Below are 66,810 nucleotides of genomic sequence, written 5' to 3'. Positions count from 1 at the left end.
TAGGTATGCCCCGCAGCCCCAGAGGTGCTTGTCGGCGCCCAGCAGGCGGGACGGGGAGGTGGGCAAGGCACAGCAGGCAGCAGCGGCTGGCGAGGAGGCAGAAGGGCAGCCCACCATCTTCAGCAAGATCATCAACCGCACCATCCCTGCCACCATTCTCTATGAGGATGACAAGGTAGCTGGGACAGCAGGAGCTGTGTCCCCACCGGGGCAGGGGGGCAGAACCCACGGGTGTGGGGCTTACCCTGCTCCTCCTGGTAGTGCCTCGTCTTCCGTGATGTGGCCCCACAAGCCCCCGTGCACTTCCTGGTGATCCCCAAGCGTCCCATCCCCCGGATCAGCCGCGTGGGTCCCCAGGACACTGAGGTGAGTCTGGAGAGGGCCCTGGGACATTGTTGGTGGGGGTCATACAGTGCTGACCCTGCCACTCTCCCCCCCTTCAGCTGCTGGGGCACCTGATGGTGGTGGCGGCGCGCACGGCACAGGCAGAGGGGCTGGCTGATGGCTACCGCCTTGGTGAGTTAGTATCCCCTACTGTGCTGTGGGGCAAGACCCTCACTGGTGCTCCTGGGGGGCTGGGGACAAAGGAGGTGGCCTGACCCTTGTACCTCTCCTGACAGTAATCAACGATGGGAAACATGGCGCACAGTCTGTCTACCACCTGCACCTCCATGTGTTGGGGGGGCGGCAGATGGGCTGGCCCCCTGGCTAATGCCCACTACCCACTTGCTCTCCAATAAAACATTTCCTTGATGGTAACTTCAGTGGCTCTGCATTGGGGTGGCTTTATTGGGGGTGGAGGTGGTTGGCCTCCATTGTTACAGCAGTAGAGCTGGTACTCTGCTTTTTGCAGAGGGTCTGGGCTCCCCACATACCAGCCCCACAGTTGAAGCAGAAGGGTTTTGTGAGGCTGCTCACAGGCAAAAGACTCATTTTGGTGCTGGGCTGGGAGAGCAGGCTGGGTGCCACAAGGTTGTCCCCAAGGTGGAGAACATCCTAGGGGTGTCAGTAGTGCGCCACGTCCAGGGCTGCCCAGCCAGCCCCACTGCCACCACGCAGCCCCAGCATCCCTGAATGCCCCTGCTCTGCCGCAGGTTGCCCCCAGAGCCCTGCACTGAACAGTGATGTTTCCCTGCTTTTCAAAACCAGTTAATTGCACTAGATTGATCTGAATGCCCTCTGGAGCAGGCTTGTTGACTGCATGTTTATTTCTTGTCCACCCCAGACGGGCCTCTCTGGGAGCTCCCAGGAGGATCATAACCCTGAGCAGAGCACAGGGCAGGACAGGCTGTGTGGTGGGTGGACCAGCTGCCCCCTCTGTGTCCACATACCCGTGTACTCCCCCACTGTACTGCTTGTGTGTGCACTGCCATGCAAACCCCAAATGCGCTGCTCACCCCAGACCCCCCCCAAGCACACACCGAGGAAAACACAATGTACCCTTCGCTGCAGACCCCACAACCGTGAATCACCGATGGAGACTGCACACTCCAGAGCCCCCTGCACACAAAGCCCCGCCGCTCCGAGCACGCACGGCGTTGTTTACAGGCCTTGACCGGGGCTGGGCCCGCACGTGTCGGCGCCGGCCCCGTGAGGGGAGCACACGCGGGGCTCGGCGCATGCGGCCGCCGCTCCCTGCCGCGTGCCTCCCGCGCCCGCTGCTCCGTGGCCGCCTGCCGGGGCTATATTTAGTGGCAGGGGCCGGTGCTGGCGCAGTGCACGGCCCACCTGGCACCGCCGTCGGGACCGCCTGGGCCCCCGCCAGCCGGCGCGCAGGGGACCGCAGCCCGCCGGGGAGAATGGCGGCTCTGTTCATCCCCCGGCTCGGTGGCGCTGGCGGCGGGGGGCCCCCGGGAGCTGTGTGGGGCTGTGGCAGAGCCCAGTCACTTCGCACACATACACACCCAGTATAGTATGGAGAATGTTTTCGGGGTGTAAATGAGCCTTAAAATTGTTGATACTGCTGCTTCCTGACTCTAAGGCTCAGCGCGGGCTGGGGCCACTCTTGAACTGAGGGCAGCCCCGAGTTCAGCCTTTGGGATATGTACCCCAGAGAGGGTTGGGTGTCCCTGGCGAGATGGGGACGCTAAAGAGGGGCCAGGGATCCCCAGGACATCATCCCCCAGGGCTCACCCAGAGCAGTCCCACAGGGAGTGCTGTACTGGGCACAGGGCACGGGCTGGCACGCGAGGTCAGGGCCAGTCGCCTGCCATCGTGTTTCTTCCTGTGCCAGGTTTATTTTGTCAGTCCCCGAGCAGCGGCAGGGCAGGACAGTGGGCACAGCCCCATGGGGCCGAGGCGGGGGGGGGAACAGGGCCCAACGGCTGTTTTGGTTCCTCAGCCGGAGAGAATCACAAATGACGCAAGTTCCCAAAAGAGCCGGGCGGGGGGGGCTGCGAGGGATGTGTCAGCCGGCGGCGATAGGCAGCCAGATGTGCTACAGCAGTTCCAGGGCTGCTGCCCCGAGCTGATGCTACCAGAGCACAGCCCCACAGTGATGCCCCATAGACCACGCCACGCGGTGGTTTGCCCCCCAGTGGGTGCACATACCTGGGGTGGCATCGCCAGGCTCCCCGTCTCACGGTGTACTTTGGTGCTGTTGGTGTCCCTTCAGTATCCCTCAGGCACCCGTGCTGCCTAGCCACGGGTGAGCCCAGGGGTGTTTGGTGAGGAATCTGAGGATGCTCCTAGGAAGACCACGAAGGGATGCAAGCTGGGACAGGATCCCCAAGCTGCCACCTCTTCAGCGTGAGCTGGCATAGGGGTGCACCTCAGGGACCACCACAGGGCCCACGGGGTCACAACCAGCAGCATGGAACCCAGAAACCTCACAGTGAGCTGCCAGTCCTGGGGGCAGCCTGGCACCAACCTCTCACCAGGGGAAGCAGGGCTTATGTGGCCCCAGCATGAGGAAGCCATGAGATGAGCTTGGGACATGTCTCCCATTTCTCCCTCCTTCCTGCAGCTGTGCAGCAGATGGGCTTGGAGGAGCCCCTGCTTGGCACGGGGCCGAGGGCCCGCAGGGAGGAGCGGTCCCCAGCGGGGGCCCCCCCGGCCCGCCGAGGCCAGAAGGACCGAGCACATCCCCAGCCAGGAAAAACAGAGGCCCCAGCGCGGAGCGCACGGTGCCCCGTCGGCACACACCGCAAAGCGCTGGAATAACAGCCCTCGCTCCCGAGCTCGCCGCCCGCTATCAAAGGGCCCTTCTTCTGCTCGGCCTCTGCGGGGATGGGGCCGGGGGCCCATCGAGGGCTGGTGGTGAGAGGAGGCTGCTGCTCCAAGCCGGCGGGCACGGGCTGCACCCAGCCAGGCGCCGGGCACATCCCACCCTATCACCCTAGGGCAGCTGGGAGTCCCTGGATCAAGTGGGCATATTCCACTGCCAGGCCCAAGCAGTGTGGCGGTCACCTGGGTCAAGCCGTGGGGAGCAGTGTGTCCTCAAGAGCCCTGGGCACATCCCTCCTGCTGCTTCAGTGGGGCTGTGCTGGCTCTGCCCAGGTACTGAGCACTCCCGAGAGACCCCGCGACTAGCTTTGCCCCAAGTGCACCAGCACAAGATGGTACATGGACCTCAGAAGTGGGGACAGCCTTGATCCAGTAGCGCAGCATGGACACCTCTGTGTCCCTGCAACCCTGCGCCCCCATCCCTGATACTCCCATCCCTCCGCACTTCGGTGTCCTGTACCCCCGTTCCTCCGTGTCCCTGCTCCCCTGCCCCACAAGGCCCCGTCCCCCGTACACCACACAGCTCCCTGGCCCACACAGCCCCGTCCCCCCTCACCGCCCGCTCATGCTGACCACGCCCCGCCCCGCCCACTCCTTCGAGACCACGCCCACGACCCGTTTAACTAATCCTCTTGTCCCACCCAGTTTGAAACATGGCCACGCCCCCTCCCTGTTCTCTCCGCCAATGGGAGGCGCTCATGAGCGCGGCTCCGCCCCCTCCGGGCGCGGGGCCGCCGTGCACGGTCTCCATGGCGAGAGGCGCGTCCCGCCGCGCGCACGCGCAATGGAGGGGAGAGGCGGCTGCAGGCGGCGAGAGCCCCTGGGGTAACCTTTTAAGCCAGGAGTGGGCATAAAAGCCGGGTCAGGGCTTGTGGACCGCTGGGGACCAGGGCGGAGTGACATGATGGTGGCCCCGGTCTGTGGAGAGGTCGCCAGCAGGAGGGGTCTGAGCCCAGGCAGGGGGGTGGGAAGCGTGTTGCTGATGGAGGTCAAGGGGACAGAAGGGAGTTACTGAGAGGAGACCCCTCGAAATGACATGCCCAGCAGCAGGCTCTGCTTCTGTCGCCCAAAAGGAGAGGAATCCATTGCTCCAGTGTGGGGGTGACACTGCAGAGGACCCGGGGTCAGGACGCGGCTTGTGCTGGTAGGGGCTGGGGACGCGGTTGGCAATGGCGGATGGGCCGCGCTGCCTTTCTTCAGGGTCTGTTCCCATCTGCAGGAGCGCTCTGAGCAGCCGTGTGGGTCCCAGAGGCCATGAGGAGAGGCCACCGCTCAGGGTCCAGGGTGAGGAGCCCCTGCCTGAGGAGAGGCTCCCGTACATTGGGGAGACGCTTGCAACCACCACCAAGAGGCTCCGGGAGATGTCAGAGATAGCCGAGCCGCCCTGGGAGATGTCAGAGATAGCCGAGCCACCCCAGGAGATAGCAGACACAGATGAGCTGCCCACTGTGCCCCTATCAGTCGTGCCCAGCAAGGTGCCATCCCGAGAGATTAGGAGGAATCCCTCTGAGATCAAGCTGCCTCCCTGGCTTGGAAAGTGGGGGACTGGCTCCAAGGAGAAGTCCCCCGCCACACTGCCAGCGCTGCCGCCCACCCCATCCACGCCCGCAGAGACGCCCAGCCAGGCGGTGCCCCAGCGGAGCCGTGTGACCCATGACTGGCAGAAGGAGGTAACTCCATATGGGAAAATGCCCCATCGTGTCCCACATGCTGATCTTGTGAAGCTTCCTGCTCCTGCACAGACACATCTCTTTAAATAGTCACCCGGATGACCTTGAGTCCAGCAGGATAGAAAAGGGATGAAACTCAATAGCACAAAAGGCACAGGCAGCACGTGGGGAGTAAGGCAGGAGGGGAGCTGGGATCTCACTGCTGGGAAGCAGGAGCTGTGTATCATGGCTCATCACAGTGATGTGGGAATGCCTGCTTGGGCAAGACAAGCTGGGGGACACCTGATAGACCAAACTGTGCCACAGCCTGGGGACTCCCTGGGTTGTTCAAGTGCCGTAAGAGCGCTTGCCCAGGGGCAGTCTGGGCACCCAGGTGCTTGGGACTGCCATACAAAGCTGGCTGTCCTCCACCAGACAGCACAGGTCAGCCCTGCCCAAGCTGTGTCCCTGCTCCAGCTTTCCCAGGCTTCTAGCCAGAAAGATGATAACACCTCTTTACAGCTTATGCCTCTAGGGCTATCAAAAGCATAAAAGCCAGGAGTGGGCATGGGGAAATGCAGCATGGGCTTCTGCCTCCTTCCACAGCCCCCACTGACCGTCCCTAGGTAGTCGTGGATCCCCTGGACTCTCGGCCAAGGAAGGATTTGGGCAGTGAGGACTTACAGCGTGGCTACGATGGACTGCCAATCCACCAATTTCTCTCCTCAGTCACTGACAGCTCCCCCCCGAAGGACTGCCCACCCCTCAGGGCCGTGCTGCTGGGGCAAGGTGAGGCTGGCCCCCACAAGCCATGTGCACCCTGAAAAGGCAGCAGGGGAATCTTAGCTGGGAGGCTGATGGCACCTTCCCCTCTGCAGGGCAGCGGAAGGCCACATTGGCATCCATGCTCTACGAGAAATACAGGCAAGCCTGCACTCCCACATGAGACCCACCCTTGGGGCTATGCCCCAGAGGAGGGGACCTGGGGAGGTGGGGATCCCAGAGCTGAGAGGTGTGGGGTCTGCTCTGACTGCAGCAAGGAGACGGAGGAGGAGATCCGACCCCGCCTGAAGCGCATGGAATCTGTCTCCACCACGCACGACGACTACCGTGCCATGGGCTTCCAGTCCACGCCCCAGCCCATCACCCAGGTACAGGCAGTAGATATCCCCCCCCAGCAGCTTGCAGCAGCCTCCAGGGAGGCGGCAAGGCTCTTGTCCTGCTGAGCATGCCATCCCCTCTGGCTCACATTTTGCTTCCACTGCAGCATCACGATTACTTAACAGAGCAGCCAAGCAGCTTCTGGATGGAGCAAGCCCGTGGACGGCCGGTAAGGCCCCCACCACCCTGTCCTGCCAGTACCCTGAGACTCTCAGCTGCTGACAGAGATCTCTCCAATTCTCTCCTCTCCAGGGTGTCACTGCCCTCTTCGGCACAAACATTCCCTTCAAGAGGAATGCAGACTTCTCCACTCCCATTACCATGTACTTAGGGCATCCCGAGCCCTTCAACCTCTATGACCCCTATGACCCCCCGAGCAGACAGCTCCAGCCCCACAAGTAATAAAAGACAAGGGGACACAGGTAGTCCCAGCACCCTTGCCTACTCCAAGGCTGTTTCAAGATGGATGTTTGGAGGGGGAGCACTCTGTCCCTGGGATTCTCAAATCCCCTGAGAGCATGAAGCAAAATGGAAAACCTTTCAGCCCTGCTGAAAGTTGCAAGTCACTGTTGACCAAAAACACCCTGTGGTCCCAAGATTTCCTCCTTAGGCATGAAGGCAGAGCCCCTGGCACAGCCCCATCCCCTGGGACACGTCCCCTCCCGGCGCAGGCAGGCAGTGGGTGACAGGCAGCCGTTGTTCCAGTCCCCAGGCACAGGTGTGTTCCAGTAAGAGGCGGCAGCGGGGCGGCCAGAGCATGAGCTCAGAGGAACGCACTGCAGCCCTCACGCCAAAGCAAACCCACGGCAGCCCTGCCTTCCCAGCACCGCCCAAGCCCTCAACAGCCGCTCTGCGACCGCCCAGCACTGTCTCCCCATGCCCACACTCCTGCCCTGCACCGCAGACAGACCCCCAGGATACAATCTCTTGGGATGTTTCAGCCTGTCACCAGCCCAGGCTGAGTTCCATATTGGCGTTCCCCCGGCCTCCCTCCCCACTTGGCATGCTGGGGCAGAGCGAAGTAGAGGCCACAGGACAGATTGATCTGGGGAAGTTTGTATTTCAACAAAATAGTTGCAGCAAGTCCTATATTTACACCTGGAGGAGGGATGGGTATTTACATGACCCGGTGGGGTTATATACAGGGGAAAGGGAGTCTGGGGAGGGGGGGAGCTGCGGCATTGAAGCCTGACCTGGCCAAGGAGTCAGTCTTGGCAGGAATCCCCATTTCCCCCCACCCCAGGGAGGGGTTGACATGGGCACAACTTCTGCTGGGGGCAAGGTACTGAAAAGAGACGGCAAAGTGCCCTGCGGGGCAGCCAGGCCCCGGAGAAGCTCAGAGCCAGCTGAGCCACAGGGGAGAGGGCAGGGGTGGCAGACCTCAGAGTGGGGGGGAATACAAGGTCTCTTGGGCTGGATGGGGGCTGGTTACCCCACTCCAGCAGAGGCTGTGGGGAAGGTGGGCTTTGCTGGTGCTGATGGAGGGGAGCAGACGGTACTGTGGCCGCTGCCCCACCTTGCCCCGGCCCTGCTGAAGCAGGGGGGCTGCAGAGTCAGGTGGATGCAGTGTCAGGTGGATGGGGGGGTGCCGGTGCATCCTGGGGCACCGGAAAGCACTGGTGGCCCCATTGAGCTGGGGGCTCTGCCACAGCCACTGGGCTCAAATGACTTAAGGGTCTTTCCTCTCACCCAGCAGCCAGTATGTCCGCATCTTTCCCTTGCCCTGGAGGCAGAGGTGAGCAAGTTAGACCCTGCCTGCCCCTGGAGCTGCTCCCTGGGTGTCATCCCCAGCACTGAGAGCAACAAGGGGTCCCAGCCCCAACCCACCTCCCCATCACATTTCCCTATGGTTGGAAGGGCTGGCACCCCAACGGCATCGCTAAGCCCTCACCTTCATTTCTACATCGCCACGTAGCTCCAGCTCAAAGCAGCCGAACTCATCCAGGACTTCTTTGGTGGCAGATGAGACATGGATCTTCAGGGCTGAGTAGCATAGAGGAGCAAGAGAGACATGGCTGGGTGCCACGGGAACAGGACACACCCTGTGGCTCTGGATTCAGCTGCCCTAGCTTACCCTGGCCGTTGGATTCCATGCGGGATGCGGTGTTCACCGTGTCCCCGAAGAGGCAGTACCGTGGCATCTTGAGGCCCACCACCCCGGCACAGACGGGACCTGCAGGCACAGAGGCACTTGGGGATGTTGCAGGGTGGGCAGGCGGGTGGGCAGGCACCCCCCAGCTGGCTGGCATGGGGACTCACCGGTGTGTATGCCGATGCGCAGGTGGAGCTGGTCGTTGGGACGGTGACGGATCTTGAAGGTTTTGACAGCCTCGAGCAGGGCCAGGGCCATACGGACAATCTCACGGGCATGCAGTTTCCCATTGCGCACCGGCAGCCCCGAGACCACCATGTAGGCATCCCCAATGGTCTCCACCTGTGGGGGCAGGGGGGGCAGGTACAACCTGGGCTTCTTGCTGCCTGCCTCACTCTGGGCGGCTGTGCTTGCTCACCACACCACTCACCTTGTAGACGTCAAAGTTGTCGATAATGGCATCAAAGCAAGTGTAGAGATCGTTCAGCAGCATCACGACCTGTATGGAACAAGGGTGTGTGTACATTTGGGAGAGGACATGTTCCCCCAGCCCCAGGGATGGCACTGCCAGGGTGTGAGACTTCCAACAGCCCCACAGAGGTGCTGCCCCCCAAGTCCTGCTCTCACCTGCATGGGAGTGCTCTCTGCCGAGAGGGCGGTGAAGCCCACGATGTCACTGAAGTAGATGGTGACACTGTCGAAAGCCTCAGCCCGCACTGTCTCTCCACGCTTCAGCTGCTCTGCCACAGAACTGGCAAGGATAGTGGTGAGCTCCACCCCAAACCCACTGTTCCCCCTGTAACCCTTGTCCCACACCATCATGGAGAGCTGGCATGGGACTCCATACTTGCACAGCAGCAGGTGCATGCTGAACCCACACCAACCCTCAGACCCACACACCCCCTTGTGTCCCCCTCTCACTGGGGCAGAATCTGGTAGAGGAGGTTCTCTGCCTTGCGCTTCTCCTCCAGGTAGGCCTGTGTCCTCTCTTCCACCAGCTTCTCCAGGTTGTTGGCATACTGTTCCATGCGCGACAGCAGGTTGTCCAGGATGCTGGTGCTTCCCTCCCTGGTGAGGTGCAGTCAGTTGGCACTGCAGGAAGACGTGCCCCCCCAACCACCACCCCCATGGCTGTGCCCACTTCCACCCAGGGCCACCGCCCCCACGTGCCAACCACCCACTTGTTGAATCTACGGATGAAGATCTTGATCTGACTGAAGTCAGGGCGCTCGGCCGGCTCCTGCGCCCAGCAGCGTTCCATCAGCACTGCCAGCTCCTCGCTGTGCACCCCGATGTCGATGGAGGGCCGGAAGAAGGGCTTCTGGCTGTTACGCACCTTCTGCACAATCTCTGCCGGGGCATGGCCAACAGTGAGCACCAGGCTTCCTTGGTGGGGCAGGAGCTCCACACACGTGCTCTCGATCCTCACCTTTAGGGCTCAGGTCCATGCCCTCGATATAGAAGGGGCCGTTGCGCAAAGCAACCTCCTGCACGATGATGCCGAAGCTGTAGACATCAGCTTTCTGCATGCCCAGGGTGGGCAGGTGTCCCTTCTGCAGCAGCTCTGGGGCTGTCCACAGCTTCTCTAGTGGGACAAAGCAATGGAGCAGTGAGACAGGGCCACCCCATCCTCCTGGTCCTCCCAGGCAGGCACTCACTGGCATAGAGTGCATGTGTGTCCTCATTGTCGCTGGGCGAGCGGAAGCTGGCCAGGCCGTAGTCTGTGATCTTCAGCACGAAGCGGCTGTCCACCACGCAGTTGGATGACTTGAGGCTGCCGTGATGGCCAATGATGCTGTTGTGCAGGAAGGCCATTCCCTGGGACAGATGGACACAGTGAAGCTCATATCCCTCAGGCACCGCTCCCCATCCCCTCACACGCCTCAGCTGGATACCTTGACAATGTCATTGATGAGGGAGTAGCGGAACATCCAATCCAGGTTGATGCTCTCGTTCTCCAGGACATCCTGCGGTAGCACATTGAGTGGACCCCACCAGGCACCCAGGTCATGGTGATGGCAGCCTCACCAAGTGCCCAGCTCGGGGGTCTGCAGCACCCACCCCCTCCCCTCCGCTGGCCTCTGACACCTGCTTGGACAGCTCAGCTGGGAGGGCTCAGGTGGCCACCAGCATCCACAGCCCCGTCCACAAAACGCAGCCTAGCTGGGTCACTAGAAATGAAATGTCTCAGTGTCACCTGCAGTGTCCCCAAGCCCCACTACCTGCAAGCTGCCCCGTGGGCAGTACTCAGTGATGATGCAGATGTTGGGGGGGTCGATGCACGCCCCGATGAAGCGGGTCAGGTGGTTGAACTGGATGTCTCGCATCTGCAGGTGGAAGTGGACCCAAGATAGTCCTGAGCTGTTGTTCCTGCTGCCCTCCCACATGCCCAGGACCAATCCCTGCACTCCCAAGCAGGTTGCCTGCCCTAGCCCAGACCCCAAACCTACATGCTTTAGCTCGAAGAGCACCTGCCGCGTCAGCTCGATGCGCTTCTTGTTGATGTGCTTAATGGCCACAACATTGCCCTGGGGTGTTTGGGAAGGGGAAAAGGTCAATGTCCACTGGATGAATTTGCAAAGGGGAGGAAAGCACCAGCAACCTGCGGGATGGGGGTGTAGCCAGGTGGGAGCACAGCAGAGCTGGGGCATTTCAGGGGGAGGGCTCAGCTCCCTGCCTGCTGCACTGACCTTGAAGTGGCCGGTGTTGGCGAAGATCTGGTACTTGCCATGGGTGGTCATCAGGGAGCCATAGCTGGAGCCACGCTGTGGGAAGGAGGGGATTAGGGAGAGGAACCCTGGGAGGGAGGGATGACCTGCACCAATGGAGCAGGGCAAGGATATCCAAGGTGTGCAGGGGACGGTGCAGGATGGGCTCTAAAGATAAGGACAAGCTCTGCATGCTCTTTAGGAAAGGAGAAGGCTCCAGGATGAGGCACTGCACAGAATGTAGTACATGGACAAGGTATGTCTGTAGGGGATGGAGGGCAACACAGGGACTTGATGAAGTTTGGTGCTACGCAGAGGACTCAGGGCTGTATAGAGGATGGATCTACTGTGGCTCTGCAGGAAATGGAAAGTCATGGCAGGGATGGATGGAGTAAGTCTCTATAGGGAATGGAGAGCTATATAAGGATGACAAGGCAGCACAGGGGCAGGGTGGTGCCTCAGGGATGGCTCCTCTCACCAGGGACAAGGTGAGCCGGCTGCCTGCTGCCTTGTGGTACCGCTCAGGACTTCCAAATTGCAGCTCATCCCAGCGGATCCTCCAGAGCATGCTGGCAAGCTCCTTCTCCAGCATCAGCTTCCTGGGGGGACACATAGGGGTCAGGCCTCCATCCCCTCTGCCCTGCCTGCCCACCCACCCGCCCATCAGACAGAGGTTCCCCCAGTGCTGACCTGAAGATGAGGAAGCTGGAGATGCCAAACATGACAAAGGTGAGGCCAGTGCCCAAAGCCACGATGGCCAGCATAGAGAGGGGGGCTGCAGGCAGGAGAGGATATGTCAGGGTGGCCTAGCTGACAGCCAGACTGACATGCACGCATATGGAAGCTTGCTGGGGTCCAAGGGATGAGGGGACCCAGGACACCCACTTTTATCACAGGAGGGGTCATCCACATCAAAGACACAGGGAGGGTTGTCCAAGGGGGGAGCCCCCTTCACCCAGGGGATGGGTCGTCCCAGCCAGTGGATTTGCTTCTCCACACCCGAGTAGTGTCCCACCACCTAAGGCAGGCAGAGAGAGATGAGGCCATCCCACACCCCACCATCCCATCCCCCAACCCCAGCCAGGGGGAACCTCTCCCCACCTCATACTGCCCGGTCTTGGGGTCACTCATGGCCCATAGGTTGAAGTCAGTGTCTCGGTCATTGTTGCTGTCCATGCTCACAAGCCCTGTGACGCCTGCAGGAAAATTAAGATGCAGGAGGGATGGGGACTGAGTTCCACCACCCCCACGGCACCCCCAGCCCCGCTGTTCCCATCCCAGTGTTACCCTGGAACTTGCGGTCCCGCATCTTCTCGATGATGTGGGTGGCATTTTTCTTGGAGCCGCCCTCACGCAGAGTCTCATTCAGCACCATGGCGTACAGCAGCATCCCATCATAGAAACACCCCGCCACCAGGTTCATCTGCCGGGGGAATCTGAGCACGCCCACAGCCACACACACAGGAGCATCCCAGAATCTTCACAGCAGCGCCATGCACCCACCCACCGCCCCATCACCACTCTGGGGCCAACATGCCCCCTGCAGGGATGGCAGTGCCTGTGGCTGTTCCCTCCAGGGATGATCCCTCTCACACTGTCTGTGGCTGTGTCCCACCCTCTGCATCCTGGTGAAGTGTGAAGGGACCCCACCACCCCAGCACACAGGGGAACTCACTCACCAGGGAGTAGTTGAGCTGCACCCCAAATTTCTGCTTAGCTCGCAGGATGAGCTGGGTTTGGAATTGCTGGTACTCAGGGTTTTGGGGCTCATAGTAGGTGATCACCAGCACCATCTGCAACCAAGCACATCACCCTGGTTCACACTCTGGGGCCAGGCTGGAGAGGTTTCTGTCCCCAGGCAGGTGGGCACAGCTCACCTGGAAAGCCTCACGCAGTCCTGAGTCCTGGCCAGGGCTGTCCTGCCAGGGCTTGAAGGGGTCACGGGCAGAGTCACCCCGCAGGCTCTCCCCGAAGACATCCAGGTAGAAGAAGACGTAGTCACCATTGGTGAGGTTCTCCTGTTGCGCCAGCTGCATGATCTGCCGCAGCATCTCTGGCGGCCCACAGAGATATACCACTGCCACAGAGAGGCAGGGGCTTCAGCGGGGCAGGGACACCCAGGCACACAGCCAGGGAAGGGGCAGGTGGGGCAGAACAGCCCCAGAGCATTGGGAGGCTGTGATAGAGCAGGCAGATGGGGCAGGGCTTGGCTCACTGCCTCCCTGCGACCCATGGCCAGACCCACAGCCCCTTCTGGCAGTGACCCACTCCTGCCCCGTCAATCACCTCACACTGAAGTGGGACAGGAGAACAGGGAAAAACTTGCTGGAAATCATGAGGTGGATGCCCCAGGCACAGACCCCACACACCCTGATCCAGCAGAAGCCAGCCAGAGGATGTCTTCCCCCTACACCAGTTTCCGTGCTGCTCTATGCCAGCCCTAGCCACGGAATCAGGGGTGCTGGGAGAGGCACTGGAGCCGTGCGCCTGAGGCCCCTGGGGAACCCGGGCTGTGGAATGGGACAAACCCATGTTTGGGTTCGTGGCCGGCTGTCTGTGCGGCAGGAATGCGCAGGTTCCCAGATTCCAGCACCTTCGGCGGCAGCTAATTGGAAACAGAGCATCTCGCCGGTGTGACCCACACGGCAAGGGGGTGCCCGGGCCCCGTCAGGACATCCCACCTGCCCCCACCCTCTGCTGGGGGCTCGGCCAGCCCCCATGGGATGCCCACCCAAGGGCTGTGTGGGGCCGGCACGCCGCTGGCACAGGGCATCACAGGCTGCGGGGACGGGCGCCTGAAAGCGTCCGAACCCCCCGAGCAGGGGCCCTCCGTGCCCTTGCTGAGGATCCTGACACTGCCTCCTCCCTCCCCCCGGAAAACCAGGGCCCCCGCTCCAGCCAGTCTGGCTGGGAACCCGGGATTGAGCAACGGAGGAGGCGGCGGCAGCGGGTGCTGGAGGAATGTCACGCTTGGGCGCTGGCCCCGACACACAGCTCCTCTGCATGGGGCCCAGCGCCCCGGCTGGACCCGGGGAGAGGCGGCGATGGAGGCGAGAAAGGGCCGCACACCGGGAAGGGGTCTCTGCTGCTGGAAGGCACCCAGCCACGCAGGAACCCAGCCGTGGGGGCAGCAGGGCTAGCAGCATCACCCACGGGGGCAGTGAGGAATCCCCCAGGTGGGAGAAGAGGCCCAGCACAGCCACCTTGGGCACAGGGAATCCACAGCAATGTGGGGAGCTGCTTCTGGGCACGGGGGAGGGAGAAATCGCAGCACTGTGGGCTATGTGTGAGCAACAGCCTGCTTCAGGGTTTGAAATGGTTCCCTCTGAATGCTGCAATACTTCAAATAAACACTCTTGGCTTCTCCACTTTGCTAGTCCTGCATCAAGAAATGTCCCCAGATTTCTCATCCAGGGCGGGCAGCTCAGCACCTCCCCAACACGCAGAGCCTGAGGGTTCCCCCTAAGGACATAGACGGGACCCTCCCCACCCCACTGCAGGCACCAAGTAAAGGGAGCCACCGGGGCAAGGGAGCCTCAACAGCTGGTAGCAGATGGTGGGACACCGCAGGCAGCCAGCCCCTGCGGCGGCAGCAAAAGCCTGCCTGGTCAAAGGCCACCAAGCAAGGGGATGGACGGCGCCTAGATGGCTCCCTGGGGACAGGCTGCATGAGCTGTGCAGAAGGAAGGGTCAATGCTTGGGGCTCTCCCTAGGCAGGCAGCTGACTCCAGCTGGCAGCTTTCTGCACAGCCAGCAGCGCCTTAGGGGGCTCAGGCACCCCCAGGGGCCGGAAAATGGCCAAAGGCAGCCTCAGCATCACCCAGGACAAGGGGAATGAAGTTCTGCAAGGCTGGAGTGCATCCAGACCCCTGACTGATTTATTTAGGGGGTGTCTCTTGGATAGGCAGCAGAGTGCCAGGTCCCAGGGAAGGGGCAGGACCACGAGCATGCAGATGAGGTGGCAGAACACTGCTTGACCCCTGCATGATGTAAGATAACCCTGAAATGAGGGCAAATCCCAGGTTCAGGCAGAAAATCCCAGTTTCGAGCAGTTCCACCAGCACAGGGCACTGCTGTGCATAGACCATGGCGCTGGCCCAGGGGGAGTGTGGGGGTGAAGACCAAATGCACTCCCCTCCAGCAGCACCACCCAGCCATCTCCCCAGGCAGGGCACCTGGGCTTTTTGCAGGCAGATGCGCCAGTAATTCTCTCAACCACAGCTCTAATTATATCAGTGCTTTTGCAAATGGCAGGAGAGACGTGGGGCCCTGCACGTCTCCCAGGCACTGGTGAGAGGGGCAATCCCACCCCCCCTCGTGCCCGTTCATTAGACCTGTGACTGTCAAGACCAGCAGTGTTAGGGGTGCACAGAGGGGCAGGGAAGCAGCTTTCTCTAGGAAACATTCACCAAACTCCTGCCCATGACTTGGGAGAAGGAAGGTGATGCCAAGAGGGATGATACATGATGTTATTGCAGGTCATGGACATGGATGCAGCTGAGGATGCTGCTGCTATCTCCCTGCCATTCCATGCAGGAGTGCCAACCCCTGGGACAGCCCGGCAAGTCTCCATTCCCTGCCCCACGCACCTGGGCTAGGATAGGAGCAACAACCATCTCTGCAGCCCAGAGCACCCAACTCTGTGGGGCCAAGCACTCAGCCCCCCACCCTGGCACCACCTCTGAGCTGTGGCCAGAGAGGCCCAGACCCTCTCAACATCCCTGCCCATGCCAGGGGAATGGAACTGAATGACGTTTAACGTCCCTTTCAACCCAAGCCTTTCTATGGTCCTGTGATACTATGACTCCAGCTTAGAAAGCCCTCGGGCCTCTGCCCATGCCTGGCCTTCTCCCCCAGCAGCCACAACCCCGTGCCTGCACCCGAGGGACTGATTTCCACTGGAGTGATTTACAGCACCAAGATGGAAATGTTGATGGGAATCACTGATTTCAGCCCTTCTCCCTGCAGAGTCCTTTGCCCTCACCCCATAACAAGCTCCAAACTCCATGGCTGGTGATGGCACAGGGAAGAACTCCCATCCGGGGGGCAGCCATGGGATGCTCGCTCCATGGACTCAGCCTCACTGGCCTCAATCCTGACTGAAATCCAGTCCAGTACCCCAAAGCACCTCCCCCTGCAGCCTGGTCCTGCCCAGCCTTGGACACAAGTCCTGCTGGCCCATCTGGCTCCACTTATCCGGGCTAGATGTCCTTCCTAATGACACAGCATCTCAGAATCCATTAAGAAGCACTGCGGAGTGGCTGACTCCGGGATTGATACACCCTGCTCATCAATAATGAAAGAGCATCAGGCTGCCCTTGCTCTCCTGCTGCCTCTGTAAGCCCCTCCATTTCCTCCTGCTCCCAATATAGCTGCTCTCCTGGGGCACTCACAAGGCACCAAATTGATTTATCCCTCCATCAGCAGGGTGAAGCAATCACAGCCCCATCCTGGGGGTGCAGCAGGGACAAGGCACAGCCTGGGGTGCCCAGGTGCCACTCTGGGGGCTCTGCCTGAGCACTGCACAGCCACCTAGGTATGCTGGCACCATGGTTCTCTGGGTATGTTCTCCAGAGAGCCACATCCCCTCCATCACCTTCAGCCTCCAAGGACGTGCCTGGGTCACCCTGATCCTGCTGACACGGATGGTGGGGTGCTCCCACAGGGTGCTCCTCACAGCACGTGTCCCAAGAGCTAGGGGTGTGCCCCAGCTATTGCTGGCAAAGGTTGGCTGGACTGGGGCCTAGGAGGGAGATACTGTGCCCCCTCCTCCTGCTGAATCCTGGCCCTTCCAATCACACAGGGTTTGGTCTGGGAAGGGCTGAGGTTCTCTCTTGTCCCCTGTGAACTCACCTCCTGTGCAGGTCCTGCTGCTCCTCCAGCCCCACTGTGACAAAATGTGCTCAATCCTCACTGCACCCCACAGAGAGCCCATTTTGCCCACCCCTCCCTGTGCCCCTCATGCGTCCCACTGTGCCTCCAGCCTCTTGTTGTGCCCCACAGGGGTCCCACTCTTCCTCTGGCCCCTTGCCATGCCCTACCACAGGTGTCACTCTGCCAATTCCCTACTGCACCCCATGTGAGTCCCACCAGATCCGTGTTCCCTTGCCATGCCTCACACAGGCACCATTTTGCTCTCGACCCCTCTCAAGTCCCACTGTGTCCTCAGACCCTCATGGTGCCCCACAAAGGTGTCACTGCCTCCTTGCACTGTTGCTGCACCCCACACGATCACACTCTGTTCCCATCCCCTTGCTGTGCCCCACATGTGTCTCACTGCCCTCTCAGACACTGCTGTGCCCTGTGTGGATCTCCATTGCCCTCCAGTCCCTTATCGTGTCCCAAACAGGTCCCACTGCCACCTCTGGTCCCTTTTTGTGCCGCACATGCATCCCACTGTATTCCCAGCCCTTTGCTGTGTTCTGCAGCGGTCCCACTGTATCCCCATCCCCTCTCTGTGCCCCAGATGTGTCCTGCTGCTCGCTTAACCCCTTGCTGTACTCTACATGTCATCCACAGTACCCCAGTGCCCTTGCTGCACCCCATCCTTCCCCCTGCTGTGCCCCAGACAGGTCCAATGTCCCGCACCGTGCCCCCCACAGATCCCATCTCACCCTCAGCCCCCCGCTGTGCCCCGCGGAGGATTTTGCCTCCCCCCTCCAAGCCCTACGCAGATCTCCCGAGGGGAGCCCCCTCCGCTCTCCCTTTCCTCCTCCCACTCCCACTCCGCTGCCCCCGCTCCGCGGGCGCTCAGCCCGTTCCCGCCCGTGGTCACGGTGTCCCCCCCGCACCCCACGCCGCGCCACCCCACGCACCGCGCCCGTTGGCTTTGATGAAGTGGACGGCGGTGTCGGGGCCGCCCTCCTCGGGGGAGTAGATGTGGACGGTGACGGTGAGGTTGTTGCCATCCTGCAGCTCCTGGTAGACACCCTCGACGGTGAAGTAATAGGGTCGGTCGTCGGTCTTGCGGTCCACGTAGAGGAGCACCGCGCGGGCGCTCCAGTTGAAGTGCGCGTGGAGGTGGGAGACGAAGGCGCCCAGTTTGGGTGCCGAGGGCCCGGTGCGCACCGTCGTGCTGTAGTGCTCCCGTTTGCGGCTGAAACCCGCGGCCACCGCCCCGCCGGTGATGAGGGGCAGCCGCCAGTGAGAGGCGAAGCGCCCCACGGACGCGGCGGGGTACACGCAGCCCGGCCCGAACAGCACGTCGGGGTCGTGGTAGAGCTTCAGGTCCACGGCGTTGAGGGGTGCCACGTACTCGGAGCAGGCGCCCTCCAGCTCCGAGCTCATGAACTCGACGCGCACTGAGAAGGGCCGCGGCAGCAACGGCGGCTCGCCCCGCTCCAGCGCTTCCAGCGCCAGGCTGAGCGCCGGACCCACGCGCGGCCAAGCCCACGCGTAGCTCACGTTGCGCTCCGGCAGCACCACCGCCACTGTCAAGTTGGCGGGCGCCCCGTCGGGGGTCGCCGCCCGCCGCCCCGCGCCCGTCGGTACCGGCAGCAGCGCCAGCAGCAGCGCCAGCAGCGGCAGCGGCAGCGGCGGAGCCATGGGCCGCGCTGGCTCCTCCGCCCCGGCCGCCGCCCGCCGCTCCGGCGCCCCCGCCGCGCCCCCGCCCCGCCGACCGCCACCGACCGCCCTCCCCCGGGGGGGCGGCGCCGCCGGTCCCCGCCCGGCCGGCCGGGCACGGGGATGGGCGGCACCGCGCCGGGGCGAGGGGCGGTGTCCCCGGAGAGGGGGGGCAGGGGTGGGGCTAGCGGGGAGCGGGGCGCTGGTCGGGGGGGTGGGGGGATGGCGGGGGTTCGGCGTCTCTGCCTTCCAGGCTGGCGAAGATTCCCGGGGGGGGGGTCAGAGACCGCGGTGCCCGGGTCCGGCGGCCCCTGGATGGCAGGGACAGAGGGTGGGGGGGCCCGTGTTTTAGGGGGTCCGGGAGGGGCGGTAGGGAGGGGCATCTGCGCTCGAGGTGTCCCCAGTGGGTGGAGGAGCGAGGGAGGTGTGCTTTGGTTCTGGTGAGGTGCAGTGAGGGGCAATTGGAGCAGAGGGCAGGGGACTGGGATGCTCGGCTTCTGGTGGAGGGGTTGGGGACGGGCTCGGGGGTCCCATCGGGGGATTAAGGGAGGGAAGTCCCCAAAGCCGGCGGCTCCCAGTGGCCAGGGATTGAACAGGGGGTACGTGGGATCTAGGGTCTGTGAGGGGAATCAGGGAGGGAGCATTAGGGTTTGGAGTGTCCCCACTGGGTGGGGGGCTGAGAAAGAGGTACCTGGCTTCGGGAGCTGCAGTGAGAGAGCATCCAGGTTCTAGGTTACCCCAATGACTACGGACTGGGCAGGGGATGTCTCAGGCTGGGGATCCCCAGGGTTTGGGAAAGTCAGTGAGGTGCGGGGGATGTGCATGATGGGGGAAAGGGGTACCCTGGGGAGGGATGTGAGGATGTGAAGGGATACATGGCTCTGGGATACAGCCAGCTGGAAGGGGAGGAAATATCCTGAGTGTGAGTGTCCTTACAAAGGATTTTTGGGAGGTCTTAAGCTGTCGGATAAAGGAGGAATCTGAGGAGGGGCTGCCCGGGATCTGGCTGCCTCCCTTGTGGGAGCTCCCAGTGCTTTGGCAGTGGGTGTCTACCCTGGGGGAAGGGTAGGAGGTTGGAGATGTCCTCGAGGATTTGGGACGCAGGGAGGTACCTGGGGAGTTGGACCTTGAGAGCTGGGATGCCCTGGGGAGCCAGCCGTCCCCGACACCCGGTGTGTTTGTCCAGCAGTGTAGGGTGCCCTGGAACCCGTCCCACAGGGACCTGATGGGGCAGGGGAGCTGAGGGCAGGGGATGGCAGGGGGCTGGATGACACGGGCATGTCACCACAGCTGTCACTGCAGATTTTCGGGCTTCAGCCCCTCTGCCATGGGACACGGGCCTGTGGGGTGGTGGGTAGGAGGGTGGATGTATACGAGTGGAGCACAGGGGAGCGCTCGGGGTGCAATGAGCATTGCACAAGCCCCCGTGGCGCCCTGGGTCTGGGATAACGCGGGCAGAGCGGGGCTGCCGGTCCTCCCGGGGATCTGGGAAGGACCTAAGGGAATGTCATGGACTGCCATGGGGGGGCCGCCCAGCCAGGGGGGACACAGAGGTGCCGAGCGTTTGCAGGGCGCCTCGGTGGGGCAAGGGGGGCTCGGCGGAGGCAGCATGCCTGCGGTGCATTCCTGGCATTCCCAGCCTGCTGCCTGCTCCCGTCGGGCGGGGGTGGGGGGCGATAGAGACTGGAGGGGGGTGTTGGGGGTGGTGCCAGCCCCTTCCCCACGGCTCAGAGCTGTGTGAGGCGGGATGCTTGTGTGTGGCAGCACGGGGGAGCGCGCTGGGTGCACGGCGGCCCCGGAGGTCTTGCCGGTGCCACTGGCCCTTCAAGGTCCTGTGTGGTTCAGATGCTGCGGGATGCTGCGCTGAGCGGCGGGCAGGGTGTCGCTGTCCTCTCTGGGATTTTGGGGCAGGCCACCGGAGCAGAGCAGCACCGCGGGCATGGGTGCTTCCACCTCTGGGGTTGCCAGGAATCGCGGTCCCTCTCGCTGTCCCTGCCCTTCACACTGCAGGTGTCGCCCCCAGCGGAGATGCTCGCGGGGTCACGGAGCTCGGCTCCCCGGCTCGGCACAACCCGAGACCAAGAGATTGCATTGCCGGCTATAAATATCTCGGTCCGGTGTGGTACGGAGCTGGCAGGGGAGCCTGAGCCGAAGGACAGTGAAATCCAACCGACAGCGATTACATCCAGAAATGAGAAGCTGGAAAGATCTGGAAGAGCTTCCCCATGGAGTGTGGGGCTGGACATGGTGCTGGGGGGGTGATGGTCGCACTGGAGAGCACAGTGCCAGCGAAATCGCCCCTGCTCACGGGGCACACATGGTGGCACCCCTTGTACCCTGCCGTGTCCCCAGAGCAGCCCGGTGGCTCCTGTCCTGAGGCTCCGGTGGCACAGGCCGCGGGCGAAGGGGACACAGAGGGGCTGACAAGAGACTGAGTGGGAAAAGCCTCCGCAGCGAGCGCTCCGGGAGGGGGTGCTGCTCCCGCAGGAGCTGCGGCAGGCGGGATGCCGCCAGCGGAGAGACGACTCTGGTAAAACAAAATGGAGATATGGGGGAGAAAAGCAGAGAGGGTGGAGGGAACCAGGGAGAAGCCGGTGGGAATTCGCTTATGGAGCGATGGGGAGCGTGAGATGCCCCTGATGGGGAATGTGGGTGCGGCGGGACCCCGGGTGTGCGCGTGGGAGCCACCAGAGGGGGCCCGGCCACTGCCGCGGGGACAGCACAGGGACACCGTGGGGACAGCGCGGGGACAGCACACACAACATACACACCTCACACCCCATACACACCCCATACACACACCTCATACGCACACACCATACGCACACACCATACACACACACCATATACACCCCATACACACACCATACACACACCCCATACACACACTGTACACACACCATACACACACCCCACACACCATACACACCCCATACACACACCATACACACACCCCCATACACACACCATACACACACTATATACACTCCATACACACACCATACACATAGACTTACCATACCTTAGGTTTATTTCTCGCTCCATTGCATATTCCCTGTCCCATGGTCTCACACTAAGTTTTACTGGCATCCCACACCTTGGGATGATAATTTTCCCTTGCTCTGGGCTACTCCCAGAACCCTGCTCCTGGTGCCTGCAGTGGTGCATGGCTATCTGTGGTGGTCCATGGTGCCCCACTGAGGTGATGCATCCCCCCTTTTCCAGGCTGCACTGAGATCTGAGAAATGCTCCTTAGGCCTGAGCCTTAAAAAACAGCACCTGGGCTCAGCTCTCCTTCAGTTTATCAGAAATACTCCCTCTTAATAATCCCTGCTTCCAGGAACTGCTGCTTTCTCACAGAGCTCCTGGGTTTTTGATGAACAGCGCTGGCAACTGTTTTTCTTCTTCCCTGAAGGGCACAATATCGCTGTTCTCAGATACCCAAAGAAAGTGCAGGCTGAAACTGTGGCAAGGATGAAACTTTGTTACAACTAAAGCCCACGCTCTTGCCAAATGAGACCCCCTGAGCTGCCCTGGACCGCAGCAGGCTGTGGCCAGCACTTCCTCTGAGTGGGGCCTCCCAGAGCCAGCAAACTCAAGCCTGCTGTACTTTGGGATCACCCAACAACGATGGATCCTGGGCTCATACCATCACTCCATGAGGCTCAGCCCTTCCCCAGTTGAGGGGATGCAAAGGCACCCCAAGTGAGCATTTCACTGACCTCTGAGGGGGATTTTTCACAGGTACCTTGCTTGCACTGTCTTTCTGTCTGTGTGCATGCCTCTCCCTGGCTGTAGCAAATCTGGGAGAAATGCTGCTCTCTTAGGCGTTTAAGTACCTCAGATCTAAGTAACTTAGGCCTGTAAGCAAGATTAAGTCAAACGTTATAAGATAAGTTAAAGGCTGCTAAAGTGTTCTTTTGCTAAATTGTTAAGTTTAAGTTACATAGGTTTGATGCTGTTAAGTGTTATTTCTCTGTCAAATTGTTAAGTTACAAGTTAAGTGTGAGTGCTGCTAAGCTTTTAGGCCACATTCCTTTTTATCCTTGCCCTCACTGGCCTTTTGTCACACACACAGACACACAGACAGACACACACACAGAGACATAGACACCTAAACACAGACACACACACACACACAGACACACAAACACAGACACAGACACACAAACACACACAGAGGCACAGACACAGACACAGGCACAGACACAGACACACACACCTAAACACACACAGACACACACACACACACACACAGAGGCACAGACACAGACACACACACACATACACACACACATACACACACCCCTAGATGGTTCTTGGTTCATGTCTGTTTTGATTGCCTGGATTTTGTTTGTTGTCCCTTTTTTTCTCCTCAACATGCCTTAACTGTCTCATAAGTGAATCTTGCCAATGAACATTGTTGTGCTGACACTTAATATTAAATTTGGTTTTTGCTGATACCCTTGCCAGTGATTTTTTAAGTGATCTCAAACACTTGTTAGTGACACACATGTTGGTCCTAGGACTGCTCCAGATCATGATGGGCACCAAGGGCACAGCTATACTTGTCTGCCCTGGGGGGCTCACACCTCTGAGATTCCAGTCTTCTTTTCCATGTTCCCCTGGCAAGCACAACCAAGCCCCTGGTCCCCAGAGATTACAATTATTTTTCCACCTCCTGGCGTGCAGCAGCAGAAGGCCATGGGCCTTGCCAATCTCCTTCACCTCCATGCTGAAAGTGGAGCCAGAAGCCTGCCAGCCTCAGGAGGTGGCTGTAAAGAGCGTGGCAGGCATCATGAGTGAGTGCCTGCAGCACAGTCCTCACTGCCAGGGCCAGGAGGAGCTGTGCAGACACTGCTGTGCCAGGGCACAAACAGCACTGGGTCACAGTGAGGGCTGGCATGGATGGCATGGATGGCAGCAGCCCCTTCCTGCTGGAGGCTGCGTGGAAAGAGGGCAGGGATGGAGAAGGCACCGCTGGTGACTCGCCTTTCTACTCGAGTGCGGGTCAGGCTTCTGCTGGGGTCTCTATTGCCAGTGCTCACATTGCCACCATCCCAAATGGGAGGGTAGCACCTTCAGAAGGTCAGAGAGGCTTTGACCAGGTGGGCACAGAGCACCCAACACTGGTGCAGATAGATGGGGTGACCTTTCCACATATGGGCTTCCTGTGCTTCTGCTGTCCAGGGAGTCTGAAGGGCTCCTTGTTCGGATTTGAAGTTAGTGTGCCAGGAATGGAAAAAATAGGGCAAAGGCAAATATTTTAAAGGGAAAATTGTGGATGAATGTGGCAGCTGTGTTACCTCCCTGGTTCAGGACAAGGGTTGTCACTGTGTGTCTGTGGAGAGAGCCCCTGGAAGCCACACCTCTCTGTGCCCCAGACCCATGGTGGGACCCTAGGAGTCTCCTTTCAGGGCACTAGGACAGGAAGTGTCACCCATTAACCCCTTCAGGTGGGTGCTGCCTGTGCAAGCCAGAGACAGTTCCTACAGTGCTTTCCCCTCCCCTCCCCAGACTGAGTATGTGTGGTCTCAGTCCCATGCCTGCGCAATCTCTTCCACCATGAAGCCACCAGCCATTCATGGCTTTTCCTGCAGAATGTTCCTAGAGCAGGCTATCACCTCAGCATGGCCCTGCTGGTGGCAGTAAAACAGCCAATGCACTGTGCAGGGGAATCTCTCTTTCAGATACCATAGCAAGGCCAGAGATCTGCAGGATGCATCCAGGACACAGAAAGCCTCAGGGTCTCCTGGGGCTCTCCCCGTCCCTGCATCCCAATGAAGCAATGTGCCCAGGACCAGTCCCCTGTGGATCCTCATCGTGTTCCAGGCCATTTATATGCTGAGGTCAGTGCTGGTGGCATGACACTGCTACAGCAACTCCTCCAAAATGAGGGGCTTGGACCATTGACCTCCCTGGCAAGTCCTCAGGCCAACAAGTGCCTGGCATTTTTTGGCTGGTGCGGTTTCTGCGTGGCCTAGGAATGATCTCCTAGGGTTATTTCTGACTCACAGGACAGGAAACATTTCAGGGTTTAAGCCAAGCTGAATAATATGCTCATTTCCTTCTGCCGACTACAAAGCACCTGCTCCAGGGGATTTATGGAGTGCCGGCCTCTCGCAGGCACTGTGCGGCTGCCTGCCCGGATGTTTTTATTTTCCTGGTATGGCCAGCAAGTGCCAAGGCCTGTTTTCCTAAACACCCTGTGACCTCCTGGCACGTTTCTTTGAGGGGAGCCCAGGCAGAGCCACGGGCTGCAGCACACCCGTGCTGGGATATCCAGGGTGCTGAAGAGCCAGGGTGGATGCCAGCACCCTGCCAGGGCTGAGGGCAGCAGGAATGCGTGGCCAACCCACTGATGCCAAAACCTGGTGCCCTGAAAGGAGACTCCTAGGGTCCCACCAGGGGTCTGGGGCACAGAGAGGTGCGGCTTCTAGAGGCTCTCCCCATGGACACACAGAGACAACACTTGTCCTGAACCAGGGAGGTGACACAGCTGCCACATTCATGCAGGGCAGCCACAGCCATGATAAACGACCTGGGAAAGTCCAATGGAATGGAACACGGGCATGAGCAATGAGCAAGGGAAGATGAGACCATGTGAGAGAGGGCAGGAGGGCACGAGTGGGCCCCAGCGTGGGAGTGCTCAGGACACAGAGCCCACCCCGTGACTGGGGACCTGCAGACACCATCCCACAGCAGGTCCTGTCCCACAGCAGGGAACCCACACATCCCCCCAACCAGGGCTGCAGAGCCCTGTGAAGTGCTGTGCCTATCCTCTAGGGTCACAACACCTCTTCCTGCAAGGAGGGTCAGGGTGTTGAGACCAGGGACATCCATGGAAGACACAAGGCATGCCAGCATGCATTGCAGCTCATGCTTCTCCACCTGCACAGAGCTTCACCTAGCAGGCAGCCAGTCTGCAGAGTAAGGTGACATCAATTTTTTTCTCACATCTCCTCTATTTTGTCCCCTTTTTGGAGCAACAGTCCCATTGCTGGTGGGGCTGTGCTCCAGCCTCTGTGAGCTGTCCCATCTGGCTGGCCAGCTGTGGGATGAAGGATGCCATGAGCCAGCTGTCATTCCCTGTCGAGCCCTTTGTCTTCCCTTCCCAGCTCCTGACTGCCTATCTCTTCCTCACCCCTCTGCTCACCCCTCCCCAGGGTCTGGCCATGCCAGCAAGCAGTGAGCATTCATGAATGGTCATCACTCAGAGCTAGCATCTACCTGCACCTGCCCTGGTGCCTTGGGTACTCTGGTGCTTGAAACATCCTCAAGGTGCTGGGCAAGGAAAGGTCCCCACATCCCATGAAGAGCTGCTTCAGGGTCCACGGCAGCACCAATGCAGTTTGGTCCAGTGATAAACTGGGGTTGTGGATTTTTTTGTTTGTTTTGGGGTTTCTTGTTTGTTTTTTTTTTTGTTTGTTTGTTTTGTTTTTCGGGTTTTTTTTTTTTTTTTTTTTTTTTTTTTTTTTTTTTTTTTTTTTTTTTTTTGTTCAGAGAGAAAATAAAATAGCTTTGGGGACCAGGAGCCAAGATCCCCAGTGCCTAAAACAGCAATCACAGCACTTCCTTGGATTTACGGTGTTTGCTTTCACAATGCCAGCCGGGATCCTGTTTGCTTCCTGCTCTGCAGCTGCAGCTCCAGCTGAAGGCTCAGGAGATTCAGGTTTTATAACCCTCCTGGACTCTGCTGATGGCAACTGGTCCAGCATCAATTATTACCCCCTGAGCCTCCTGTGGTGCTGGGGTGGGCTGTTGCCACCTCACCCCAGTACCCTTGGCTTGGGTGCTCTTCCTTCCCCATCCATGGGGTCCCATCCCTGGCACTGGGCATTCTGCTGCTCTGCAGAGGCATTGCTAGGAGAGGAGGCCAGCAAATGGCGGGGTGCAGCACCCAGCTTTTCTCAGACACAGCTACAATTGGAGACCCAGGCCAGGCAGGAGAGCTGGGTCCTGCTGGGAGGATGCTGAGACATGGATTTGACCTTCTGCAGGATCCTGGGATACTCAAAGGTGGTGACTGCTCCTCACTGGCACACACGTAGACAGGCAGTGATCCCTTCTGTTGGGCTGTGTCTGGTAAATCAAAGGCACTGAATTTCTAGAGAGGCACTTCTTCCAGCCCCTTTATCCTTTCTGTGGTTCTTCCCCAGGTCCCAGTTGTTCCCTAAGATGTGAGACCAAAAGCAGATGCTTTCCTTCAGTCTCTGCAGCAAAGCCTCCTCCGGGCTGGCACAGCAGGAGAAGGTGTCAGCTCCTCCTGCCACAGTACCCTCAAGAGCCCAGGCAGAAGCTCTGAAACACCAAGTCCAATTGCAATTATTGCTTTCCAAATTACGAGCTCTCTTCTGTACAACCTGGACCAAAATGCTCTGGATCACCCATGGGGTTGTGTGTGCTGCGGACAGGTGGGTGCCCAGGAATGCAGAAGTGGGGAAAGGAAAGTGGTCAGGAGGGGGAATAGCAGGATCAACAGGCTATGGGGGACCACCAGCCCCTTTCTTTATGCACAGACACAGTGTGGATGGTGCTCCATGCCCCGCTCCCTCTGCAGTGTGCCAAGAGATGTCCTGACACTCCTCTATTTCTCTGCATTTTCCCAGCAAAGCACTTTGATGAAAAACCCAATAGCCATGAATGGACTCGTAGCTCTAACTCTCTGTAATGAACTGTAATGGCTACAGAAATCCTGAGAATGCCTCTCCATGTCCCTGATGGAGCAGGGGCAATGCCCTTCCCCTTCCAAAGCCAAGAGATGATGTTGCCCCAGGTTTTGAGCAGTCTTCTGGAAGCCTGTCCAAATCCTGTGGGCCTCTCAGTGAAACCCACCATTTCTTTTTTGCAACATTTGCTGTTCTTGTTGATGAAACAATGATGGATTATTTCATTGCAGTTACTAGCGTGCCAGACTTCTTTTTCCAAACACACAATAGGAATATTAATTAACTGCTCTGACGATGAACACTTTTATCCTCCTTATATAGTAACAACTCTGCACCAAAGGGCAAGTTCCATTTGTCACTGATACACTCCACCATCCTGGCTCATGGCCCAGCGGTCAGCAGGGCATGCCCAGCATTTCTCTGATTTGTTATCAGCCTTTCCTAACAGATCCCACACTCGCTGCCATCCAGCCACCCCACCGAGGGACACAGCATCACCCGTGGCGGTACAACAGGGCTGGGGTAATTCTCTAAGGGGAAGAAGGGATGCAAAGCTTCTCCCTCAGCAGTGAGAGCACAAGCTGCAGGAGATGGATGCAATGGGATGGTAAGGGGGCCCAGAGCACCAAAGGAAAGGGACTATGCCTTCAAATCCGAAGGTGGTGAATCCAAAGCGGATAAAGTGGATAAAAGGAAGCATTTTTCTTTCTCACTCTGTGCTTAATTAGACTGCCACAGGAAAATGCTCGGGCCAAAATTTAGCAGGATTCAATGAGGGATTGGGCACTTATAGGGATAAGAAAAATATCCAGCTATAATAGTGAATGCCAATACAAATTCTGGAAGGGATATTAAGCCTCACGCGTCAAGGTGTAAATTTATCCCAAACTCTCAGGAACAGGGAGCTTAATGCAGGGGCAGATGACCCACATATGCCACTGCTGCTGATGCTGCCTCACTGCCAGCATGGCCCTGTGCTGGCTGAGCCCCTGGCTGGACCATCCCCAGAGCCCTGTTTCCTGCTGCTGGCAGCACCTCTGACAAGGGCTGCGAATTTCTTTTGGCAAGTCAGCCCTTTGCTGGTAGCTCTCCGGGACCATGCGGCTCCCAGGGCTCTGACCTCCTCCCTCTTGCACTTCAGCTCACTTTGCCAGCTGATAACAGCCTTATCACTTCTACACAGAGGCAGTCCCTCTGAGTGAGGGTCTGTGAGGTCCACAGGCACAATCCGGGGTGATGTGGCACCTTTACACAGGTCCTTGCTTCCAGCCAAGTGCCTCACTTACCCCCCAGGTTACCTGCTGCCTAAAAGCACTTTTGCCTCCTAATTTTATCCTTCCTGTTTCCAGCTTATGTGGGGGCCAGTCTGCAGCCCCTGGAAGAGGACGCTCAGCCCCAGTACCTTGTGGGTACTCCAGATGCACAGGCACAGTCCCCTTTCATGGGCACTGCTCAGATGAGCCCCGGTTCTGCATCTGTGACTGTCTGCTCTGGTCACAGCACCAAATATGTCAGAGCTCAGTAGGTGTTTGGACAACATTCTCAGGTACATGCTGGGATTCTTGGGGTGTCCTGCACAGGGCCAGGAGTTGGACATGGTGATCCTGATGGGCCCCTTCCAACTCAGCATATTCTACAACTCTACGATTCTATGATTTTGTGATCCTGTGATTTTAAACCTGCTGTCCCCATCCCCAGCCTATGCATGGCTATGAACCTGGCACAGCTGCAGCCCAGGCTGGGGTGAAAGTGCCATGATGTGGTACTCAGGAGTGGGGGCAAGCACCTCCATCCCCAAATGAGGATGATGCCATTTGCATCCCACACTGCTAGCAGAATGCTTGTGCTGCTCTGGTCACTGTGACATGGGATGCTCCCAAAATCTTGGCTTGCTCTGAAGGAGCAGTGACGGCTCAGCATGACCAGAGGGGAGCCTGGAGCTCTTCTGGTCAGGAGCCAGGGTCTCCCGTGCTTGCTGCTTACGTGCTCACCACACTGCAGAGGGCAACGCTGCTGGGGACCTTTGGATCTCCCCTTGCTGTGGAGCCTTGCACCCACAGGGGCTTCCAACTGGAGAAATTTCTGGAGGGCATGAATCAGCTTTTCACAGCTTGTTAAAAATCTTGATCCTACCTCTTGTTTTCATGCCTTTCAAATCAGGAAATGAGTTTTACAACTTTTCCAGTGGGGCACAGCTGGTGGCCAGGGTCGTAAAGCTGAACTTTATAAATATCTCTCATTGGGATCAGGGGAAGAGCATTAAAAAGGCAGAGAGGGAGAAAGAGAAAGAGAAGGCAAAGGAGCAAAGGCAATAGAGAAGCAAAGCGAACAAGTCCAGCTCAACCATCTATGGCCATGCAAGCACAGAAGATGAGGTGTGCTTGGGGCAGGCTTTGCCTGCTTCTTTCCCTCCTCCAGCTGCCGGGCTCCCAGGCCAAGTGCTACTTCCAGGCTAAAGGTAAGTGGGGAAGTGAGATGGGAAGAGGCTAAGGGGAAGAAGAGGCCTCAGCTTTCCCAGCATAGCAGGGCTCTTCTCTATGCCTGAGAAGTATGGAAGGGACTGTGCTGAGCACAGGAATGGGATCATGGGCCAGTGGTGAGTGGAAGGAGCAGTCTATAAACCACAGAACAGCTCCCCAGGGCTCTGGCTGAGAAACAGCTTTCTGGGCCATGAAGGCTCATGGCAGGTGCCTGGCTGGGGCTGAGTGTGCAGGACTAGCAGCAAAGGGAGGAGGGCAGATCATTATCCCTCTGTTGTCTCCTCCCAGGGCTGCGGAAATGCCCAGACCCTAAGGGGTATTGGATTTGTCCTCTCCAGGGAAGCAAGAGCCACTTGGTTCTTGCTCTAGACCATGGGGTTAGTGGTGAGAGCCACAAGACAGGGCCAGGAGAGGATGGATGGGTACATGACCCACGAGAGATGACAGGGCATTCCATACCTGCAGGATGGTGGACAGATCACCATATATCTTGCATTGCACAAGGTGGGTGACAGGTTCATGGTACTTCTGCCCCTGTTCAGGGCACAGGGGTGTCCGGGAGGCTTCCATTCACCCTCAGCACAGGCCCATCTGTTCTTATCACCACTATTTCCTTTGCAGCTCCCTGTGAATACGAAGGGAAACAGTTCTCCATTGGGGAATCGTGGCTGAGCACCAACTGCCTGCTCTGCACCTGCCTGCACCCCATTGGCGTGGGCTGCTGTGAGACGTGAGTGAGGGGCCGGGCTGGGGTGGCTGTCACCTCCCACCACAGCACCCTGCCCCTGCAGCAGCGGGTGTTGATATCAGAGCCTTGGGAGGGCTGCGGGCACCAGGTCCTGGTGAACAAGAGGCAGAGGTGGGCAGGACCCCACCAGGGCATTGAGGGTGGTGGGGTGAGTTGGGGCAGTTGGAAAGGATGTTTTCGCACAGCAAGATGCCCAGATGGGCCAGGAGCTGTGTCCCAGCCTGCCTAAGCTGGTCTGGAAGACACCCGTGCAGGGGGCTGGCAGCAGGAAGCCACCCAGGGCAGTCAGCAGCCTGCTGCCATTAATCGGGGCTACTGACAGCACCGTGTCCTCTCCCACAGCACCCAGCACCCGATCGACTTTCCTGACTGGTGCGAGGCCCACTATGACTCACAGACCTGCCAGATCTCGGTAGTGCAGAAGGCCAACCCCAGCCTGCCGTGCGTGAAGAGCGTGGAGCACGAGTGGGGCTCGGCCAGCACCCCCGAGCCGCTGGTGAACAAGCTGCTGGGTGCGGGGCTCAGCAGATAGAGTGAGTCCCGGCAGCGCCCCGCATTCCTCAGCGCCGCCCGCCCCTCCCGAGCACACCGCCCGCATGCTCCAGACCTGCCCCACCCACCCTGTAGAGGCATCACCGCCGGCACCTTCGAGGGAAACCACTATCCACACACCATGGTACCAAGCCTTGCTTCTGCCTTCAGCTTCCTGAACCAGGGCGTCCTCCCTGTGAGGTGCTCTGCACACCGCAGAAGTGCAGATTCTACAGGATCTCCTCCAGGTGGGCAGAAAACCTTCAGTGACTAAAAAAAGGCTACAGGACTAAATCAGCCTGCTCCATGGCAGTCCTGCATTCCAATATCCAGCCCCAAGCAAAGCAGCTCCCTACTCCCTCCCAGCCCTGTACTCCTCTGCACAGCAGCGGTGGGCAGCTCCCTGGGGTCACCATGGCGCCTCGTGCAGGATCCCCACACCCTGTCCAGCCCCTTCTCTGCTCCTGGAGTGCAAGGGGCACAACCCACCTCTGGAACCACTAATGCCCCTGCTCCAAAAGCTCCTGGGGTCCCTGGCACTGTAGGCCAGCCCTGGGCAACACTGCAACAGAGCCAGCCCAGGTGGGTGGCAGAACAGGATGTCCCCAGGGGAGAGCCCCATCCCCACTAGCAGGGGAGCAGGGTGGGGAGGGTTCAGGAGAAGCAGAAGCAATCCAAGTGCCAGGGCGGAGGCAGCCACCCTGGCAGCTGCCCCAGTTGGTGCCATGCCTGTGTTGTGCAGAGCCTTGTGTAGATGTTTCTGTTCTTGCAATAAAGGTACTGAACAAAGAGGTCTCCAGCCTGTGACTGCTGTAGAAGGTGGGATGTGTTCAGCACCGGGAACAATGTAGGAATAGGCTCTTGGGAAAGCTGAGTTTTGCAGAGTCAGATATTTATTACATTTCCATGCAAAGAGGAAAGTTCATTGGAAAGTTCAGTAAAAATGGGGAGCTGGCTGTTAAACAGGGAGATCTCCATGCCAGCTCTTGGATGCACAGCATGTATTCCTTACAGCACCCCAAGGATCCAAAGACCAGCAGGATGCTGGAGAGCACACCAGGACCCCAGGCAGACAACAGCCCAGGGGCTCAGTGCTGCTCAGTTTTGAATCATCACAATTGTACTGACCCAGCACAGGCCTGCATCCTGCTCACCAGCACATGCCAGCAGCACAGGGGTGGCCTGCCACCCCCTGCCTCCTCCAGGTGGGGGTGGCTGGAGCACTGGACTCCATGTGTAGGACAACTCTCCAAGAGGCAGGACACATGCCAGGACAAGAGAGCAGGGTCTCACCCAGCCCAGGTGGCCACTGTGCTTCACCTGGATGGCAGACCTCTGCTTGTGGGGTCTCTGTAAGGGCACAGCCTTCACCCAAGGGTGGTATGAAGCTTCACTGGAAGAGCTCCCCTCTCCCCTCCCTGGGTTGGGCCTTTCCTTCTTGGAAGCCCCATATGAGATCAAGGCACATCAGCGGTTCCCTGGGAAGGCAGATTTCTTTTTGCTGAGTGCTGAGACTTGCACCTTCACCCAGGCAGGAAGGGTCCAGCTCCAGCTGGGGGCTGTAGCACAAGACACTGCATCAAGCAGCATTTTTACAACCATAGACAGGACAGACATGTCTGGTGCCCACCTGGACATCACAGATGGATCCAAGGGGACACTGGGATGCGTGCACCACAGCACACTGGTGACAGTCCTGCTTGCCATTCCCACTGGTGGCATGCACTTGCAGCTCTGCAAGCCAACAACATCTCCTAAGTCAGATGGTGATGGAGTTAGTGCTGGAGAACTGAGATACGTAGGAAGCCAGGATGGGGTTGGTGGGAAGAACTTTGATGGGCAAGTCCCAGCTGAAGGTGTCCACTTCCATCTGCTCCACCCCAGTCCAGGTGACAGCCTCTGATTGGCTCCCACGAACCAAGCAAGTCCCTGCTGACTCCCCAGAAGTCACAAACTCAAAGTGCAGCCTCCATTTCAGGGACACTGTAGGCAAGAGGGCAGTCAGCACACAACACCCACAAGTGCCAGGGACCAACTGTCTCAGCACAGTCTGTCCTGGCATGGGGACAGCAAATGACCCCACTCACACAGGCCAGCTCCCTCCCAAGGGACACAGCTCTGCTGAGCAAGGGCAGGGCGGGGACATCACAATCCTCCTAGAGACAAGCAGGGGTGTGTCCCTTCCCTGGTGGGTACTCACCAATGTTGGTGGTGAACCCTGGGGTTGAGCTGAGCGGGATGGGCAGGCTGAAGCTGCTCTGTGCTGTGTGCAGGCAGGACTCCTGATGGCGGGCGTGCACGGTGAAGGAGACAGGCTGCCCCCGCCGCCGCTGGAACTCCTCCTGGATGCTCTCCTCTGTCTGCAGGCTCACTGAGAACTGCAGGGCAATTGGCAGGGTGCTTGCTCTCACAACCTCATACACACCTCATGCAAAGCCTTGGGGGGTCCATTTCCCAAATGAGCTCGGGATTGTCTGCCTCAGACTCAAAGCGGACCCCAGCTGGGTCCCACTAGATACCCTCACAACCCAGTGCCACCCCAAACCCTACTCCACATGCCTCATCCTAAACCCCTGCCTCTCCCCAGTAACCCCAGACACAGCAATGACCTGCAGACATGGGATATCTCCTTCTGAGAAGTTGAAGGTCCCAATGACATCCTCTCCAATCTTATATACAGTCTTAAAGATGCAGAATGTCCCCACCTTCCCACGAGTGTTGCTGATGTTGTACAGGTCTGTGGAGCAAGAAGAGGGAAAAGAGTTGTGACAGAACAAGGATCTGCCCCAGTGCTCTGGGTTAATGACATAACCTCATGCCTCCTGTTCAGGTCCCTAGAGCAGTATTCCTTTTGGGAAATTTCTGCATTGAGCAAGGGCAAACCCTACACTGGCTGCCATGTGTCATGGGCAGAGGGTCTCTCAGTCTGAAGTAGGAGCAGCCTGAGACTGGCTAGGAGGCTTTGATCCAAGCAGGCCCTGATAGAGCTGCTACACAGCTATTGTTGGAACTTTGTCAGTGAGAAATACTTTGCAGCTAGCCCTGAGATGTTCTTCATGACCAGCTTCTTAGGAAGGACAGCAAATTTGAGCAGGGAATATGACCTACGCAGGCTGCGTCGGGAGGTGGCCACCATGAGCAGTTCTGTTGCTAGGTCTGCCAGGCGAGAGTCTTTCTTCAAGCCCTCCTCCTCCTCCAGGAAGGGGTTTGAGGGTGCAACAGCCTCATCCTGTGGGAACTGGTAATCCTTGAGCCCTGGGAAGGAGGTGAGAGCATCAGCAGGGCAGGTGCAGCCCAGGCTGCCTGTGCAGGGAGGGCAGTGTGTGGCCCTACCGTGCAGCACGAGGACGCGGAAGGGCACGCGCAGGAGCTTGATGGGGGAGTTGACACGCTGGCAGCCGATGGTCAGCTTGTACACATACTTCACTGACTGCCCCCGGAACGAGGGCGGACCATCCACAGGCAGGGTCTCACAGTATGAATCTGCAATGAGGGCAGAAAATATGCTTTCCAAAGCCAGAAGGAAGATCCTGCAGCTGCTGTGTGCAGGCTCCCTGCACCAAGTGTTATGACAGCAGTGCTGAGCTAGGGACAGAGCCTGGTGCTTTCTGCTGCCTCCTCTTTCCTTCAGCAGCCAAGCACAACCCAGCTCCCCTGCATCAGGAACAGTGCTCCCCACATCACATGCACCATCATCCAGATACTGCTTCCAGCACATACAACCACATACACAAACTTTGTCTCCAAAGAATGTGAAAGACGTAAAATCCAGGAATACAACCAAAAGAGCTAAACTTACTCATCACGAGTTCAACCCAAATTTGCCTGTGTACACTCCAGCTCTCGCACAGCACAGCCTCCTCCGGGCCCTGTCCCATGCAGGTATCAATCAGTACTTCATGCCTCTTTAGCTTTTGCTTTACACAAACCCTCAAACTCTGCAACAATTTAAGTTTCCTCCTGTTTTTCTTTGAAGGACTGCAGCTAAATGATCAACAAACAATTCCCGAGACCTTCACATCAACCTGTGGTTTGTCCCCCTTGACAAGCTGATGACTTAGATCACAAAGTCTCTGACTCTGAGGGCTCTGAGGTACTGGGGCCTGGCTTTCACCACATTCAGCCCTCCTAGAGCTCCTTGGCCACCACACAAACCCCAATGCCTCTTGACACAGTGTGAACACTTCTGAAGCTTTCCCAAACCACATGCTGTATAACAAGAAAGACACAAATGGTGAACTGTGGAAAGTCTCCAGCTCTCTGGCTTGCCCACCGTAAAGCAGATACGCCCTGCCAGAGGAAGGGCAGCATCCTGCTCTGAAACCACAGATCCTTCCCCATGTCTGGCACACACTGAATGTTGAGGCTTAGATTAAAAGTTAGGGTTACATTTTAAATACAACTTCTGGATTTCAAATAACAGGACTGGAAGGAAGAAAAAAGCCTGTGCTAGTGTGTAGTGGCGGCAGGATGTCACACCTTAAAACACAAGTCTCTTTCTGGATGAGGGTGCAGATAAAACAGAGAACTACCCTGACAGGGAGGAAAATCAGGCATTTCTGAGGAAAGAAGTAGACTTCAGTAACCCCCGTACCAGACTCAACAAGAGGGCTCACAAAGACCTTCCTGCTCAGTGAGGGCAGTCTGAGCAGAGACCACCACAGTCAGAGAAGGATAGACAGTTTGCTACCTGGCTCAGGAATGCCACGACTCAGGAAGTCCCAGCTTCCGTGCATATCCCAGAAGGAAGCACATTCCTGCACTACAAATGCCTTCCTTACCCACCTGCTGTGCCCTCTGGCTGGCCTTCTGGCCTGTGTCCAGGCTGCTTCCATTTCCTCTCTGTGATCTACCAAATTTTTAAAGGTATTACAAAACCAGAGTTGAGGCAAAACAGCCACAGAAATTATTTGAGGACTTGAGAAAAAGCTTCATGGTGACAAACTTAAAGAGTTCAGCCTGGGCCATGTGTTAAAGGGATGGGATATGAGTCAATCTCAACATATAGGCACCATAACAAGAGTAAGGTATTGGGGAATAAGTTGGTCAGCAAATGAAAACAAGTCCTTTTATCAAGAGACAGTCTGACACAACCTCACTGTATGTGCCAGCTCTGGCTGCAGTTTAATAACATGAAGCAGAATCTGAAGGAGAATTAGGATTTCTTGGGTTTTCTGGTTTGGTTTTTTTCCCGCTTCCCAAACTGCGTAGCAAAACTCAAAACTTCTGAAAAACAGGAAATGAAGAATTAAGATACACACCCACACAGCCTTAGCTCTCCCTCCATGGAGCTGGCAGGAGACCCCAGGAATGGTCTGCAAGTGTGCCAGCTGCAGTCTCACGTGACAGCAGCAGCACCACAGGCTGATGGGATCAGTGTGAACAGCCTGGCAGGAACGAGACCAGGGCTGTGATACAGCCTGGGACTTCAGTGTTAAAAAAGCAGCGCCACATGCAGCCACATCACATGTGATGCATGAAACAGACAGGTGAATCACACAGCAAAGAGGAAAGGCTGGACTGTGCAGCCACGGTACCTCAAAGAATAGGAGAGTTTGTGTCCTTCCAGAGGAGCTGCGTCCAAGCACCAGGCAGATGCAGGCTGCTTGTGCCAGTGCCACCCAGAGGCAGAGAGGACACACACACATCATGCCGTCATCGGAAAGGGTAGAAAATCCCTAGCTTAGCTGGGGGTTGAACAGCTTCTGCCTGTTAAGCCCACAGTCAATCCCTCAATCCATCCCAGCCACCTGGAACTTGGGCTGTCATCACTGATCTGTTTTCCCAGAAACTGCCCAACCTGCCTTAAGTGTGCCAGGAAAAGGGACTTCCCTCTGCTCCCAGGGAATGCATGCTCCGGCCCCTAACCTGCAAACAGCAAGGAACACAGAAGAATCCAGGTGAGCCTCAGGCCAGCTAAGGTTTCTGCCTGCTCCTCCTTCCTGCTGGCATGACACCTCCTTTCCCCACAATGCTGCTCTACAATAATAAGTGAACAACTAAACGTCTTCAGACAACAGGCTCTGCAGTTTAGGGGCACAGCCCCACGATGGCACTGCCCCACCCCACTAACCACCAAGGCAAGCCAGCCTGGTTTCACCAGGTCCACCTTTCCCTCCAGTCAGGCCCCTCCAAATCCAGAAAGGCAGGAGACACCAGCTTCAAAACCAGCATGTCCCAACCCCGTGGCTGCTTGGTCTCACTTGCAGCTTCCTCTCCAGCTCTGCAGAGCTCAGTGATCCAGCACAGCCCGCCCCAGCACAGGCACTGTCTCTCCTCTCCCTGTGCTCTGCAGTGTGAGAGGTCTCCATCAACAGCTCCCAGCAGATCCCTGGGAAAATAACAAAGCTCTCCACGCACAGCCTGAAAGGTGGCCATCAGTGCTGCTAATCACAGGCCACTGGAATGCAAAGGAGATGCATGACCTGAACAGGCTGGGTCACACAGCCACCAACCAAGAGAGAACAGTGCATACTCAGCTCTTTCCACAGCTATATACCAAAATATGGAGAGCTCTGAGCAGAGAAGATGAGGAGTGCTCACTTTCACAGCAGGAAAACTATAACATCCAGAAGACTGTTACTTCCAGGACAGCCACAACCTGAAGAGGAAGCACAAACCTTTGGAGGACACCAGCCTAAATTCCAAGAATACATCAGTGTGACTGAAGAAATGAAGGCAAGGAAATGCAAGTGTGTATAGCCATTCCTTCTGCTGCAACTAGGTATTTCAAAAGTTTAATGCCTTGCAGCTACACAGTGGACCTGCAGCAAAGGCCCCAGGCCAGGGGACACACTGCAGTACACAGCCCTAGCATAGGAGAGAACAGACTCTGGATGATGCAGCAGCTCCTCAGCACTCATGCTCCAACCAAAGCATCTCATGTTTTGTGACCACCAGGATCTCACACCTGCAGCACTCAGGTCTGCAAAGCCAGTTTTGAAAGCAGAGCTCCCCAGAGAGGAGGTCTGTGAGCAGAGGAAGAGAAAACAGGACTCACAGGACTTGGACTCCCCAGGATCCAGTCGCAAGTCACAGAAGAGGATCTTTGGTGGGGTGGACAGGATACACTGACCCCGCTCTCCTGGAAGAGAATGAGAAACACATGAACGCTGCACTGCTTCAGGCTGTGTCCAGGTCAGTCAAGCTTTATCCCCATGGGGAGGCACAGGGAGAAGAGAGCCAGAGAGGAAACATCTCTTGCTCTGGTCATATTATGAGATGTTGCCACTGCAGCTGGACAAACAACTGTGACTGTGATTTCAGTATTAACAATGTCCCACAACATCTATCACCAGGAAAGCAACACAACTTGGTACTCTTGCTGCACGCTGCATCAAGACACACACATTATGGTCTGCTTGACTCCTGCTCACTGTGCTCTCACTGTCCCTACCCGGGTGACAGGCAGGAGTGGCACTCACCTCTGTTGGGGACAAAGACGGTCTCATTTTCTGCCTGCACATCGTGCTTGCTGCCATCAGAGGGAGGGAGTGCTACCCGGTTCTCGCTGGCGTGAAACTGGCAGTGGATCTGGGCGCTGGCCCATGCCAGCATCTCACTGAAAGCAAAGAGCAATACTCGTATCTCTGCTTTAAACCTCAATTACAGCAGGCAGGAATTGGGAGAAGAGCAACTCTGTCAGCTCAGCTCCATGCAGGACTGCTTGTCTGGAAGGAAGAAGGTGTTGCTTCACTGTCACTGAAGCTATTCTCACAGTCCCCTTCCAAACAAGCTTTGGAGTAAGCTCAAGCTGGGATGCTGACTCAAAACCACTTCCACCCCAGCTGCTGAAAACAGCTTCACCCAAAGTCTGGCTCTGCAGCCCAAGGACTCTTTTTAAGCAGCAATAATTGCAGTCTGAGCCACAACACCATCAGCACAGCAGACATGGCATGATAAAACATATCTGCCCCAAGAAACGTGCTGTACACTCATGGCAGAGGACAACAGGCAGCAGAGGTCAGGAGCCCCTGTCCCCTTCTATGACGACAAGAGAAAAGGTGGCTTGTGCAAAACTTCACAGGGATCTTTCAGCCAACATGCTGAGATCAACTGTTTCAAGATCCAGTCCAAAGCCTTACTCATTTGTTCATCTTTTGCATCACCCACAGATTAGAAGTGGTCGCTCATGCACTCCGGGGAGGACACCTCAAGCTGCTGCATGTGGACCCTGGCACAGGACTCTCAGCCATGAGGAGTTAAATCCCAAGCCACAAATCCCTCTGTGTTCTCACACAGAGCAGCACTCTGGTGACAACACAATCATTAGGGAATTGGGTAAATTCCAAAGCAACAAATTCCTGCAACCTGGGCTCAGCTGTCCTTGCCCACAGCACAGAGATGCCCCAAGCCCAACACTCCTCAGGGCAGGTAGGCACAGACATGCTCTCTCTGGTCCCACAGCACCATCCCCACCAAGAACATCAGCTGCTGTTTGTGCCAGACCAAAGGAAGATGCTTCTGAGTCTTTCATTAGGACCTACTCACTCCTCCTTATGCAAGGACTTTGCTGACGGCAGTAGGGGAGGCAAAGGTGTCATTTTGACCCCTCTCTGTACAGCCCCAACAATTAATGTAGGGCCACACATCCAGCACAAAAAATAGTCTCTTGTTTTGGACTCTGCTGTGACATCAGCCACTTCTTAGGGCACTTCCCATGGTACTAGTGACACCTTTCAGTTTCCAAATCATTCCTCTATTTTTTTCTTCAATAATGGTCTCTATAGTTTAACCAGTGAATAGTTCCTCTGGTGTTTTCTAACATCACAATCTGATTAGTAAGCACCAACAACAGAGCTTTGGGCGGCACAGGGATTTTTTGTGGCACACGAATGTCCCTCCATGTGACACATAAGAGCAGTTAGAGGTCTAGATGAACTAGGGAAAAAGGTGTGCTGTATTTGTGTCAGCTGACTAATGATGTGCTATTTGATCTCTTGTATGTGCTGGCAGCCCTTACCTAAGCACACCTCAGTTACTATACCTAGTTGCTTTGAGACCTACAGCTGTAGTTCTGCATTTTCAAAAGTACCAACATGGCTTTTTCATCAGGGCTGCCATATGTTTTTTTCCTGTAAAGTATCTGCTGTGTGGAAGTAGAGAACTGCTCTTGCTTGAGGCAATGTTGGCTAATTTTATATAAGCTTAGAGCTTAGCTTGATTACAATACCTTCAAACACCATATTTTGAGTATTTTTTCTTTCTATTTCAGTATAGCTTTACAACATGCCACTGGATTGTTTTCATTTTTTCTAGCCAGATGTCCCAACAAAATTTGCATGTCCCTTCCTGCCAGCAGAGCTGGCTTGCTCAGCTAGTGCTTGTTCAGCAGTGGAGGATCCTGCACTGGTGCTGAGGTCACTTCCTTCCAGTCTCACCTTCCCCAACAACTCCTGCAGCCTACACAGGACATGCTCCATGCAACCTCTGGGCAGAGGTTTCTTAAACTCCACCATCAAATTAATTTCCTGCCTTTCTGTCAATTCTGTCCCTGTTCTCAATAGGAGGCCTTGCTGTCCCTCCACCTGTCAGCCCCAAAACCTCCCAGGCTCTGTCAGGTCTCTCTCTGCCTGTTGCTTTGATCCGGCTCCTGCCTTTACACAACCCACAGCTTCATTTTCCAAAACACCAATCTACTTGTTGCTGCTGCCACTCATTTGACATAGCCAGGTCTTGCCCCATTGATCACCTGGGGCTTTTTTTATTATTTTAAAAACTTTTCTTTTTCAAGAGGCAGGCTTCTAGAGATCACAACACATCTGAAGTTTTAAATGAAGCTCTCATGAGTGCACTGAACCCCCCCCGCAAACCACGCCACCTGGTACTCTTGCAGTCCCACATGTTTCAGAAGCAGACAAAACACAGGACATCTTGTCATCACACAGGACAAAACTCTGGGAGCTGGATGCTTATGCCACAGCTGAATTTGAAACCTGATCTCAGCAGCCAAGAGGAAACAGGAAGAAAAGATGGAAAGTTAAGGAAGGCAACAAACACAGAACCTTTCTGCTGCTGAGATTGCAGGCACTGTGAGTGGGCCCAGCAAAACAATCACATGTGAACATCATACTGGTAATGAAAATATGCTGAACCTGACAGGGCTGGAAACAGGCACTTCCCAGGAAGGACTCAAGATGAGAAAGCACTCTCCACTCCCTAAGGAATCAGACAAGGCTGCACACTCAGCGGACACGAAGGCTTTGGGTGATTACTTGTGACACAGAGTCACCCCTGTGAGCCAATATGGGAAGCTCCCATCTTCTCACATTTCGTCAGCACTGAGAAGGGGAGATGCAGGGCTCAAAGGCCACAGAAAATGTGGCTGCAGAAGGTGCCCCTTTCAGACCCTACCCTTTGTCTGCCACCTCTGGAGGCAGGGATCACACTGATCTGTCCAGCACTGCTGGATAAAAGAGAGCTCCTTCCACAAATGCAGGAAATAATGACACTGCCTGGATGTTGCTGTATGGGACTGTCACCCTGGTGTGACCAGATAGCCCACTTTGACAGCCAGTTTGGCTTCATTTTCTGCCAGTCACTGTCACTGAGGGCTTACCTGAGCAACAGAGAATCTCTAACTACACACCTTCTTCCTTGTCTACTTCTTGGAGGCACAAAACTGGCATAATTACCTCAGCTTCACCCCCAAAATTGAGAGATGATGCAAGGCTTCCTTAAGGGAGTGCCTTGAGTAGGGAAGTCACAAGGGGCTGAGCTGGAACCATTGCCCTACAATGCAGCCATGACCACTACCCGAGAGAGGGGAGAGAGGGGGCTGTTCCTCCGGAGGGACCCAGAGGCTCTGTGCACGGACTGGCACGGGCTCCTGTACCTGCTGGCAGAGGTGGATGAGGCCGACAATGGGTTGGTGAAGGTGATCACACACTCCAGCACCTCCCCTGCCAGGAACACGGGCCCACGGCCCAGCTTGGCCACCACTTCAATCATGGCTTGGACAGTCCTGCTGCACACCTGCCAAAAAAAGCCAAGATTGGGCATGTTATCACAGAATCACAGATTCAAGGAACTACCAAATGGTTTGGGGTGGAAGAGTCCTTAAAGACCATCTTGTTCCAGCTCTCCTGCCATGGGCAGAGACACCTCCCACCACTCCCACCAGAACAGATTGCTCAGGACCCCATCTTGCAACGGGATTTATTTCCAGGGATAAAGCAACCACAGTTTCTCTGGGCAACCTGTGCCAGCGCCTCACCACCGTCACGGAAAAGAATTTCTTCTTAATATTTAATCTATTTTCAGTTTAAAGCCATTCCCCCTTGTGCCGTCACGGAAACACGGAGAGAGGGCTGGGCCACGTAACTGAGGGGGAATGGGGACACAGATACACACACACAGGAGGTGTAGGGGAAAACACGCACAGCCCCGTCTTTACAAACACACACGTCTTCCTCCCAGGCCCACACAGGCAAGAAGTGCGGTCAGAACACACCGCGCCGGTGAGAAGGACAGCCCTGACACCCAGCCCTGCGGTCCCGAACGTTAACCCGCACACGGACAGCTCTACCCGAGGGATGAGGGACACGGGCCGCAACCTTTCAGCAGCTCCCGCCTCGGGCCCACTCACCACCCGCACAGGCCGCGCTCGCCGTCCGCCACCACTGCAGGCCCGGCTTCCCCCCGCCGCTCGGCGGGGATCGGCAGCGCTCGGGGCAGAGCTCGGCAGCGCTCGGGCAGAGCTCGGCAAGACTCGAGTCTAGTTCGGCAAGGTTCGGGCTTAGTTCGGCAAAGTTCGGCCCTAGTTCGGCAAGGCTCGGGCAGCGCTCGGGAACACTCGGGCGGAACTCGGGCACCCTCGGTCGGCTCACGGGCAGCTCACGGACAGCGCTCGGCAACTCTCGCCCGCCCCTTAGTAGCGCTCGCTCAGCGCTCGGCTGCTCTCGGAATCTGCTCGGCGGCGCTCGGCCTCGCTCGGCCGGGCAGCCCCAGGGACCGGCGGCGGGGCGGGTCCGTGCTTCCGCCGTGCCCCGGGGGCGCGGGCGGGGCGGGGCGGGGCGGTGAAGAAGAGGGCGCGCACGGGGCGGGGGGCGGCGATGGCGGCGGCGGAGGAGACGGTGGAGTGGCAGCTGATGCGGCGCTACGAGGGGGCAGCGCAGGGCCGCGGCGTGGCGGCGGACGGCTGGCGCGTCTGCCTGGCGCACAGCTTCGAGGAGCTGCGGCAGCCCTATGGCGCCGGGGACGTGCCGCTCCGCGATGTCCTGCGGCACGTCGGCCTCGGCTTGCGGTACGGCGGGGGATGGAGGGGGCCGGGAACGCAGCGGGACGAGGGAGGGCGTCCCGCGAGGGGACACGGCGTTGTGCTGGAGCCGCTCGGTGCCGCGGGGGCCTCGCCCCGGGCAGGCGCCGGAGATGTCCCGGTGTACGGAGAGGCAGAGTCCGGCGGATCACGGAAGGCCCCGGGCTGGCGGGAGCCGCCCTCCTCCTGCCCGGAGGCGCCGGCACTCTCCAGCCTTCCTGGCGCCGGCACCGGGGGCAATTGGTGCTGAAGGGGCAGCGCCCGGCGCTTGGGCTCCTCAGAACGGGGGGAGCTGGGAGGATTGGGGGCATCGTTTGGGAATGGGGACGCCTATTTCCCACCCCTGGGGCTCATCGCTGCCGCATCCTCCCCGGCACAGTCCCCAGTTCTGGCAGCTGGAGGTTAAACTGGGGCCAGCTGGGAGGGGTTTGGAACGCTGTGTGCCGTGGCAGGTTCGGGAGCGGGGCACCTCTCCGGGCTTTGCGTCGGGGTAAGCGGGAGGTAACGACGGGCAGCACGCCTGGAAAGCCAGAGTGTGGTTTTAGTCTTTAACGCCGGAGTCCGGGTGCTGGCAGTGTTTGTGCCCCCGCCAGGCTGAACGCGGGGACCTGCCACGGCATCGCTTATTTCCTTGTGCTGGATTTATGACTCCTGCCTCCATTTTCTGCTGGTGTCCTTAGAGGCTGCCACTTGCCAAGCTGGTTCCTGCAAAGCTGGATGAAAGGGCAGATTCTGGATTGCTTTGGGGTGCATAGCCTGCTGGTCTGACCTGAGATGCCCCGGTGCGAGCCTGGGCACCCAGGAAGGAGGGCATGGGTCATGCACCGGAGATAAATAAAGGCTGCTGGAAAAGCTGCTGCAGCAGGTTGGGATGAGCTGAGCATGTGGGAAAGCGTGAAGTTCTGGTGGGGTGAGCAGGGAGGAGAGGTGATCCTGGCCTTGTTCTCATTGAAGTCTGGAAGAGCCTTGTATCAGTCCTAGGAAAAAAGCAAGAAGCTTGAAGTCAAACTACTGCCTCTTCTATTCAAGTTTAGGAGGTAATTTGGTTGTTTTCTCAAAGTACTTTTGCCATGGCAAGAGCTTCCTCATGAGGAGATTGCATCCACAGAGCAGAGGAGACAACCTGCGTGGTTTTGATTTAAACCCCAAGGCCAATGTTGGCTGAAAGGGCAGCCCATTCAGGAATGTGAGGATATATGGGAAGCTGCATGCTCCAAGCATCAGTGGGCATCTCAGCATCTGCCTGGCTGGGGCAGCCAGCTCAAGGAAACCTGGGTGCTGGTGCTGCAAGAGAAACCTGGAGTTCAGTTCTGTGTCATGGTACAGGGATCTGTGAAGCCCTGCAGATTGGCCTGCCCTTTCCTGAGTGACTCCTGTGCCAGGGATGTTCTCAAAACTTGTCATGGCTTGGTGCATCGAGTGCAAAGTCACCTGGTGCAGGTGCTTGTAGCCACTGGGAGCACCTTGGGGTCACTGCTTGGGCTCAGGAGGTCCAGAGGAGCTCAGCAGAGGAGCCACAACATCCTGGGTTGACATTGTTATGGTGAATTAAACATGATGAAGGGTGCCCTCTTCTGCAGCACCAGTGCTAGGTGCAGGTGATGTGCCTGGGGATGTGGACAGCCCTGATGCAGGATTTTTTTGTTAATCAGGGCTTGTCAGGGTAACTGTGGGGGACATGTGTGTCTGAAAAGAAAGGGCTGTGCAGAGGGCTCAGCTGGGGCTGGCGAGGCAGGAGAAGAGCTGCAGGTAGGTTTCCACAGAGGTGGCTCATGTGTCCTGAGAGGGGTCATGCCATGAATCCCGATCAGCTGGGTAATGTTCAGCTAGGTTTTAACTCCACTGCCAATTTGAAGGAGAAGAAATGCCCTCTAGCCCTGGCAGGGGTTTTGGTGCTACAGAACACAAAGTCTTTCTCCTTATTTTTCTTCAGCCGTGGCAGAGCTGTTAATAGCCAGCAATTGGGCATCGACCACTGGGCTTCTCCTCTTGGCTTGTGTGATTTTGGGAGAAGCTGGCAGGAGAAGAGTTTGCATATTGAGATGATAAAATGACTTTGGCAGTGGCAATAAATCCCAAAGCTTTTCTACTGTGTTCTCCTGTAAAAACTGCTTCCTGAAACCCATCTCCTGCCTCCTTTCCAAGAAGTCAGGATGCCCTCCTAGGCTGTGCTGCAGCCACTCTGCCTGGGCACCTTATTTCCTGTTGCCAGAAGCCTGCTGGGGAAGCAGCTGGGTTGGTTCCCTGACGCTGGGTTGAAAAAGAATAATAATCATTTCCGAGAGAGAGAGAGAGAGAGAGCACTGCCAAAACCTTGCCTTGGCGGGGTAAGGCTAGGACTGTCCTGTCTGGAGAAGAGCAGTTGCAGCAGATACAGCTGGAAGATAGTGGCAGGCCCTGGTTCAGGGCAGTCAAGCAGGACAGGCTGGTTCTCATCATGCCCTGAACCCCTGTAAGCAAAACATCCACAGACAGTCAAACACAAAGCTGCGTCTGTAGGAGTGGAAAGCAGGCTGCAGCTAGGTCCTGTGCGATTGCAGCCCAGAAAATCTCACCCTGAGAGGGATTTGGGGACCTTAGATACTGGTGAATAAAGGTGAATGCCCAATGAGCAGCCAAAAAATCAACTGTGGGTTGTTTCAGTTTGGGAAGGGTAGTAGAGGTGTCATGGGAGAGCCTCTCTCCCTTGCTCCTGGGTGTGCATGTCCCCAGGGAATTATTGCTCATTGCCCATCGCTTGTGCTCTGCATCCTGTGCAACTGGGGCAGGACAGGCTGTGTGCTCCTGGCTGGGCTGATTTTCTGCTCAGCAATATGGAATGGGTGTCTGCAGGTAGCTCATGGACACTGCTCATGGTGGGGGCTCCTGTGTGTCCCCTGCCCACCTGGCACCCAGAGCCGCGGAGCTGCCAGCTGGGTCTTACCTGACTGCTTGCTGGGCAAGGTTCACCAGCTTCTGGTTCGGCAGCTGGTTTCCACGTGCTAGTTGTGTCTGTACAGGAGGCTTAACTTGGGGCAGTTTATTAGCCAAAGCCAGTACTTTACAAGCATTGACTCGGAGCCCAGCCCTGCTCCTCTTGCCTGCAGTGGTGCTGGCACACCCAGCTGCAGGTGTGCCCCTGTTTGGGTGTCTTGATTCCCAGACCTTTGGGTGAGAAATTATCTGATGGGCAGTGCTGGTCTGTGCAGCTGGTGCGTGGATGGAGGCAAGTCCCAGGATCCTACCAGCTGCAGACAGCAACCATCACCACTTCCAGGGCAGGGCTGCCCTGTGCCCTCTGCCCCTGATGAAGTGCTAATGTGTGGCAATGAGGAAGTGGAGGTAGAAGAGCAAGGCTTGTATCCCTGGGGCAATGTGTGTCTCCTCTGGGCTTGCACCTCTGCTTGCAGCCTTCCTTAGCAGGACACTACCAGGCATGGGGGTGGTGGTGGCCCTGGTGTGCATTCCCACTTCTCCATGAACATCTGGGAAAGCCTGTTCTACATGAGCTGTGAGTCCTGCTCTTGAGTTGCCCTTGCAGTCATTCCTGAGCTGTGTGAACTCTGCCCACTTGTGCTTGCTGAGTAATGCATGCTCCAGATGGGTGATAGAGCCTTATCACCCCTTGTGCCATGGGCATGGGGCACAGGTTCCCCTTGTACACCTCTAAAAGGAGGGAAAGCTCAACTTGTGCTCATCCTGCCCGGTGACAATGAAGGGATGGTGTTGCCTGCTCCTCACTTCTTCAATACTTCTCTTTCCCTTGCAGGTACTTCAGGTGGTGGGTGAAGAAGACCCGGATAGAGAAGAAAAAGGCCTTCATTGACCTCTTGTGTGCTGTTCCTCTGCAGCAGATCTATGGTCAGCCTCCATCCACTCTGGGCACTGGGGTGGACAGGGGTTCACATGCTGCTGTTAGGGTGCTAGATGGAATGAGTGAGTCAAGGAGCTTTTGCGATTTGGGCAATACTGAGTAGCTCTGCCCTGCAGAGATGCAGGGGGAGAGTTCTTGAGCCGGGTGCCACCTGGGGGAGGAATGGGGTTGCTAACTCTTGGTGTCTTTGCCAGGGTGCCCGCTGGGCGGGATCGGGGGAGGCACCATCACCCGTGGCTGGCGGGGAGAGTTCTGCCGCTGGCAGCTGAACCCTGGCCTTTACCACTATGAAACGGTCATTGCCAACCAGGTAGGTTGTGTGAGGGGAGTGGCAGTCACTGCAGCAGCCTGGGTGGTTGGGACATCTGCCACAGGGCTCCTCTCACCCCTGCATTGCTCCTCTCCTCCACAGTTCACAGTGTGCCTGCGGTGCAAGGGGCAGACCATTTACCAGCAGGTCTTGTCCGTGGAGAGACCCAGCAGCCTGCAGGGCTGGAACTGGGGCTATTGCGGCCACTATGCCTTTTACCATGCCCTGTACCCCCGTGCCTGGCTGGTCTACGAGCTGCCGGGGCAGCAGGTGGTGCTCACCTGCCGGCAGGTCTCGCCTGTCATCCCCCATGACTATAAGGTAAGGCAGGGACGGCATCCCCGAGGGCAGAGCTGCTTGTTAGCTCCTGCTTTCCGAGCATTTCCCCACTCCCGAGGGCTCGCTGCTTTCCCAGCATTTCCCCACTCCCAAGGGCAGAGCTCCTTGCTTGCTGCTTTCCCAGCGTTTCCCTGCTCCTGAGGGCAGAGCTCCTTGCTCGCCACTTTTCCAACACTTATCCACTCCTGAGGGCAGAGCTCCTTGCTCGCCGCTTTCCCAGCATTTCCCCACGGCCTCTCTCAGCAGCGCTGCGGGCGGGGGCAGCCCCGCAGCCATGCCAGAGCTCGGCACTGCAGCAAGGGATGGCTCAGCACTGCCCGTGCCGGCTGCCAGCCCCAGGCGAGGGTGGCAGCTGTGCTGGGACACGTCTGACCTTCCTCTTACCCCAGCATTGCAGCAGCACGTGGGCCTGGATCAGCCTGCCCAGCAGGTGAGTGATGAGAGCCCGGCTGAGCCCTAAAGGCCTCTTTCTGTCCCTCTGCTGCCTGGCGTGCTGCTTGCCAGCCCAGGGCTGCTCCTCTTTGCAATTTTGTCTTGCCTGCCTCCCAAATTCCTCAGTTCCTGCTGCTGCTCCTCAGCTTGGCAAGAGACTCCAAGTCCCAGTTATCATTGCCGGTGCTCTTGCTGCCGCTGCATCCTGCGTGGTGTCCCCAGCAGGGGAAACGATGCTGGGGCAGCTGCTTGTGGAGCAGCAGCCCTGGAGGCAGCATTGTGCGTCTCTGCCAGGACTCCAGCTTGCCAGTGGGAGTGTTCATCTGGGAGGTGGAGAACGGCAGGGATGAGGACGTGGAGGTGTCCATCATGTTCAGCCTGCAGAACGGCCCGGGAGCGAAGGAGGCCGCGAGCGGCGGGCACTGGAACGAGCCCTTCACCTTCCACAAGGATGGCCAGCGGGTTGCTGGGGTCCTGCTGCACCACTGCCCACCTGTGAACCCCTTGACCCTGGCCATCTCTGCCCGGGAGAAGGTAAAGGGCTGGCCCTGCTGCTGGGGCTCCTGCTTGGGAGCTTGTGCAGCCCTGCTGCGTGCAGGGGAGTTGCCTGCAGGCAGCTGGCAGAGGATGGCGGTGCAAGGGCTTGGGGTTGGCAGCATTCCTCAGTGCTTGCCTGATGCCAGGAGTGGGGACATGACTTCTCTGAGGGCACCCTCTTTGGGGATGGTGTCAGGAGAGTGGCTGAGGCAATGAGTTGAGAGTTGCTGTGCAGCCCATGAGAAGTGAGTGTCATGTCCTGCTGGTGGTACTGGGGAGGGGAGAGAATCAATGTTCTCCTCCAAAGGAGCAGCCCCTGATGATGCTCTTCCCTTGTTCAGGCTGGCACTGGAGTCACCCATGTGACGGCATTCAATCCCCTGGGATTGGGTAGAGAGGTGTGGCAGGACCTCCTGCAGGATGGCAGGCTGGATTCACCCCCTGGTGAGTGCATCCCTCCTCCATGGGACGGGTGCAGGGGGAGCAGGGCAAGTGGGTGGCCGTGCTGCTTGTGGGCACCCAAGCCAGGGCAGAGCTCTTTCCTCCAGCCTGCTTGGTTCTTCAAAATCTCCCCAGGATGCTGTGGCTTGTTCCCAAATTTAGGCTGTATCCAAACTTCCTATTGCTTGTCCTTGCTGTGGTTCTCCAAAAGCTGTTCATTCCACTTTGGAGCTGTTCTTGGGTATTGGTTACATGTGCCAGTATCTCATTATTCTCTGTATGGTTGCACACTGAATTGAGATTTCTGCTAGGAAGCCAGCGTGCTGCCCAGCCCCCTTCCCTTCATATCCTGTTTCCAGATAAATGAGCTGTGTCCTGTCAGAATTGTTACTGCCAGTGTTTAACAGTGCTTGGGGTTTAATGCTGCAGTCACTGTCTGTCCTCTTCCTACTGTAACAGTTCTCTGAACGTCTCTGTTATTCTTCTGATCATTCTGCATCCATCCTCAGGTCTCTGCTCACTCCCTTGGGAGGAGCCTTGAAGCAGGGTGGCATCTCCAGCCTTTGGTACTCACCTGCTATTGCCATAAAAGGTGACCATTTCCCTAATGTCTGTCAGTTTTTAAACAAGGATGATGCCGACAAACTAGTGATGCTAGATCTTTGCAAGATTTCTTGAGGCTTAAATTATGTAACTGAATCGTTTACTATGTAATTTTTTCCAGAAAAATAAGCTTCCTGCCTAGATGCACTCAGAGCTCTCCAGGCTATTGGGATGTGGTTTTTCTTCATGCATGCCAGACATTTATCATAGTCAGGATCTGTGCTTATGTTGCTCTAATGAGTTTACCTTGTACACATGTCAGAACCAGCATATAATTATCCAGCCACCTAAGGGCTTTTCTTAAATACCAGGGTGGCTCAAACGCCCTTGGAAAAGCTGGAAACAATGACTGTCCCTAGAAAGTCACAGTGTCTCTGACTGCAGTGCAGATACAGAGTCATGGGATACTCTGTAGCTTCCATTCATGCCTGGTGGCTTTTCCTGCCTGTTCTGTTCCTGTTCTTGGATGACTGAATCCTTTTAACCACTCCTCCCATGGAAGGTTTTTTTCCCCTGCGGCAACATCATCCCTTAAAACCCTGGGCTGTACCTTCCAGGTTATACAGGAGCTTTGGTTTGCCCACTCTCATCTCCCTCAAGGTGTGTGTGAACTTCAGTTACCCTCCCTTTGGTCTTCCTTGGTTGCTTAAGAATATCTTAATTTTTCCTGGCAGGTAAAAGCAGGCCGACAGAGAAGGGTGAGGTGACAGCAGCAGCAGTGTGTGCCAGCTGTAGGGTGCCTGCCCATGGGCACAAGACGCTGGAGTTAGCCCTGGCTTGGGACATGCCCTGTGTTCACTTTGGCTCCAAGGAGAAGCTGCACCTCAGGTAGGTGGGTTCTCTCCACTGGTGTTTGGCTCATGCCCCCAGAGCCCTGTTTTCCCTCCTCCCTGACTTGTTGCTATGAGGGGACCTTTTGCCACCCACTCCTGGTGGCTGTGGCCCCGTCACCTCAGGGAGAGGACCCCGTGTCCAGCCCCGCTCCCAGTGCCCCTGCAGTAGCAGCTGAGTTCTGCTGTTCTCTGCAGTCCAGTGTCCCTCTGTGGTGTCCGTGGGGGTTTCCCAGGTGGAGCCCATGGGGTGCTGACCAAACCATCCCTTGGCAGGCGGTACACACGGTTTTTTGGTGGCAACGGTGATGCTGCTCCTGCCCTGTCCCACTACGCCCTGACACACTATGAGGACTGGGAGAGGAAGATCGAAGCATGGCAGAATCCCATCCTGGAGGACAGGTAGGGCAGATGGGAGCACCTTCCCTGTGGCCTCCTGGGCTGGGCTGCCACAGGAGCATCACCACCTTGGCCTCCGAGGCTGAGCTTCCCTCTTTCCCACAGCCAGCTGCCTTCCTGGTACAAGTCAGCCCTGTTCAATGAGCTCTACTTCCTGACGGATGGAGGGACCGTCTGGATGGAGGTGCCCCCTGATTGCCGTGCAGAGGAGCTGCAGGGGCCGGCGGGGGCGGGGCTGTCCCACCTCCTCCCTGTCCTGCGGGAGTACGGAAGGTTTGCTTATTTGGAAGGTAACTCACAAGGATGTGAGGCATTCTCCAGCCTCAAGCCCTCCCATTACTGTAGCCATGTGTTTTGAACCTGCCATGGGGATGTTTTTCACACTCCAGTGGGTAGGGGGCAGTGCTATTCCCAGGGAAAGCCCTTGCAGCCCTGAAGGAAATGGCATGGAGTGCCTGGTGCTCTGTGTAGAGAATGAAACCCTCTTGGAATGGGAGCCCCTGCCTGTGCTGGGAAAGATGCCCCTGTCCAGGGGCCTGTGGAGGGAGGAGCTTTGCCCCTTGTCCCCTGCCCATGGCAGACTCCTTTCCCTCACCACCTGCCCTGTCCTGCCAGGCCAGGAATACCGGATGTACAACACCTACGATGTCCATTTCTACGCCTCCTTCGCTCTCATCATGCTGTGGCCCAAGCTGCAGATCAGCCTGCAGTATGACATTGGTGAGTGTCCCCAGAGCCCTGCCTTGCTGTCTGCTCAGGCCTTCACCCGGGGAGAGACAGAGCCTTGGGGACAGCTGCAGCTGCTGCTGCTGCTGCAGAGATGTGTGCCTTGGAGCCAGCATCCCCCTGCAGCCGCTCTGCTGTGCCCAGCACTTGCAGCCCTGGACTGTTGCTGCCCCAGCAGCTCTGTGCCCAGCACTGCGGGTGCCTTCTTGCCATGCTGGGGGTGCCCAGCTGGCTCTGCCTGCCCTGGGGGAGCCCCTGGTCTTCCCAGCTCTGTCCTTGCCCCTTGCAGAGCAGACATGGAGCTGTTTGCAGACTCCCGGTGCTCTGGCTGTTTGGTGGCTGCTTGGTGGTGGCCTGAGTAGGGGTGTGGAGCACAGCTCTTTACTGGGCTCTGGTAGGGCTGAGCCCACTGGGTGCCCTTCCCAGCCTTCCCTTTATGGGGTAGTGGCAGTTGCGTTTCTCTGCTGAGTGGGGGATGGAGAGCAGCCTGTCCCCTCAGCCCTTTGCAGAGGGCTGTGATCTTAGAGCTCCAAAGGGCAGCCTGGCGTGCTGGGGCTGGCAGCTCTGCGTGTGCTTATGCTTGGACCTTTCTGCAGCCATTTCTGCTGCCCTTCTTACTTGTCGTGCTTTGTGTCCTCTGCAGCTGTCACTGTGGTGAACGAGGATGTCCAGCCCCGGCAGTACCTGATGTGTGGTCAGACAGCCCAGGTGAAAATGAAGAATGTGGTGCCACATGACATTGGAGACCCAGGTGAGGGGTCTGTTGGGCCTGTGGGGGAGCAGAGGGGGTGCCAAGCTGTCAGAAATGGGTATGGTGCATGAAATACACTGTTTTTTGTGGTCAAGCATTGGAACTGGCTGCCTGGGAAGTTGTGGTGCCACCATCTGTGGTGTATTTAAAAGTGTAGGTATGGCACTTAGGGATGTGGTTCAGTGGTGGACTTAGCAGTGCTGAGAGGTCTTTTCCAACTTAAATGATTGTGTGATTCTATATTTTCTGGGAATGGAAAGCTGGATAGTGTGGGGTGGTGATGAAGACCATGCTGCATGGATCTTTTACAATGGAGATGGAGGGAAGTAGCAGGAAGGCTGTTCTCGCTAGAGATGGCACAGGGTACAACAAATTATTTCAGTGCTGTTTGACCACAGCACCTTTGGGTCCTTGCTCCTGTGTTGGACGAGGGATGTTTGTTGCTTGCTGTCCTGCTGCATCTGGTCTGTCCTGGCTTAGGTGATGAGCCGTGGCAGCGTGTCAATGCCTACCTGATGCACGACACTGCTGACTGGAAGGACCTCAACCTCAAGTTTGTGCTGCAGGTGTACCGTGACTACTACCTGACCCATGACTCCCTGTACCTGCGGGACATGTGGCCAGTGTGCCAGGTACTGGGATGTCAGACCATGGGCCATCGCCATTCCCCACTTCCCACTTCAGGAGCCAAGCCACTTCCTGAGAGGATGGATGCTCCCGAGCAGAGCATGAGGAGCTTCCAGGATGTGAGGACTGCGTGACCATGTCCTGCCTCTCCCACAGGCTGTGATGGAGTCGGAGCTGAAGTTTGACACTGATAACGACGGGCTCATTGAAAACGGAGGCTTTGCTGACCAGACATACGACGCATGGGTGGTGCACGGAGCCAGGTGAGTAAGAGAGGCAGGTGGGGGTTGGAGAAGGGGGCTGTGGGGAAGGGACATAGCTCAGAGCTGGACCCTTGTATCCCATTTGTCACTGAACCCTTGAGGTGTCCCACATTGCTGATGCTCCTCTTGTTTGCCTCTGGCAGTGCCTACTGCGGCGGACTGTGGCTGGCTGCTGTCTGCATGATGTGCAAGATCGCAGAGGTGCTTGGGGATACTGAGATCCAGCAGAAATACCTGGGCATCCTGAACAAGGGCAAGGAGGCGTTTGAGAGACTGCTCTGGAATGGTGGGTGCTCAGCAGCGGGGAACCACACTCAGCTGGCCATCCGTGTGTCCCTTGGAAGGGAGTGACTCCTCCTTGGATCATGGAGCCTTGTGGGGAATGGGGGAAGGAAGGGGCAATACTGTCCCTGCAGGCTGGGGGGAAGGAAGGGAGATGCTGCCCCTCCAAATGGAGGGGAAGGAGCAAGTGTCTAGGAAGGGATAGGTGTGGGAAAGGGAGAAGAGTCTTGTGGGGAAAGCAGCTGTGCTCCTGCCACACAGGGAGGTGTGTAGGGACAGCTCACATGAGCCAGTTTCTTAATCTATTGTTTTTAAACTGTTTCCTGCCTTTTCTAGGAAAATACTACAACTATGATAGCAGTGGAAGTGACACGTCCATCAGCATCATGTCAGACCAGTGTGCTGGGCAGTGGTTTCTCGGAGCTTGTGGTCTCGACCAAGGCGAGTTTGAAGTAAGAGAAGAGGCTGCCTGGTGTGGTTGTAACAAGATGGGAGCTGTGGCATGAGGGAAGCAGCAGCAGGGCTGGCACATGTTGGGGGTTACACTTTAGGGCTAGTGTGGCAGGCACCTGCCTGCTCTCACTCTGCACACCATAGTGGAGGCTGTTGTATGGGTACAGTGGAATCCATCTCAGACCAGAACCCTCTCACGGAGAGGCCATGCAAGCAGGGATGTGTAACTGCAGCTAGCTTTGGCCCCAGTGGGGTTTGCTGTGGGCAAGGTGCTATTTGTTTAAAAATGGTAGAAAAAAGTGTATGAAATGTTCCATGTTATTTGCTGCCCTAAAAAGTCCAAAATTAATATCAGAGGGAACTATGGCTTATTCCGAGTCCTGAAGGTTGTTGCTCTTCATTTGCAAGAGGAGAATTGGCTGCAGCCTCCTTATGTCTGCTGGGATGCTCAGAGCAGCCACTGGTGCTGCAACACCCAAAAGAGAGAGGGGCAGCACAGAACCACTGGGTTATTTATACCCTGTGGGCTCTTGTCACAGCAAAGCTTTCTGCTGGCCATGAGGCCAAGGCCTCAGCTGAGTGAAGGGAAGAGTGGCTTTGTCTTTGGGAGGGTGACAAACCGCTTCACTGTGTGTTGGTAATTCAGAGGGGAGCTTCAGGTGACTTTGGCTGCTCATTCCCCCTCCTTTGTTTAATCCAGTGTGGTGCTGGGGCTGTGCCTGGGGCTCCAGGCAGGGTCTGGCCCAGCCCTCCTGCAGTAAATCCCTCCTGCAGCTCCTTTTGAGGAGGAAACAGTAAATGTGGTGCAGTCCAGAATGTGGCCTGCCTTTCCCCGGCCTCAGCCTTGTGCTGCTGAAGGTGGCACTTGTCCTTTCTCTCTGGTGAGCTCTGAGCTGACTGCAGGTGGGACTGATGAATTGCTCTCCTCTGTTACCTTGCCATTTCATGGATTTTTTCCATGTATTTTGCTCCATTGCCTGGCTGGCATTACTCCTGTCTGTGAGCTCATTGATGTGGCCTTGGTGGGTGCACAAGTCAGCAGTGAACAAGTCAGAAATGAGATGTAAGAACCGCCTGTGATCCAGTCCTGAAGAGAGAGTGCCCAAAAGGTTCTGCGAGAGAAGGGCACTCCAGCCCTTCACTGATTCCCACAGCATCCCCTTGGCTCATCTCCAGAGCCACACTGGGGAAAAATATCTGCAGGGATGCTTGGTTTGAGCATAGAGAGGAGAGATTGCTGCTTTTGCTTTGGACTGCCCAGCCTTCCCTGGCAAGGTCCTGCCTGGTGTCATCCCAGCCTCTGCTTCCCCTGGTTCTGGTGTCACCAGACTGGCAGTAAGTGTCAGGCATGTCCCTAGGCTGTGCTGATGAGCCCCATGGCTCTTGTCTCTCTTGCAAGTGACAGCAATAAAGCAGATGTGGTTGGCCAGGCCCCTAGAGCAAACCCACAAGCAATGGGGAAGGGGCTTGGCCAGTGATTGTGGGTGAGAAGCTCTTTCTGGAGATCAGCTCATTAGATGAACTGTCAATGTCCTCTTGAGCAATGTGGAATGTGGTTCAGCATATCTCTGTAAAGTATTTTGGGGGCTTTTTAAACCTTTCGGGGAAAGAGACGTTTCACTTCCTCCTGTCATTGTTTGAGGTGGGCATTTGTGTCTGTTGACCCAGCGGGCTGTGTTGCCCTTTTCCTCACGGGAATTTCAATCCCGCTCCAGCCCCAGCCTGAGGGGTCCGCATGAGCACCAAGCCCGTCTCTGTCCGCCCAGGTTTTCCCCAAGAGCCACATCCTCAGCGCGCTCAAGACCATCTTTGAGAAGAACGTGCTGGGCTTCGCGGGCGGCACCATGGGCGCCGTGAACGGCATGAGGCCCGACGGCGTGCCCGACACCTCCAGCGTGCAGTCCAACGAGGTCTGGGTCGGCGTGGTCTACTCCCTGGCTGCCACCATGATCCAGGAGGTGAGGAGGGAGGATGCTGCTGCTGCTGCTGCTGCTGTGCTCACCAGGGTGTGCTCTGTGGGCGTGCTGATGGTGCTGTTCCCTCTCGTGCAGGGCATGGTGGAGGAAGGCTTCCGTACGGCGGAGGGCTGCTACCGGACGGTGTGGGAGCGGCTGGGCATGGCTTTCCAGACGCCGGAGGCCTACCGGGAGAAGAAGGTGTACCGCTCGCTGGCCTACATGCGGCCCCTCAGCATCTGGAGCATGCAGCTGGCCCTGGAGCGCCGCGCTGGCCGGGCACAGCTCGCCCAGGGCCACAGCCACCCTTGAGCCTCGTGGCACTGGGCAGGGCACCAGGGGCTGGGAGGTGCAGATAGCAGGCAGGGACGCTCCCCTCCCTCTCTGTGCTAGTACTCACATTGCTGTTTTCCTTCCCTACCTCCACTATGTGCCCTTGACCTCAGAGGGCTTCCAGCTGCTGGTGCTGAGCACAAGGGGGGACCAGAGTTGTGGGGGATGTCTCCTCAGAGCATGGTGGCTTAAGGAGTTGCTGCTGGAGCCTGTGCCTCCCCTTCCCCATCACTCAGGGCTCTGAGAGTGTGCAGGCTGCCCAGCCATCCCAAACTGCAGCTGGTACCTTGCCCAGAGGCACAGGAGACCTCTCTCCTGCAGGCATTGGGCTGGGTGAGGTGGGCAGCTGTGCTGCCGGGAAAGAAGAGGGTGTGGGTGAATGTGTGTGTGAGGATATTGGAGTGGTGCACTCAGGCACACGGATGCTGTAGTTGTCCTGGGGTGACACTGCACATTCTGACGGGCTCTGCCCCAGCAGGGCCTGTGGCAGATACAATCCCCAGGGGAGACCCGGCTCCCTGGACAGTGACAATCTGAGCCCAAGAAGCAGGTCCTGGTCTGGTACCATGGCCCCCTCCCTGCTGGCGCCGGGGGCAGGCAGTGGAGCACATGAAAGGGGATAAATCACTTCAGTTCTTAATAAATCTGTCCAGCTGTCTACTCTCGTTCTTCTTCGGTGTCTTCTTTGGCCCAGGACCAAAGTGGAAGAGGGAGCTCTTGCAATTCCCTTTGTCTTCTGGACTAAGCTGGAGGGCGAGGGGGCAGGGAGGGGACAATCCCAGTGGTGTCTGGCTCTTGTGGAGTTTTGCTGAAGGGAGCAGGCATGTGCCTCTTTACCCACTTCTCCACATGTAATAGCAGCAGTTAAGACCAGGAGCTTCTTGCTTGGCTCCTGGCTCTGCCCTGCCTTGCCAGCAGCGGAGGAGAGAGCATTCCTCCTGAGAAAGCCTCTGTGGGCACCAGCTGAGCCACAGGGCTGCAGGCTCTCGACTACACTGAGTCCCTTTGGTGCAGGGCTGGGCACCTTGCCTCCTTCTCCTTCTTTCTCTGCCACTGCAGCATTTGAAGGCTGTGCATTCCTGGTGTGGGATGGATAGAAAGGAGGGAGCTCCTGTTGTGTCCACAGAAACACAGATCTGGACAGAGAGGCACTCTAGCCCTAGGACAGAGAGAGTGACACCTCAGTCCCATTTCTGTATCAGGATGCTGTGCCTGCAGTGGGGGTGAAATAACTTGAACAATTCCCTATTTGCAAATATTTGCAATTCCCTATTTGCAGGGGTGAATGGAGAAAGGGGTGTCATGGTGCTTTTAGTATTGAACAATGCTGAAATGAGTCTGACTCATCAGTCCCTGAAGTTCAACATCCTAAATTGTGATGTGAAGGTCTGATAGAACTGGAAAAGAACCAAGAAAGGAAACCAGCAAGTGCTACTACTGATAATGTATCTAAAGCTGCTGAACTGTCACAGCTGACATCCTGCTGATAGCCAAGTCACATTCTACTGTAAAAGCTTGCCCCCAATTTCTAAGGTCAAGGTCTTCTAAAACCCTCCTTCCCAGAGTGTATATGGAGATTCCTCCCTTGCATGGGGATACCCCCTTCTTGAGGCTGAACCAGAGAGATTTGCCCACAATTACTGGTATGAGAAACTTCAGGGTCTACTTTGTAATTGGCCTAGCTAGCTTTAATATACTGAATTCTGCTTCAAAATACTGCATCATACTATAGAAATTGCTATAGCTTCTAATCTGTAGTAATTAATTCTTACAAAGATGTTTTTGTCTAATTATCATAATAAATTATTTGTTTTTATATAAATGTATCTGATTTGCCATCCTCAATGCTGTGGTACTATGTTGTATAAAATTTCTGTTCCACCTGTATAATCCTTTAGACATAATCCATTGACAAAACCTGGGGCTAAGTTGGATCCAGCTCTGCCCAAACTCTTCAATGGGCAGGATTCTAGAATGCAAGAGAGTGCTTTCTGAACCTTGTGATTCAGCTGAAGGGTTTATTTAATAAGCATTGTCTGAAGCTGCCATTCTGCCTGTGGCACTGTCCCAGATAGTCACCCCCACAATCCCATGTGCCGCGTCGCCTCCATCTCCTCAGGCAGGGGCAGATGCGTGGGCCAGTTCTGCGCCCACTCCAGGGCCCCTCTGGGTGCCACGAGGGACTGGGAGTGCCAGCCAGGGGACTCCCAGCATGGGCAGGGGGTGCTGTCACTGCTGTACCCGGGAGCTGCCGCTGCACAGTGAGGCCAAAGCTGGGGCAGCTCTTGGCTGCTGGGCTCCTTGCAGGGGTGACAGCAGGATCTGCTTGTTGGTGGCTGCTGCTGCGCTGTGCCAGGAGCCCAAGGAGGTCGCAGCTGTGTTCAGGGCCAAAAGGGTCATGGAAGAGCCCAGCTCATTTCTCCACAGGCCCTGCAGGTGAGCCTGGGGCTTGTGTGGTGGCTCGGTCAGTGCCCAGGCTCAGTGCCACGTTCAGCCTGGCTGAGCAGGGCATGTGTGTCCCATGGCACAGCCCCTCGCCCTGGCAGCTGGGACCAGCGCATGGGCAGCCCTCAGGAGAGCAACCATCAGTCTCTGGGCAGGGCAGCAGAGCTGGAGGTACCCGGTGGAAGGGGGAGGTGACCCACAGCAGCCCCAGGGAAGCACAGCTAGAGCTGGCAGCCTCCTTGGTCATGGACACTGCACCGTGGCATGGCCCAGCATGGTAGAGGACGGTGCACCCAGAACCTGCAGCCCCTCAGGCAAAACCTTTGTGTGCTGGGGTGGCAGAGCATGGCACAGAGAAAACACACACCACGGGGATGGCACAGCCAGGGCATGCAGCCCCTCACCCCCACCCTGCACCTGGGACAGCTCAGCACAGCACGGCTCAGCACGGCCAGACTGCCCAGGGCTGCTCTCACCTCCCTGGATGCAGCACCATGGGCCATGAGCAGGGCCAGGGCGAGCAGCAGCAGCAGCCCTGGGTGCCCATGGTGCTGGTGGCCGTGTGTGGTTCCCAGACTCTGCTCCTTTTATATCAGAGGGGTCTGAGCCTCCTGCCAAGGGACACCCATGAGATAGGAGAGCCCTGATCCCTCTGGACAGTGATGGAGTCTGGGGGGCACTGAGTGAGCTGGCAGGGAGCACAGCGAGGGCAGCAAGTGAGAAGAGCATTAAAGATACCACAGGCAGAGTGTGGGAGCTTTGAGGACACCACAGGAAACACGTTGGATCTCTGGGACACCACAGAAAGGGTGGAGGAGTTCTGGGGACACCATAAGAAGGGCTATTATCTCTTTCTGGCCATGGCAGGACTTCTTCAGTGCCAAAGTGCATCCTTAATCTTCAATAGCTATCAGGGCTGGCAGATATGAAGTAGCCTCTCCCTCTCCCTCTCCCTCTCCCTCTCCCCCTCCCCCTCCCTCTCCTTTCCATTCTTCAGCAGATCATTATGCTGCCTCAGTGCTGCCATTTGTGACAAATGCCCTTTTTTTTGCTCCCAGGGGAAAATTTCTGGGCAGAGGAATAATGTTACACAGCAAGAGCAAGGTCCCATATGTGGCCCTCCTGCACCTGCTGGTATCTTCCCATGTCAGAGCCTACAGCAAATGAAGAGAGAAAAAAATGCAAAGAAACTCTTCCTTGGGAACCCTTGTGATAGGAAGGATTGATGAATCTGACACCATATTCCCCCGAAGGCTAATTTAATATTTTATTATACTATATTATGTTAAAAAATACTATACTAAAGTATACTAAAGAATACAGAAAGGATACTTACAGAATGCTAAAGAGATAATATTGAAAACTCGTGACTCTTTCCAGAGCCTTGACGCAGCTTGGCACTTATTGGCCAATTAGTCAAAATAGCTCACACCAGAAACCTAATTAAACAATCACCTGTTGGTAAACAATCTCCAACCACATTCCACAGGAACAAAGCAGGAGTAGCAAATGAGATAATTATTGTTTTCTTTATTCTCTGAAGTTTCTCAGCCTCCCAGGAGAAAAATCCTGGGCAAAGGGATTTTTTACAAAATATGAACGTGACATCTGAACCTTTCTCAGTGTAATTAAAATAAAAAACCTGCATTTGTAATTCTTCTGCCTGGGCCCATGCAGAAGAGAGAACAGACACATCTTGAGAGGTTTATCCGTTGCCAATCAAAACCTCAATCAAGCGCTGACATAGAATGATCAAGGAGATTCTTTACCTGTAGAACACCAACTCCTATTATATCACTAAAACAAGGTTTACAATATAAAAAAACCCAAACAACAATGCAAAGAATATTCATTGTTTCAAGTCCAAACAGCTGAATTTCAGGAGAAGGCCCATTGACTGGAGATGTTGCTCTTTGACATATTTGAAAGTCCCTTTTGGTTCCGATACAGGCTTGCAGAATCCTGAAACAAAGAACTACTAAAGAAAAAATCATGTGGGAGTGACCATCTCTCATTTTAGCTTCACTTTTTGCACCACAAGTTGCTTCTGCCAAAGCTCTCGCTCAGTTAAAACAATTAGCCTGTTGAACAGGGAAACAATTAACATTACCTCCAAGGTGCTAGATAAGCTCACCACTGATGTTGACAGTGTAGGACATGCTGTATTACAAAATCGAGTACCTATTGATTTTTTGTTACTAGCACAAGACATGGCTGTGAAGATTTTGAAGGAATGCGCTGTATGAATCTTTCTGATCATTTTGAATCGATTGACAAAAAGCTTTTCCAACAGCAAAATAATATGAAGAAACTCACTGTTGTTAAAAGTTCTTTTGACAAATGGCTTAAAGAATTGGGAATCACTGGCTGGTTGAGAACCTTATTGATAGAAGGAGTTTGGTTTCTTGCTGTTATTTTTGCTGCGCTTGTTATTCTCTGTTGCATTCTTTCTTGTATGAAAAAGAGTTTAGAATCAATTGTTAAATGAGCCTGGGTTGTAGAAAAAGAAAAAAGGGGATGTGTAGAAGAATTCTTGGCAGAACAAGGGGATGCTGTACTCTTACAAGAACTGGACAACCCTGGCCCGCAGATTACAGAGTTACTTTGAAGACCATGTACTGTCCTCAGAACAAGATAGACTACTGTCCTCGAATAGATACAACAAGGAAGAATATGCATTGTGCAAAAATGAAGCCAGATGCCAAATACGATATGAGAACTGCTAATTTAGCACACTTTAGCTAAAAAAGCTTAGAGCATGACAACCAATCAGTAAATAACATGTATGTGTCAATTGAGCCATTTAACCAATGAACATTAGGCAGTAGTGGCGTAAAACAGTGTATAGACAAGCATAATTATGCCAAAATTGCTTAATAAAGTAGAATGACACGTAGTCATTTTGGTGTGATTGTCGGTACTCGTTACTCAGCTGACTCTCTGTGGGACCCTCTTCATTAGATAGTTACCAAACAATAGTGAAAAAATGTCTGGAATGCCCTGGCCACAGCCCTTAATAGAACCACTTGGGCTGAGGCTGTCTCATGGCTTTCCAGCACTTTGAGCTGGTAGCTCTTTCTACCTTTGTTTTTTTTTTTTTTTTCCCTCAGAAAGAACAAAAGCAGCAGCAGAGGCTTTTTTGGACCCTGTACCCTGGGCAGAGCGGAGTCCCTGGCCCTGGTCTTGGTGGGTGGACCGAGGACCCCAGACCTGGCCCATGGAGGGTGGCCTGGGCCTGGGCCCCGGTGAGCGAGCCAAACAGCCCAGACCTGGCCCGCGGGGCGGGGTCTTGGCTCTCACAGCGCACTCCCACCACGCTGACAGTGCTTTGGCAACAGGAGTGACCAAAGGCCTCCTCCCCCCAGAACCACCACCGCACGACGGCAGGTGGGAAGAAGAACCTTTCCTGGGGATTTCCGTCCCACACCTGGGGGTCTTCTTTCCGCAGAACAAGCGAGAGATGCCCAAGTCCCGCTGTGTCCCCCTCCCCTAGGATTCAAATGCCAGTGTTCCCACTCTCTGCTCCTTTGCATCACCCCCATACCCCCCGAGCTTGGGACCAGAGGTAATCCCTCCAGAAATCACCTCCCCCACACCCCTGGCACTTGCCGGAGGAGTCAGGCATTCCGAACCCCAGCGAAAACCCACTGACCAAGTGAAAATGCTGTTTCCCAGAAAAGCAGCGAGTTTCAAAGTTCAGCCAGGAGGTGTCTGCAAACAGCTGTCGAGCTGTGCTGCCTCTGCTGGGGGAGCTGCTGGTGCCTTCTCTTGCTGCCCCAACCGCTGCTCCAGGGGCAGACAGCACTGCCAGATGAGCTCAGAGGGGACGCTGGAACGGTCGCAGCCTCGGACACAGACACTGATGAGGAGGATGGAGCCTCTGAAGGCAGCAGCGGGGGCAGAGGCGCGTACAGAAGCACTGCCGCGGTCTCTCTTGGTTCCTGGCGCGGGCTCAGCCGCTGGGGGAAGGGTTGGCAGGCTGATTGCAGGCACCAAATCTGACCTCAGCGCGGCGGGTGCTGCTTTCGCAAGCGCCGCATCAGGCGCCGTGGCTTCCCCTGGATGCAGGGGGGGCGACACAGGTGCGCTCTGCGTCCCCGCGGAGCTGTTGCTTAGCAACACGTCAGCATCCGCAGGGAGCGGCTCCGGATGCGGTGGGAGCGGCTCCGGATGCGGTGGGAGTGGCGGGGCAGGTGTCGCAGCAGTCGGTGAGGCTGGCAGGAGCGGCGAAACGGGCTAGGGCGGGGTCACCACGATTGGAACTGTGAAAAATGCATGTATTTTAGCATTGGCTTTTCGCAAATATTAAAATGAATATTATATGTGTTGTGTTAGAAAGTGATGCTGTATTAATTTTCTTAAGTACTGTGTTAAATATAGTTTTAGGTTATAAAAATTGTTAAAATAGAAACTATGCTATGTAAGATGCTTTGTTTAAAAGAAAGGACCTGCAGCGAGATAGCAGCCACAGGACACCTAAATCTTTCAGAGAAAAAGAATTTATTGCCTTCTTATCAGAAGAAATGAACTTCTTCCCGCCTCGAAGGCACTATTAGGATTAGAGGGAAGAAGTTGATGAGGACCAAATGGAACCCTGTGTTTGAATGGAATTTATGCATCATGTATGAAGTGTATGAATATGCAACGGGCTATTGTTCTTAAGCGTTAATCCTTTGTTAACGGGCGTCCTTTTTGGGCTCGTGATGGCCAGAAAAAGGCACTCGGATGTCCGTAACTCTTTGTATTTATTGTCTTATATTGTCCTAATTCAATTTGTCCAAATTGTTATTACTCTAATTGAGTTACTATTTTTTTAAACCCTTTTATTACTATTAAATTTTAAAAATTTTAAAACCAAGTGATTGGCGTTTTTCAAAGGGACGATGACAAACTGTGCAGGAGGCCTGTCCACGGGCTGCTCTCTCAACCTTGGAAAGAGTGAAGGAGGCGGCGGAATCAGCGCAGGGTCAGCCCCTGTCAGCGCGGCATGCTGTTGTGAATTTAATTGCTGGCTGCGATGCAGAGAGATCTGGTGCACCGGTCAGCTCAATGCTGGCGGCAGCCTCCCTTTCTGAGGGTGAGTGTAACGAGGCTGGCTCACACGCCCAATGGGAGAAAGGAGAAGGAGAAGGGTCATCTCCTTTTGCACGTGCTCCAGAGAGGCAGAAAAAAACTTCTCAGCCATGGGCAAAACCGTTCCTCCTTGTGCTGCAGGAGGGGTGGTGTGGAGAGTTTCTGTGCAGACGTGGCTTGAGGGAAAAAGGCCATGATCATACACAGCTGGTTAAGTAGTAAAAATGCAGCTGTAAGCAGTAAGTTCTCAGCCTTCTGATTACAAGAAAACATCAACACTGTGTCCTTGAGCAGGTAGTAAGACAACAACAGCAGGATGCAAAAACAAGTACTAGTCTCAACAGAAAACCACAAAGCATCCTGAGAATGTAGCTACAAAAAAGGAGCTGACATTTAATCTGTAGCCAATGATGAGCTTAGCTTTTGCAATATGTATGAGCTTAATTAACGCTATTATAAAAGCATGTAAGCTGGATCAATAAATTTGAGACTCAATGATCATCAATAGGATGTGCTTGTCTCCTTCGCTCCGACAGGGTGGGATCCAGCAGTTTCTGTCCCTGAACGGATTCTTCTCCTGCTGGCTCTGGCGAGAGGCTGCCCCTTGCGCAAGGCAAGGTGCCCCTCCAATGGGGCTTTCCTTCTCAGAGCAGAGAAAAGAGCGGCATATGCTGGAAAAATTTGAGACCCTCCCTCACCCTGCACATAGTTCTCCCTAAAATAGAGATCCAGTGACTGCCAGGCTCTTGGGTCCAGGGAGGACCTCATGTTTGTGAAAAGAACAGAAGTCTTTGCCCATCTGAAAAACTTATAGAAATGTCTCTTCACCATATGAATTCTGTCCTGCTGAGCCCAAAATCTCCACATTGAAATAATGTCCTCCTCTGATGGAAAAAATTGAACTTCTCCTTCTGAGGGCACCTCTTCCCAACCATCACCCCACATTTTGCGAAGGACAGTGTTGTCAGGAGGGGAAGAGTATCGCTGGGGGCTATGTACAAATCACAAATGGGATGGGACTGCGAGGAATGCATCTTGAGCTGTTTTATTTTCCAGCATCAGTCTCATTACATGGTTATGACAATGGGAAGATGCCATCAGCTCACATCCCAAGTGGCAGACCAAGAACTTAATGTTACAACTTTAAAAGTTTTTTGACTGATCACACAAAGCAAAAGCACATTGACAGTAGTTCTATCCAACCGCTATAAGCACACCTACCTTCGGTTAAAACACTGCATGCTTATTTTAAATACAGTACCTACTGGTAAGCCTTAAAACACAATGCACAGAGCTCCATTATTAAGCTTAGAACTTCCTAATATCTTGCTAGATATATTTTTATGCAATGGAGGGAGTTATTCTAGAAAAGCGTTTATACACAGATCATTGTTCTACTTGTCCTACTTTTCTCCTTCTTACATAATTTTTATGCTGACCTATCTAATGGCTACTGCTTAGCTCTAATCACAGTTCTGCTGTCTCTGAGGCCTGCCTTTTGCAGCTTTCCCAAAACCTTCTGATTTTAAGGATTCCCACAGAAGAGCTAGCAGAACCTTGGAACAGAGTCCAGTGCCAGCAGGCTGCTCAGGATTCACGGGGTCCTAGAGGCTGTCCTGCAGCTCCACAAAGGGTCTCTGGATACTTGCCGAGAGGATTCAGCAGATCCTCGTGTGTTGAGCCTGGGCTGTGAACTCCTCCTGATTTCAGGGTCTTGGTTCTTCAGGTCCAGGTTGCAGCCAACAAATGGGCTCACTACTTATAGCATTTGTGGCAACCCTCATGGCAGGAAGGAATGGTGAATCTGACTCCAAGTTCTTAGAAGGCTAATTTATTATTTTATGATACTATATTGTATTAAAGAATACTACATTTAACTATACTAAAGAATACATAAAGGATATTTACAGAATGCTAAAGAGATAGTAATGAAAACTCATTACACTTTCCAGAGCATCAACACACATTGGCACTGACTGACCAATTAGTCAAAACAGCTCACATCGGAAACTCAATGAAATGATCCCCTGTTGGTAAACAAACCCCAAACACATTCCAAAGGAACAAAACACAGGAGCAGCAAATGAGATAATTGTTGGGTTCTTTTACTCCAAGTCTTCTCAACTTCCCAGGAGAAAAATCCTAGGCAAAGCGATTTTTCAAAAAATATAAAAAGTGACACTGGAGGGGTATTGTGGCTCCACAATAGTGGACCATGTCACCTGGCTCTCCACCTGCATTTATCTTGGAACAAAGGCATTCTGGGAAGATCAACAGTCATGAACCCCTCTGATAGCTGAAAAATTTGGGGACACCCAGATGGCACAACATCCTGGCCAGAGACACCACCCACAGCCCATCTGGCAGCAATAAAAAGGAGAGGGAGCAGGAGCCTCAGCAGAGACCTGCAAGGAGCACATGCCCAGGTCCATCAGCTGCCTGCCTGCTGCAGAGATGGTGCAAGCAACTGCCTTGCTCCTTGTGCTCTTCCTGGCCCTGGGGGCTCACGGCCTCCAGGCTACCCAGCAGGTACCATCAGGGCTGGGATGCACAGGGTGGGGTGGGCAGGGGGCTGTGGCTGCAGGCTGTGCTGTGCCACAAGTGCTGAGTTCTTTCCTCTCCAGTGTAAGCTGACTGGGCAATGGCAGAATGACCTGGGCTCCAACATGACCATTTATGAAGTAAATGAAAATGGTGACTTCACTGGCAAGTACCTCACAAAAGTGACAAGTTCCACAGAAGAGATCAAGGAATCACCTCTGGTGGGGTCCCAGCAGCTCCCATATTGGAGCCAGCCCACCTTTGGTTTCACTGTCCACTGGAATTTTACAAGTATGTAGACATTTTTTAGCATCGTTGCTGTGTCCCCACACCTCCCCTCTGCCCTCCCTGCAGTGTCCTTGCTCATTCCCTGCCTTCCCCTGCACTGTGCCCACTGCTCTCCCTCCCTGCAGCTCCCCCATCCCTGTCCCTGGAGCTCCTCGGTTGCTGCCAGCTCCCAGTGCCAGGCTGCAGGAGGGGCAGCAGGGGCTGGAGCCTGCACTGCCTGCCCGTGTCCGTGTGACACCCCAGCCCT

At 56.0% G+C, this 66,810-nt stretch overlaps 6 protein-coding genes across 7 annotated transcripts in view; 4 read left to right on the top strand and 2 right to left on the bottom strand.

The window, feature by feature from the left end:
• Positions 1 to 764, top strand: part of HINT2 (histidine triad nucleotide binding protein 2) — a 1,679-nt gene extending 915 nt beyond the window's left edge. The window contains exons 2-5 of the mRNA XM_059492570.1: positions 17 to 175; positions 262 to 366; positions 444 to 516; positions 621 to 764. Of these exons, the coding sequence (XP_059348553.1) occupies positions 17 to 175; positions 262 to 366; positions 444 to 516; positions 621 to 712 (429 nt within the window). The 3' untranslated portion in view covers positions 713 to 764. The remainder of the gene's footprint in view (positions 1 to 16; positions 176 to 261; positions 367 to 443; positions 517 to 620) is intronic.
• Positions 765 to 7,075: 6,311 nt separating this feature from the next.
• Positions 7,076 to 18,380, bottom strand: NPR2 (natriuretic peptide receptor 2). Its single transcript, XM_059492019.1, has 22 exons — positions 17,651 to 18,380; positions 12,713 to 12,912; positions 12,515 to 12,628; positions 12,123 to 12,258; positions 11,937 to 12,031; positions 11,721 to 11,853; positions 11,526 to 11,610; positions 11,314 to 11,434; positions 10,818 to 10,892; positions 10,578 to 10,655; positions 10,350 to 10,454; positions 10,023 to 10,094; positions 9,786 to 9,945; positions 9,557 to 9,712; positions 9,309 to 9,477; positions 9,049 to 9,195; positions 8,755 to 8,878; positions 8,558 to 8,626; positions 8,295 to 8,469; positions 8,110 to 8,208; positions 7,927 to 8,018; positions 7,076 to 7,758 (listed from the first exon to the last, which is right to left on the bottom strand). The coding sequence occupies exons 1-22, from the start codon at positions 18,378 to 18,380 to the stop codon at positions 7,705 to 7,707; spliced, it is 3,189 nt and encodes a 1,062-aa protein (XP_059348002.1). The 3' UTR covers positions 7,076 to 7,704.
• An 11,036-nt stretch (positions 18,381 to 29,416) lies between these two features.
• On the top strand, positions 29,417 to 30,827 carry MSMP (microseminoprotein, prostate associated). Its single transcript, XM_059493158.1, has 3 exons — positions 29,417 to 29,525; positions 30,169 to 30,277; positions 30,638 to 30,827. Exons 1-3 carry the CDS (start codon positions 29,417 to 29,419, stop codon positions 30,825 to 30,827), a joined length of 408 nt encoding a protein of 135 aa, XP_059349141.1.
• Positions 30,828 to 31,701: 874 nt separating this feature from the next.
• On the bottom strand, positions 31,702 to 42,501 carry RGP1 (RGP1 homolog, RAB6A GEF complex partner 1). 2 transcript variants are annotated; one of them, XM_059492410.1, is made up of 9 exons: positions 42,414 to 42,501; positions 41,661 to 41,800; positions 38,251 to 38,387; positions 37,827 to 37,910; positions 34,160 to 34,309; positions 33,935 to 34,081; positions 33,436 to 33,563; positions 33,027 to 33,204; positions 31,702 to 32,809 (listed from the first exon to the last, which is right to left on the bottom strand). In XM_059492410.1, the coding sequence occupies exons 2-9, from the start codon at positions 41,774 to 41,776 to the stop codon at positions 32,586 to 32,588; spliced, it is 1,164 nt and encodes a 387-aa protein (XP_059348393.1). In that variant the 5' UTR covers positions 41,777 to 41,800; positions 42,414 to 42,501; the 3' UTR covers positions 31,702 to 32,585. The 2 variants fall into 2 exon arrangements, with proteins under 2 accessions (XP_059348393.1, XP_059348392.1); XM_059492409.1 differs by having other exon boundaries at positions 33,935 to 34,309.
• A 385-nt stretch (positions 42,502 to 42,886) lies between these two features.
• GBA2 (glucosylceramidase beta 2) lies at positions 42,887 to 56,876 on the top strand. Its single transcript, XM_059492199.1, has 17 exons — positions 42,887 to 43,070; positions 46,831 to 46,922; positions 47,130 to 47,245; positions 47,348 to 47,566; positions 48,311 to 48,550; positions 48,895 to 48,997; positions 50,272 to 50,425; positions 50,704 to 50,829; positions 50,932 to 51,116; positions 51,442 to 51,546; positions 52,196 to 52,303; positions 52,784 to 52,935; positions 53,087 to 53,193; positions 53,337 to 53,479; positions 53,812 to 53,927; positions 55,695 to 55,886; positions 55,980 to 56,876. Exons 1-17 carry the CDS (start codon positions 42,916 to 42,918, stop codon positions 56,193 to 56,195), a joined length of 2,529 nt encoding a protein of 842 aa, XP_059348182.1. The 5' UTR covers positions 42,887 to 42,915; the 3' UTR covers positions 56,196 to 56,876.
• Positions 56,877 to 66,173: 9,297 nt separating this feature from the next.
• Positions 66,174 to 66,810, top strand: part of LOC132087084 (avidin-like) — a 1,972-nt gene continuing 1,335 nt past the window's right edge. The window contains exons 1-2 of the mRNA XM_059493112.1: positions 66,174 to 66,263; positions 66,359 to 66,566. Of these exons, the coding sequence (XP_059349095.1) occupies positions 66,189 to 66,263; positions 66,359 to 66,566 (283 nt within the window). The 5' untranslated portion in view covers positions 66,174 to 66,188. The remainder of the gene's footprint in view (positions 66,264 to 66,358; positions 66,567 to 66,810) is intronic.

Source organism: Ammospiza nelsoni, chromosome Z (assembly GCF_027579445.1).
Source record: "Ammospiza nelsoni isolate bAmmNel1 chromosome Z, bAmmNel1.pri, whole genome shotgun sequence".
Taxonomy (NCBI): domain Eukaryota; kingdom Metazoa; phylum Chordata; class Aves; order Passeriformes; family Passerellidae; genus Ammospiza; species Ammospiza nelsoni.
Note: the sequence above shows the minus strand (reverse complement) of the source record. Positions and strands in the feature narration are given on the sequence as shown.

Bases quoted from the DNA above. Each gene is read 5' to 3' on its own strand.
- NPR2 (XM_059492019.1), bottom strand. From the start codon at position 18,380: ATGGCTCCGCCGCTGCCGCTGCCGCTGCTGGCGCTGCTGCTGGCGCTG. The intron at 12,259-12,514 runs GTGAGTGAGTTC...TTCCCCCGGCAG, and splicing joins TGCAGCTCAACTACTCCCTG to ATGAACCTGGTGGCGGGGTG. The intron at 11,854-11,936 runs GTGGGGAGAGGT...TGCCTGCCTTAG, and splicing joins CCAAGACCGGGCAGTATGAG to GTGGTGGGACACTACTCGGG.
- MSMP (XM_059493158.1), top strand. From the start codon at position 29,417: ATGGCCATGCAAGCACAGAAGATGAGGTGTGCTTGGGGCAGGCTTTGC. The intron at 29,526-30,168 runs GTAAGTGGGGAA...TTTCCTTTGCAG, and splicing joins GTGCTACTTCCAGGCTAAAG to CTCCCTGTGAATACGAAGGG. The intron at 30,278-30,637 runs GTGAGTGAGGGG...CCTCTCCCACAG, and splicing joins GGCGTGGGCTGCTGTGAGAC to CACCCAGCACCCGATCGACT.
- RGP1 (XM_059492409.1), bottom strand. From the start codon at position 41,776: ATGATTGAAGTGGTGGCCAAGCTGGGCCGTGGGCCCGTGTTCCTGGCA. The intron at 37,911-38,250 runs GTGAGTGCCACT...ATTCTCTTCCAG, and splicing joins CGTCTTTGTCCCCAACAGAG to GAGAGCGGGGTCAGTGTATC. The intron at 33,205-33,435 runs GTCATTGCTGTG...ATTGCCCTGCAG, and splicing joins GAGATATCCCATGTCTGCAG to TTCTCAGTGAGCCTGCAGAC.
- GBA2 (XM_059492199.1), top strand. From the start codon at position 42,916: ATGCGGCGCTACGAGGGGGCAGCGCAGGGCCGCGGCGTGGCGGCGGAC. The intron at 43,071-46,830 runs GTACGGCGGGGG...TTTCCCTTGCAG, and splicing joins CACGTCGGCCTCGGCTTGCG to GTACTTCAGGTGGTGGGTGA. The intron at 47,567-48,310 runs GTAAGGCAGGGA...CGTCTCTGCCAG, and splicing joins TCATCCCCCATGACTATAAG to GACTCCAGCTTGCCAGTGGG.